We start from the raw sequence: 69,135 nt of genomic DNA, 5'->3' as shown, positions 1-69,135 counted from the left end.
CACATGGGAAGAAACAGCCCTGGTCCCAAACGGCTCAAACTCCTAATTGAGGACCAACCGTGACAAATAAACAAGACAATGGGCTGGAGGCGAGACGAACGCAACCTCTGTCGCAGGCCCCGGCTCCGAGAGCCGCCCCCGTGCCCGGCAGGGGACTTGGCACGGGCCTGCAAGAGCCAGGGGGAGGGCAGGGCCGGATCCGGACCCCCCTGGCAGAGCCACTCGCTGTGTGACACCGCCGGGGCTCGGGGCTGGCTCGGGAGCAGGATGACACATCCCCAGTGGTCCCCCGAGACCCGTGTCGGCAGCTTTGCTCAGCAAGTGTTTAGTCTCATGGTGAGAGAGCTTGGAGCAGGGTCAAACCCAGCCCTGTGGAGCTGCTGGAGAGGCCTCTCCTTCCTGCACCCCAACTTGGGGAACATCCATTCTTTGCACAGGGTGCAGGGGACCCTTCTCCATCACCCTCCCTCCTGCCTTGGAGTGATGCCTGGGTATTTGATGGAGGGGTTATGTCAGCACATCTATTGCCCTCCGACAGAGACAGGGGCACTTCCACAGCCCTGGGTGTGCTTGGCACCGATGGAGGAGCCTTGATAAAGTGCTCAGCACCCAACCAGACCCACAGCAGGCAGAGCATCCACTCATCAGTGTCTGAAAGGGAGTGAACAACTGGCTTTTCCATCCCTGCTCTGCTTGGATCTCATGTGACATTGTATCTCCCTTGCAGGCCCTGAGCCCAAAGCCCAAATCCAGCAGGACCTGTGGGGTTGAAGCTATTTGAGGCACATCTGTTTAACAAAGGTGTTTCAGGTGGCTTGAACCTACCAAATTCCTGGCCAAGAGGGGAAAATCAGGGCTCAAGGCGAAGATCTCACCCAAGGAAAAGGAGGGAACTTGGGGATGAGGCAGAGTGCTGGCAAGGGTGAAGAGCTGGGAAGCAAACTCTGAGCAGGCTCCCAGGGGTTCGGGCAACACTGGGAGAGACCCATTAGGACCCTGGGGATGGTGGGGAAGGACCAGGTGGGAGCTGTGGCAGCTCCCCAAGGTCCCCAGGGCCAGGACAGCACAGCATGGCCAAGCAGGCAGATGACACTGATGCCCCTGTCCCCCTCCAGTTGCCACAGCTGGTGGTCTCCAGCCCTGTAGGGCAGAGGGGGTTGTGTCACCTTTGGCTGCACACCAGCACAGCTCTGGGGGAAGATGAGCCCCTGTCGTCACTTTTCCCATTGAGACAAACTCAGAAAATTGACAAAACTAGTGGAGATTCCTGGAGAAAGAGGGAAAAGAAAAGCAGATTTCTCTTGATGTTACAGGAGCGATGGCAGTAGAGAACAGCCCTGGCCAGGCCCGATCTGCCTGTCCCCGCAGTGCCCACCTGCCCTTTGCTCTCCCCACACTCTCCGACCCCAGCGAGTGATGGCACTTCCAGCCCAACGGCACCGCAGGGAGGGAGGGGGATGCTCCCAGCTAAAACTGGGGGATATCCCACCTTATAGCATCCCATTCACTGCCTCCACTGCCTGGCACCCAACCCCAGCAGGATCCCTCCACTGGGAACCACACGGAGCAGGGACTGAGCCCGGAGGGGCACCTTGGGTGTCCCCCTGAACTCGACCGCTCCTCCCTCGCCCGTGTGCTGAGGTTCCTGTGAGGATGCCAAGCACCCCCCCCCCTGCTTTTGCTGCATCTGGGACATGTTTTAGGGCCAGGATAGTTGACATGTTAATTTATTGCAGCAAAATGAAACAGAACCAGACCCGGGTCACGCTCTCCTCTCTTTTCCTAAGAAAACAAGGTGTGCGTGCAGCCCCGCCGGGCGAGCGTGTGTGTGCCTGTGGCTGCCAACTAAATTTGACTAAGGGCCCGAGGCCCCAGAGAGAGGAAGTTCCTACATGTCTTGTGAAGACAGGAGCTGGAGGGGAGCAAGCTCCAAACGAGCCCCCATGGCAGCAGTGTGAACCCAGCCTTTACCAGCCCCTGGAGACTCTCCTCCGCAGCCGGGTGCCGGGAGGCACAAACCTGCTCCTAGAAAGATGTCTGCTTGCTTATTTCCCCAGCCTGGCATTTCCCACACGGGCTTTGTGCATGGCTGTGGGGCAGGGAGGACAGGGACAGGTGGGCGAAGTCTGTCTCTTCCTGGCAGCCCTGGTGAGACGCCTGCCAGGCTCCGGGATGGGGTTTTCCATGCGGAAGCTGCGGTCATGGCGCCTCGGTGCTGCCAAGTTCTGCTGCCAAACACCTCACCTTGGTGCTGCTGTATGTCAGCCTGCAGCGGGGCAGCAGGGGCTCTCCGTGGAGCTCATCACCCTGGCACCAGCAGGCCCCATCACCCAGCACCCCTGGTCACCATTACCCTGACACCAAGGTCCCACCTTCCCAGCACCACTGGTCCCCATTACTCTGGCACTGTTGATCCCATCAAACCAGCACCACCAGTCCTCATCAGTCTGGCACCACCAGCACCCATCTCCCCAACACCATCAGTCCCCATCACCCTGATACCACTGATCTCCATCACCCCAGAACTATCGGGCTCCTTCACCCTGGCTCCATGATCCTGACACCACCAGTCCCCATCACACCAGCACCATTGGTCCCACTATCCTGACACCATCAGGTTCCATCACCCCAGCACCTCCAGTTCCCATCACCCTGGCACTACTGGTCCCAATCACTGCAGCACCCCCCAACACCACCAGTCCCTGTCATCCTGACACCATCAGTCCCCATCATCCCAGCCCCACTCAGCACCAACTGCCCTCATCACCCCAGCACCAGCAGTGGCCATCACCCTGGTAACATCAGTTCCCATTATCCCAACAAGACTGGTCCCCATCACCCCAGTACCATGGGTTCCCTTCACCCCCATACCACCAGACCCCCTCACCCCTGTACCACCAGCCCCCACCACCCCAGCACCACCAGTCCCCAGGGCACCAGGGGCAGCAGACCCTCAAGGACCAGGATTTACAATTCCCTAGGGACAAAGTGAAAGGTTCTCTCCTTTCCTAACCCCACTTCAATCAGTATTAAACCTTCCTGCTCCCTCTCCAGCACGTCTGGGCAGAGGGCCCCCGCCCGGCTCCCGGTGCCGGCAGGGAGAAGCTCCACAGCCCGACCCTGGGTGCATCCTCATGCACATCCTCGCATGCTCCACTCGCAGCCAAGCCTGGGAGGAAACAAGCCCCAGCTGTGCCTCCTCACAGCTACTGTGACCGGGCTCTTCCCCCAGAAGGTCTCGGACAAGCAGTGGGAGGGACCTGCCCCACAGCCCCGGAGCCGGGGCAGAACGAGCTGCACTTCATGGATTGGAGGTGCAAAGTGCAGCCGGCTCCTCACTCCCCACATGGAGCCAGCGGCACCACAGTTCTGCCACACCACGACCTGTCAAAAGCCAGGATAACACAGGTCCATCCCATGTTCCTGGGGCTGGTTCCACACAGGGCTGTGTTTACATGTCCCCGTGCCGGCCCACATCTGTGTTTATGTGTGTGTTTCCGTACGGGTGCGTGTGGCTCCGTGTGTGTGGCGGGGCCCTGGGTGTGTACGGGTGTCTCTTCACATCGGGCTCTCAGTTAACCTCTTAGAAAATGAAAACAAGCCTGGAAGCCTGGCAGCTGTTCCCGAGCCCTGCTCCAGCACCGCTCCAGACAGCCGGTAACCGCAGGTCTGATGACCGAGCGCACACAGGCTTCCCTTCGGGCCTTCTTAATTGCGCCGTCAGATATTCTGAAACAAAGGAAATTAAAGACTAAACTGATAGCAATAAATGTGTCACAGGAGCAACGGGAGGCAGGCGGCTCCCCGGGTGCCTGGGAACCGGCAACGGGCTGGCGGAGCCGCCGCAGCCGTGGGCAAGTGCCCAGGCTTGGCCGGGGCTCTGCCAAAAGTTGGGTGGGCATTGGCAGCGCCGCTGACCCCGGGAGAGGCCTGGGAGCGCTCCAGCACAGCCGCGGGCTGGCGATGGCCACGTTGGATTTCTCATGGAAACTTGCGTAGGATCCTGCCAGGTCCCAGGATTTTTTTTTTCCCCTTGCCTTTGCCCAGTTTTGCTCTAACCGGCTCCTGATTTCCTCCAGCTGCCTGCACGCGAGCGCTGCAGGGAACGGGGAGGGGCGGGAGGGGACGTGGGGCACCGTCCCAGCGGGCACCCGGCCGGTGGCACCCGGCCTGAGGTGACCACAGGTCCAGTTACCAGAGAAGGGGTTGAGCTGGATGGGGACCACCAAAATGGGATTGGAGAGCGCTGGGAAGTGGAGCTGGAGCAGGCAGGCTTTGGAGCAGGGATGAGTGGAATCTGGCAGCAACTGTGGCAGCAACTGGCAGAGCATGAGAACCACTCTTCCCTCAGCCACCAGCTCATGGGATGAGTTGAACACTTTGAGAAAGCCCTGACCCAGCACGGGAAACAGCCTGGCGCAGGGGGTGGAAAAGCCCAGTGCCTGCTTAGCCTGGAAAAGGTGGGGTGGGAGGTGCAGGGGCTGGGGCAGAGCAGGGCAGAGCGATGTGTTGTCTGTCAGCAGAGAGTGGGACAAGACACTACGGGCTTTGACCACAGTGAGAAATGTTCAGGGGAGTTTTTCCTATGGCCAGGATGGGATCACTGCCTGTGGAAGAGCCCCAGGAAGAAGCAAGACAGGGATGCAGAGCAGGCACAGCAGCACCTCCAAGCTTTGCTCCCCAGTTTCAGGCTTTCTCCCAACCTCAACCTCCTGGTCGGGATGTGCAACCAGCTCAGTTCAGAATGGATGGAGGCAAGAGCAGTGCAGACATGGCCAGGACAAGGGGTTGAATTCAGGCAGCAGAAAGGCTTTGCTGGGCTAAATCCCTTCTGGAGACAGAAGGTTTTTTGGCATCCTCACAGCAGTGTCCGGCCTATTGTGGGAGAGCCCTGAGCACCAACCCCCACTGCTGAAGGCACTGTGACACTGTCACACGGTGCAGGGAGCACTGCGGAACCAAGGCAGTTTTGGCTGGAAAACATCTTTTCATAACCACAGGGGAGGAGGGAGCCAGATGGGCAGAAAACACAGGCAAAGCAGTTCCGTAGAAATACCCAAACCCCTCAAAAAAAATAACCTGAGGTAGTAACTCTCTCCAGCCCCGTGACTGGATTCATCCCGTTTATATCTCCCAAATCCCCTGGCACTTCCCACTCTGCCATTTCACTCCTCTGGAACATTTCCTGCCAAGTTCCTCAGCGCTGATCCAAGGGGCAGCCGGGTGCCCCTGCGGCACCCACAGCCTTTTTGCTGATGGGCACATTGCTGGGGCAGCTTCCCTTCCCGGGAGGCGGAGGGGAAGGAAGCGCGGCCGGCGGGGCTGGCAGTGACCCCGCGGCGCTGCCACGAGTGGCTCGACGTGTGGCAGCCGCTTCCGCCGGCCCGGATTGCGAAGCCGCTGCCCCGGGGCACTGGCGGCAGCTGGCAGGGAGGGACAGGCCACTGCCCTCCCCCCCAGCCCAGCCCGGCCGCTGGCCACACGCCATTCCCGCCGGGATGTGTGTGCCAGAGGCTCACCCCCGGGGTCAGCCCGCAGCCCTCGGTGCCGTGAGCTGGGACACAGCCAGACCTGCCACGAGCTGGTGCTGGCACAGTGAACCTTCGGGTCCTCAGCCCGGTCTGGAGCCCAGGAATTTGGTGCAAGGATGGCCCATGTCAGCACGGAGCCAGGGGCAGCCCTGAGGAGCAGGGCAGGAGGGAGGCACCGTGTGAAATCCTGCAGTTCCCAGGAGCTTGAGCATCTCTCAGCCCTGAACTGTGGATGCTTTTGGGGTCTGTGCTGGGACCAGTGTTATTTAATATCTTCATTAATTATGTAGATGAAGGGATCGAGTGACACCAAGCTGGGTGGTGCAGTGACACACCTGAAGGACAGGACCATCCAGAGGGACCTGGACAAGCTCGAGCAGAGGGTCCATGGGAGTCTCATACAGTTTAACAAGACCAAATGGTGGTGCTGCACCTGGGTTGGGGCAGCCCCAGGTAGCAATCCAGGCTGGGGATGAGCAGATCCCAAGAATCCCTGGGGAGAAGGATTTTGGGGTGCTGGTGGGGGAGAGGCTGGACCTGCCACAGCCCAGAAACCCCCCATGCCCTGGGTTGATCCCCAGCATGGGCAGCAGGGCAGGGGGGATTCTGCCCCTCTGCCCCCTCAGGTGAGACCCCCCTGCAGAGCTGCTCCAGCCCTGGGGAACAGCACAGGAAGGACATGGAGCTGTTGGGGAGAGTTCAGAGGAGGCCCCGGGGGTGCTCTGGAGACCCTCTGCTGCAAGGAAAGGCTTAGAGAACTGGAATTGTTCAGCCTGGAGAAGGGAAAGAGTTGGAGTGACCTAATTGTGACCTTCCAGTACCTAAAGCCAACAAGAAATATGGAGAGCGAATTTTACAAGGATGACAGAACAGGGGGAATGGCTTCTCACTGACAGAGAGTAGCTTTAGATTAGAAATTAGGAAGAAATTCCTCCCTGTGAGGGTGAGGAGGCCCTGGAACAGGTTGCTCAGAGAACCTGTGGCTGCCCCTGGATCTCTGGAAGTGTCCAAGGCCAGGCTGGACTGGGCTTGGAGCAACCTGGGCTAGTGGAAGGTGTCCCTGCCCATGGCAAGGGGTTTGGAACTGGAGGACTTCTAAGCCCTTCCAACCCAAACCGTTCTGTGATTCTGTGAAAGGAACAAAGGACACTGTTTGGAGCTGCCCCTCTTGGTGCAGGACAAGGTCGAGTCCTTGGATCCACGAGGATCCTCCTGGCTGTGTGCTGCACAGGGAGGAGGACAGGAGAGCAGCTTCTCTTTGAGTCTAGGTGGGAGAGCACCAGGAAGCAGAGTAGCCTGGGCAAGGGGAAAACCGAGGTCCTCCCTCTTCTTTGTGCATTCCTGTCCCCGGGTGAAACTTCCCGACATACCAGAGAAGTCTCTCCACCGCTTCTGGCCCCACCAATGGATCAGGATGTGGTCCCGTGGTCCCACGCAGCCCAGCTGTTTCCATATTCCCCTCCTTCTTCCCCAGGTGAGTCTCCAAGAAGGAACTTCCCACCAAGAACAGACTTGCCTTGCTCCCAGCGAAGGGAATCTGCACCCTTGCTTGTCTCAAGGATTGGCTCCTGCTCAGGAGGATCCAGGCTTTCCGTGAGCTCCTGCCTGGCGAGGGGCGGCTGTCGTGGCTGGGCTCCTCTTCCTCCTGGCCCACGCAGTGGGTGAGTGCCTGGCACGAAGCTCCTGTTCAGGCAGTTCCTTAGCAAAGGAATGTTCCTTGGCTGTGGGAACAGCAGCAGAAGAGCAGGTGGGCTCCCAAGAAGGAAGGATGTTTTTCCCTCTTTCCTTGGCTTGAGTAGGCCAGCGCTGCCCTTGCCATGTCCTGGAAGGCAAGGCTGGATCCGGGGGAATTTTATCACCCTCCTTCACCTGTTGTCTTCACAAAATACCAGTAGATAAGGCTCAAAAATCCGTCCCCCAAGCGCAGCGCGGCTGCTGAGCACCTCATGGGAGTGACCTCACACAAATTCTCCTGAGCCAGTTCTTTGAGAAGAAAACTGAGTTTCAGAGAAGTCAGAAACAGACACCAAAACCACCAGAACATGAACCAAAACTCAGCCCCCCTTGTGATTCCCATATGTTCTCATTCCACCTTTGCTCTGCTGTCATACACCAAACCACCTTCTCTCCCACCTCCCCTCCCATCCACCCAAAGGTCCTGCCCAAGGCAGGCTGTGCTCACAGGGGCAGTCCATACACACCTCCTGGGAATGCTGCACACACCACAGGACACGTGGGGATCAGCGCTGATCTCCACACTCACTAAACCCACAGAAAGTGACTCTTTGTTTCTCAAAAATCTGCAGAAATACTGAACTCAGCAAAATTCTCACCCTTCCTGCACCAGTCAGTGATGGCTAAATGTTATTTTAGATCAAAGGAAGACGGGAATGGTTGGATCAGACCTAAAGCCCATCCAGCCCGTCTCTGCCTCTGGCACTAAGTCGCACCAGATGCTCCAGAGGAAGGTGCAAAACCTCCTTGGCCCGCAGGCAGAAAATAATCTGCCTGAGCAGGATTTCTGATCATCCCCACAAGGGCACAGGAGGAAGTCCAGTGGCTTTGCTGGTCAAGATCAGTGGGATGTGGATGGGATTCACCCGACTTCGTGCAAAGAGCAGCATTGGGGGGAGATGTTCCCTGCAGATTACGGAGAGAGAGAGATGAAAGACTTCCTCCAGTGATTCAAAAGGAGAGTCCATCTCTGCTCTGAATCATCCTGGGAAAGAGCTGATCTCTCTTCATCAACCAAATACGGAGTTTAGGGCCGTTGGCCTTCAGCTTGATGTTTTAAACACCTCAAATTAGGGTGGATGCACCATCAGAAAGAGTTTCAGCTTCAGCAACATCCGTCCATAGGAACCTCCCTTAGAGGCCTCCCTCAAATATGAAATGTTACCACAAAGATGCAGATCACAGATGAGAGTGAGATGGCATCCAGCAAAGAGCTGAATTTAGGAAAAAATTTGTTTTCCAAAGCCCTGTTTTACAGAGCTCTACAGTGACATTCCAGATTAACAAAGGAAGTTCTTCCCAGAAGACTGTGCAGCATCAGAAACTGCAGAAAAGCATCTGTTGACAGCACCTTGAACAACTGATACCTCCACCACATCACTCCTGGCAGAGTTGTGTGACCTCAAGAGAGTCACTTCCATTTTGAATTTAAGATTCTCCCCCTTTATAGTGAGAATAAAGATCATAGAATTGCAGAATATTTTGGGTTGGAAGAGACCTTAAAGCTCATCCCATCCCAACCCCTGCCATGGGCAGGGACACCTTCCACCAGCCCAGGTTGCTCCAAGCCCCGTCCAACCTGGCCTTGGACACTTCCAGGGATCCAGGGGCAGCCACAGCTTCTCTGTGCAACCTGCGCCAGGGCCTCCCCACCCTCACAGGGAATAATTTCTTCCTAATTTCTAATCTAAAGTTACTCTCTGTCAGTGGGAAGTCATTGCCCCTTGTCCTGTCACTCCAGGTCCTACACAAGTTGTTCAACCCCCTTGGTAAAAACCTTGGTGATCTGCTGATGAAATAAATCCTGACGGATTAATGGAATTACTAATGGAAAGCGGAGGAAATACCAGTTGCAAGACACTGAGAAAGCCAAGCCTGCCCACGGGCAGCGTTTCCTGCCACAGTGATGCACTGGGGGTTGACGATGATAGAAGTGACGCCCTCGTGACGTAGCGACCCGGAGCTCCCGGCACGCCACGAGAGATCCCAGCAAGTCTGAGCAACAGCCGCCACGCTCGGTCCAGCACGGCCCCAGAAACACGAGCGTTGAGGCGCTCGTGGAGTGACTTCAAAGGCATCCTGACATCAGCAAAGCCACCGGCCGAGTTTCACGCCCGGCGCTGCAGCGGCGACTCTCAGAGGCCCTGAGTCACGGAGCCTCGCTGACCGTTACTGAGCGCTTCCTTTGTCCGGTGTGGAAGGGTGCCCAGGCAGAGATATCTGACTTTCACATCTCACTCTCTTTGCTCACAGAGCTTCTTACACAGCAGGCTCTGTTGCTGGGCTATAGGGAATTTTTGTCCCGGGCTCCTTGACGTGATCCTTTTCAGACAGAAAACCCTGACTCATGAAGCTGTGACGTTGAATGTGCTGCTGTGTAAGGCCTGACACAATGAGACACTTGGCACCTGCTTGCTCTGAACCCAGCCAAGAGGAATATATGCATTTTTCAGAACTGAATACTCTGATTTTCTACATTTAAGGAATAGGGAAGCCTTAGCAAAACCGTAGCAACGAGGGTCACCCAAATACAGTCAATGTCTCCCACTGGATAGTTAAATAAGCAAAATGAAAAAATAATGGTTTTCCCTTTTCTTTTGCAATCAGTGGCCAAATATGCTGCTTCTCTTCCGGAATGAGCAGCTGCCAATTTCAGAGAAGAAAATCTCTTGTAGCCAAGTAGCTAAGCTCTTACATTCTCTCAAACAGCCTGGGAAAAGGAAAGCTGTCCAGCCAGTCGGCTAAATAATTTTTGGAAATAAGTAGGTAATGGTCCTCTGACACACCACCGCCATGGCAAGTTTACTTTGCAGGCTGACGTCTCTTTTAAAGCAGAAAATTGACACATCCGTGTCAAGTCCTTGGATCTCCTTCAGAGAAACTTTGTGAGTTGACTGTGGGCCCGATTTCCAAGTCACCAAAAGCTTTTAAGCACACAAAGCTTTCCCAAAATTAATACACGCGGCAAAGTATCTTTGGATGAGCCCATCTGGCCTTATCCAAAATGCACAGGAGCACTAAGAGTGTTTGGGTTTTTTTGGATATTCCTGCCCTGAAGCTTCCAGTTAAACTCTCTGTGCAGCACTTTGAAAATAGAAAGAATATGATGTCAGGTCCTGATTCTTTTTTTACTTCAGCGTAATTCTAGCACACAGGCAAGAAAACCAGGTAACAGCCAACCAAGCACCAGCCAAGGGAAGTATCTGGTTGTGTACAGGCAACTTGGCCTTGCCTGGGTGTCCTGCTTACCAAAATCTTCCAGCTGCTGAAGCCTGCACTGATTCACCACCTCTTTGCCATGGAGTAACACCAAATTGTCCTGGAGGAGGTTTTCTGTTGTGCTACAAGTCTCCTGCTCCTCTTGAAGTTGGTCAACATGGAGTTTGGTGCCAAAATAAGAGGTCCTTGCCCCTGCCCCATGGACCATCGGCTGTTGGCTGTGGGATGAGCCAGGTCAGGGAAAGGTTCTAGGTGAAAACTAACCCATCCCACAGGCAGCTGATCTGAGCTTTCAGCAGAACACACAGGTAATGCAGGTCCTACCTACCCGTGCTGTCCCTTCCCAGCTCTCTGCTGAGGAGACACAGACAGCAACCACCAGAGCCCCGCTGAAGTGGGATTTTAGGGCCTCAAAGGAATGACCAGTGGCAAGTAATTGCCTTCACTGGATCAGATCCAGTCTGCAATGAATGAGGGGGAATTACTGGGACTGGAAGATGGGGATTCTCCCACTCTGCTGCACACAAGTGAGACCCCCCTGCAGAGCTGCCTCCACCCTGGGGGCCCAATACAGGAAGGACGTGGAGCTGCTGGAGCCAGTCCAGAGGAGGCCATGGAGATGCCCCAAGGGCTGGAGCCCCTCTGCTCTGGAGCCAGGCTGGGAGAGCTGGGGGGGTTCACTTGGAGGAGAGAAGGCTCCAGGGAGACCTGAGAGCCCCTTGCAGGGCCTAAAGGGGCTCCAGGAGAGCTGGAGAGGGACTGGGGACAAGGGATGGAGGGACAGGACAAGGGGGAATGGCTTCCCACTGCCAGAGGGCAGGGATAGATGGGAGATTGGGAGAAATCCCTCCCTGTGAGGATGGTGAGGCCCTGGCACAGGTTGCCCAGAGAAGCTGTGGCTGCCCCTGGATCCCTGGAAGTGTCCAAGGCCAGGTTGGACGGGGCTTGGAGCAACCTGGGCCAGTGGAAGGTGTCCCTGCCCATGGCAGGGGATGGAATGATATGAGCTTTAAGGTCCCTCCCAACCCAACCCATGCTGTGATTCCATGCCTGGAGAGCTGTAGCAAAGGACAGATGCAGATGTGGGAACAGACCTCAGCAAAGGCCTCACTTGCAAGGGTGGAACAGTAAAGCGAAAAAATACAACCTTTTTTTGCATGTAAGCAGAGTTCCTTCACTCTGGAATGATTGGTTGTTAATGGGACTGCATCCTGTAATGCTTTTTATTAATGCTGAGGAAGCACCTAGAAACATCCAACAAGATCAAAGCCCTGTACCAGCTGCTCCTGCAGGGCTTCTGTGGTGGCCCCTGTCCCAATGGTCAGCGCTCTACATGTGGGGAAGGAGTGGGAGGGAGGGATCCTTCCCCAAACCACTGAACCTCCTCACAGCGAGGCCTCCCGCATCCCAGAGCTTCTCCTCACCCACAGGGACATGCAGCTTCCATTTACTGGCTGGGCTGGACTTTGAAGGAGAAGTATTCAGGGACAAAAGGCGACTGTGCCCCTGGCTCTCCTGCCGAGGCCCCACCTGCTCGCGCTGACATTCAGGGAGCTGAGGCTGGCAAAGCCTTGGGCACATTCTCGCCAACTCCAAATGCCACTTTGTTTTCTAGGGACACCATTTTCCTGTGTTTTAGACAGTCTTACCCTCTGTTACTGAAAAAAGGTCTGTGTGTGATTCAAGGTCAATTTACTGCACAAAGGACTTGGTTTCCTGTTATCAAGCCCAGACTTTCATCAGAGTAAACATCCCCTCACTGCACGTCCTGTAGAGAAACACAAGTAGCATGAACTGAATATATCATGACATGCTTGGAAAAGAAACCAGTACCTTGTATTTGACAACCACATCCCTCTTCTCCCTCTGGGGTTTGCTCAAAGCCCTTCTGGGCAGGTCTGGGGGCTTTCCTTGGCAGCCACAGCCCATGAACCTTCCTGAAGGATGTTATATCATGGAATCATGGAATGGTTTGGGTTGTAAGGGACCTTAAAGTCCATCTCATTCCACCTCCTGCCATGGGCAGGGACATTTCCACTAGATGAGGTTGCTCCAAGTTTATCCAAGCAGGGTATTCACACAAGTAGCCAATCGATCCTGTATCAGAACAGTAGGTCATTGATGCTCCAGGACATGCCAAACAGGCACGTCTGGCACACGGATACCCAGGGTGGTGTTTCCTATGGAAAACTCCTGTGAGCCTTCGGAATCTCAGCCTCCGCTCAAAGGAAAGATCTATGTGCCAGGCAGACTTAAATTAGCCTTGGAAAACTGATTATGGAAAATGTGCCAGCTCAGATGCAAATCCCTCTTACTTACCTCGTGATGACAACAAAAGCCTGGTGAAATTTTACTCATCCATTAACAGAAAAGACTTTGCCCAGTGACACACGTGGGTGGGATTCCAGCAGGGTGACATTATGCTTTTGGCACGAGGACCTTGGCCCCCCCAAGCATGGCAGCCCTGTGGCATGACAAAGGCAGGCCACAGCCACATACTTTACCTGCTGACTCAAGGGGAAGAATGCAGAACCTACAAAAATTAGAGTCCCAGCCAATATCCCGAGATGGTAATCTCACAGAACAGCCCCTCAGGTAAAAGATTAATGATTGGAATTACACTCATGAAAGCACTGGCTGATTTCTAATCACCCTTAGAACAAGGTATTGCCAAGGCATTTCACTGGTATTGCTTCCAAAATCCACTGGAGGGAAAAAAATGATCACTCAGCTCACTGGGACAGTGTTACAGTGATTTTTGTTTCACCACCATGGATAGAGGCCCCTCCACACTCCACTGGAATCAATAACAAAACTCTCCTGTTTTAAGCACGAAATCATCTTTGTTTCTCCTGCTCCTGTGTCATGTTTCATTTCTGCTCTCTGCCGTCCTTCCAAAACCGAAACAGCAGCAGCAATCAGATCAGATGACTTCCTAGATCACACGCAGCACTGGAAATCCCAAAAGAATCTTGTTTTCAGGTGAAAAACAAATGTTGACACCTGTCCATCCGCTTCCCGCACAGCACCAGGGGCTGGGGTTATTTTCTTGTCGAGGACAGTGCATTTAAGGATGTGGTTGAGACGATGCGTTTTCCGTTTGACTTCAATTTGACTTTCAGTTTGAAGCAGAGAGACCTCTTCTTGTTAAACGCCATCCCAGAAACAAGGAAGGATTTCCAGAAGTGCGGCCGACCTGCCTGTGGCTCGGCAGGTTGGGGATATCCACATCAAAGCTATCAAAGAGCCCGTGGGCGAGATAAACGAGAACGGCTTCCCCTTCTTCACTGATTTTCTGAAAAACCCCGTGGAGCATTCATTTTTTCCTTCAAGAATGTTCCCAATATTCTGGGGTCTTAAGCGGTTCCTAATCTTAATTGCTGTTGGGATCTTTGGGCGATCAAAGGGAGCGTGGCTGGGGTTCTTTGTATTACTCACATTAGCGCCAGGATCACATATTCATTTATTTGGGTTGAAGAGGTACCAGTCTCCTTTCACTGCACGCACACAATTACTGTAAGCATGCAGGGGACTTGCCAAATGATGCATGAGGGGAGGAGGAGAATCTTTGAAGAAAATTGTTCAAACGTAATTTAGTTCACTAATTGGCAAGGGACCGTTACTAACGAATTGCTTCTGTTTTATGTCAGTAGTGAATCAGGTTGATGATGTGTAACATACATTAAGTCAGTTAATGAGTATTAACTAGAAATGCGACTGAAACACAAGAAAAAGGGTTTTTTCACCTTTAGCCAGCCAAGCAGAATCGCTAATAAATAAAAGGATATGTGTAAGTGACTTAGATGATTCCAATCTGCAGTGGAAAGACTTTTCTTAGAATCTGATGGTAACCACAAGTTTGTGGGAAAGAAAATCAGACGCTTACTGCTGCAGTTCATCACCACTTACTTTACTTCTAACCAAGCCTGAAATGAAAATGACTAAAAGTCATTACCGTAAAATACCTGATTAGAACCCAATGTGAGCTGAGACAGCGAGCCCCAGCCATGGCCACGGGAGCAGGGCACCGTGTGGTCCCCTGAGCCATGTGTGCACCTTGTGGGGGCCGTGTGTGCTCTCACAGAGACACCTCGCTGTGCTTTCACTGTGGGCAGGGCACTTGGCATCTCCCAGTCTGCACCGGGCAGGTTCCAGTGCCCCCAAGCCTTGGGTGTTGTGTGTAGAGGAGGAAGACAACCCTGCTGGAGCAGCTGAAATCCCAGCCACGTTTGAGTATCCCCAGGCAGGATGCAATGACACCGCAGGGCCTGCGGTGCAGGCAGGGGTCGGGGCTGCAGGGATGTGGCACCAGAGCCCAGCGGTGCCAGGGCAGAGCCGGGAGCTGACGGCAGGCCCGGAGCTGTCCCGTGCAGAGAGGGGGTCACTCGTGGGTGTGCAGCCCTGAGAGCAAACATTGTCACAAAGCCCGGGCACAAGGAAGGTTTCTGGCTCGCTCTGGCATGTGAACAAACTGGCTTATTAGGCCATAGGTGCAAAAATGAGAGTACAGGAGAGAAAGTGAGAATAAAATGGAAAATTCCCATCTTCTGCAGGTTTTGTGAAATAGGCATCAGGCCAGGAAAACTGCCAGACACTGCTGGGGGCTCAGGGATGGGCAGGGGGTCTGTCTGCCATGGGCTTCGGGGAGACAGCTGTGGGATTAGGATCACAATCCATCACTGGGCTACCTGGAGGAGGGCAGCAGGAATCTCAGGGGGCTCAGTCTGGGCATTACCTCTGCTCAGTCAGTCAGGTCCAGCTGGGCTTTCACCTCATTCTGGCCAAGCAGAGTAAGAGCAGAAGAGAGATGTGACAATCCCAGCTCCTGGTAGCTTTAGGCATGGAAAGACCACTGTTCCAGCAGCAAGGAAGAGCCCTCACGTCTGAGGGCCTGAGTGGTGCCACAGTGGACGACATCACCGTGTTAATGGTGACAGGGAACGTGGTGTGCCAAGTGATGGCCCTGGTGGCCAAGGTCCTTCACTCAGATGCCCTGGACACTTGTCAGATACCTGTCAGGTGCTGTTTTCCTTACCTGTATTTGCAGACACAAGGGATCTTCATGTCAGCTGGTTTTAAACGGGGTGTATTGCACCAGAATTAACATCACACAGCTGCCTGAGCCCCTCGGACATGGTGGGCTGCTGGTTTAGAAATGAGCTGATAATACAGCCATGGCAACACCACTTGCAGAGTCAGAAAAAACCCCATCCAGCACCAGCAGAAAATGTGTATAGATTAGTTTATCTCTTTACTCAATATAGATAACACCCCTTCTTTGAAATAAAAATCTATGCTCCGGAAACAGCAGATAGGATGGAGTTAAGCACAATCTAGTGGATCATGAGACTTGGTGCTCTCTGGCACTGACACCTCTGAGTTCATCTTGAAATAGTGCCATTCAACATGGGGACAGAGGGGCACAGGACACTCCAGCCCCAGAGGAGGGAATTTAGCCAGTGAGAGGAGGGAGGTGGGAGGGAAGGAGGCAGAAAGAAGCACACAGACACCACTGGCACAGAATTATAAATCCTCAACTTTAGAACATCAAACAAGGGCTGGTTGTTGACAACGCCATGACACTTGTGGGGCTTGTTGTCTCTCTGCAATCCAGAGTTTTCATGAGACAAACATTCACAAATACACAGGGCATGCAGAAGGGTTAAACACTGGGAGAAGGAAAGGTCTGTACCAGTCAGATGACAGTGCAAACTCACACCTTCCAAAATGTATTCTGTGTCAGAATGAACATAATTTCCTGCTGTTCAGAGGCAGCTTCTCTGGTTCACTGACCTTCCTTTTCTTCTCGGGTCCTGTTACCTCTTCCTGGCTAAAGGCAATGTTCAGGAGGTTTATCTGCAAGAACCATCAGAAACAGGGATCATTCTCACGGAGCAGGCTCCTGCTACATGAGTCAAAAAGTAAAGCTTCCAAAACTGCCATGTGTGTGCCTGGATCCTCTTGTCTTGGCTCAGTGTGATCCTGTTCTCCAGAAAAGCAATTAGGCAAGGAATCAAAACTAGAGTACTGGATGGAACTGGTGGGACTGTGAGAGTTGTGCAAGCAACAGGTTCAGCTTCAGGCACAGGGAATGGGTTTGGTGGCACATGAACAGGACCCATCTTCTCACTGCCAACAGAAAATAGTAGCAAGGAGGTCTTTGAGGAATATAATAGCTGATAGGGTTTTGCACCAACCTCAGGTAATCAGAGAATATGGAAAAGAAGGGGGGCACTTAGGTCAAATTTGTGGTCACAGCCTGTAAGGAGGAGACACACAGTCCCTCTGTTTGTACATCAGGGAATTCAGCACAAGCTGATTGACCTCAGACTTCAAAACTACCTGTGAGTTTGTGAAAAATAACTAAGCCCAGCAAGCTTTTTTCCAGAAGGCTTAACTTCCCTCTAGAAAGACACAAACCTCCCCCAAGAATCTTCTGAGCCCACAAACCAAGAGGTTAAAAAACACAGATAAGCCTATGTGAGAATATAAATGAGTCAATGGAACAGGCACTTCAGACAGACCACAGGGAGATGGACAGCCAGGACGACAGCTGAAGTGTTGGCTGTGCCAGGGGACAAACTCACTTATCCTCCTTATCATGTCACATATTTGCATTTTTACAATAATAATCTGGAGCTGCTGAGAGCAACGTGTGTTGTTGCCCACCCAGAAGGGACGAAGCACAGTCTGGCAATGTGACCTCTCTCACTGGAGCTGAGCTGAAGGGACACACCATAGCACAGAGCTTCGCCTCCAAAACAAAGTTCACTTGGATGACAGCGAGGTGAATGGAGAGGGAAAGGAGTGCTAACCAAATTCCTGCTCCAGAGCAGGAGTCCCTCCCTCCAGTGTCACTGCAAAACATGAGGAATCCTGAAACTGAGGCAGGGCAAGCACAAGGAGTTAATGAAGAGCTATTCCAGGATGAATCGTGGGGATGAGCACAAGGTCTTCAGATTACAAGATGTGGTCATTATAGAATTCCCCGCTCACGTCACCAGGGCTTGCTTTCCCTCTGACCTTGAGGCTTCGGCAATCTCTGCATAGCAATGGGCTCTCTAATGTGTGAAACAGCTCTGATTAGGGATTAACAGCAAAAGACTTTGAAACAACCCCCCTTCGCCTCTCTAGACTGTTTCAAATTGTTTTTCTTCCCCTCTTCCCTCCTCTTCATGATGAGCAACACAATATTGCTTAATGCAAAAAGTACAATTTCCTTTCCCTAAAAACAGAGAAAACAAGAATGTGCCAAAGTGGGCTGGGCAGGTTCTCCCTCATCCTGCACACCCAGGCTGACAGAGCTCCCGACGCTGCCCAGGGACAGGGGGATGAGTGGATCTGTGCTGCAGCTCCTCACCTGATATCCAGCTGCTCCAAAGGGCATTTCAGGCAGATATTCAATTTCCCCTCCCTGGCATGGTTTTAACCTGTCTGCTTCCTTTTCTTGAAGGAAGGGGCCCAGAGGAGGAAACGCTGTATCCAAAGCCTCTGCAGTTGCTAACACAGCTGCAGGGTTTGTCCCTGTCCTGCTGGCCACACAACAAAGCAGGGTGATGATTCCCAGTGTCCCGGCCCCAGTCACCTGGATGAGGCAGCTCTCCTATTTCAGCCTAAACAGCATTAGCAAGAGCTGGTGCTTTTATTTCCTCTGTTGAGGAACGGATCTTCCCCAGCCCAGACAGCTCCTCCATGAAGATTTGACCCCTTTGCCATTCCTCCCGAATTTTCTGCACAGATGAGATACTTTTGAGGCCACGAGCAGCTGCTCACACTCCAACTCTCCCCAGTTTTCCTGCCCTTGACCACAGGCAGCACGAGCACCTCACAGGAACCTGTGATGAGGGCTGAAAACATCCATGGAAGCCATGGAGGACTCTAGACAAGAACTGTTCATCTACTGAGTGAATCAAATGTCAACAGGGAGAGGTATTTCACCAAAGACAACATGCCCTGGCCTGTCCCTGCCCAGCTACAAGTTCATGGAGGAACTTGGAGCCGGGAACAGACCCCAAGTCCAACTTCAGCTCCCATCCTTAACCAAACACTCCAGCTTCTTCGTCAGAAACATCGCTCTAAATGAGATTAAGTCAGATTCTATGTATGTTTATTTGACTTGAACCAGAAAGTAAACCTCTTCAACGGTGTGGTGAGAAGCAGGAAATCCCTCCCATTGACTAAACATACAATCAAAGCCTCCAGAAGTTGATTAGTTCTAATTTTTCCCATGCACTGGGATGCTTGAGTTGAATAACCGATGGGAGAGCCTGTGCTGTGTGAAGGTTGCTTTTTTTCTTACACAAGCCCAGCTCCAGGGATGAGCCAGCTGCTGTAAAAGCAGGTAGGACAAGGTGCAGGCTCTTGCACGCCCACCCTGCACAGGGACCATGCTGACAGGTGGGACAAGTCCAGATCAAGTAGCAAAGGCAGGAACAGATCCATGACCTCCTGACTCCGAGTCCCAGGAGGAGTTCAGGGTCTGGGTCATACCACGAACACACAGTGGCTTTGAGTCTCCTGTTTTACAGTACTGAAGTACGTGTAAAAAAGTAACACTTTGCAGCAGGAATTCTTCTGTAGAACCGCAGCTCACTTGTGAATCATACAAGTGTTACTAATTTCTGGCATAGAGCTCAGGACAGCTGCGCGTTGTCTGGAGGAGATATCAGGCTAAAAATAGATTAGACTTAGATTAAAGCCTTCCCAAGGCAGACTGGTGGACCAAACAGCATGAGCAGACCACAGCCACACTGCTATTCTTAGATAGACACAATCAGGACCCAGTTTCGTGCTCTGCAATTTGCAATCCCCAGTGTCCCCAAGTATTCCAGCCGAAAATTCCCAGCATAAATCGAGGCAAATTTACAGCTCCCCTGTCCTGACGTGGTTTTTGCTTCCCAGGGCATCCTTATGCAGAGCAGCTAAAATTGCACAAGAGCATTCGGCTGTGTCTCTCTTTGTCCCCAGCCTGCCCCATGCTGAGGTTTGGCACTTGGCAAATTTTCTGCCCTCAGAAATGTTCCCTTTGTCCGGGACACGGAGGGTTTTGTTTGGTACCTTGTAACTATCCCGACAAATTCAGAAGCACATTCATGTCAAAAGAAGTGCAGTTCCATCGACCAAGCTGGAAGAATAAGGACTGAGATACAAGATTTAACTGCTGAAAAAAGGGGGAGCGACCCTCAGGTGTGAAGGCAACACACAGTTTGTGCAGGGGACTCTCACCAGAATGACAGTGACCCAGTGCCTGAGGCATCCTGTGACTTCAACTGCAGCTACCCCTGACTCAACAGCACAGCAAACTCCTGACACTTCAAAAATCAAGCCAGTGACTCTTTAAATTGGTCCCCTAAGAGCTGAGGTGTGGGCTGGTGAGGGCAGTAATTCCCACCTGCTCCCTGACAGATGGCTGCTCCATGCTCCCCAAGCACAGCAAAAATCAAAGTTCACAGGACACATCACAGTGTCAGTGAAAGGACGGGAGATGGACACAAACTGAATCACAGAATCATGGAATCACAGACTGGTTTGGGTGGGAAGGCACCTTAAAGCTCGTCCAGTGCCACCCCCTGCCATGGACAGGGACACCTTCCACAAGCCCAGGTTTCTCCAAACCCTGTCCAACTTGGCCTTGGACACTTCCAGGGAAATACAAGAAATTCTATTTAAACACAAGGACAAACTTTTTATTTTTTTACCGTGAGGGCAACCAAAGACTGGCACAAGTTGTCCAGTGAGATTGTGGAGTCTCCATCCTTGGAGTGGACAAGGTCCTGAGAGCCCTTTTCCCCTCCCGTGCTTGGAGCAGGTTGGTTGGACACTCCAGTCTCCGGTTCCCCTCCTGACCTCGCTGGCTCTGTGGAGGCGGCTCTGTGGGCTCAGCACTGCGCTCCCATCAGTTTCCAGTAACGTGGTCACACTGACAGCAGTGGAATTACTCCTGATTTTCATCTCTGTACCCGTGGGGGACGCTCCTGCTGGTTAGCAGGACAGCCAGCTGACACGGGTGGGCCTCACTGTGGCACAGCTGCAGAAACCAGCCACGTTTTTGTGCCCAGGAAGCCACACCAACACATCAGTGACTCCCACCAGTCCCCTGCCTTTTCCTCAGCTCACTTGCAAACCTTTGCCATTCAGCTCCATCTCTTTGTCTCACAGCCTGCTCTGTACCTCGCGTGTCTTGTAGCTTTTAAAGGACTAATGAACAGATTTTTCCAGAGTATTAAAAAAAATGCTTAAAAAATACCTGCTGAAAGACTAAATTAGCACTATCTCTCCTAATCTCTTCCAGGGCCCTCAATCACACTGTACTCTTCCATGATGGACATTCTGATTGCTGGATCACAATCCAACCCACTTCCCAAACCCAGAAGCTTTCCCCTGTATGATTCCAGCATTGGAATTCTCCACTGAGGAAGAGAAAGGCCATGGACACTCCTTCTGCCTACTAGGCTGCTACCCAACAGTCCCTCCTGGGATATTAGATCTGTCCAACCTTAATTTATGTGGATTTCTCCAGAGGGTCTGGTTGCTAGTATGAATATATGGAATGGCAGCCAGCACGGAAGCGCCACGTCTTCCCAGGGATGTCCCTGGGGGAGCTGTCAGGGAATCTGAGGGTGCAAGGGTTAAACCTCCCCGGATCTGTGGGGTGATGGGCCTCACCTCTGCACTCAGAGATCACTAGGAAACTGTTTCCTGCACACTAGACAGGGATAACTCATGGAAGGGATGAATGGCCCCAAGATACAGCTGAGGATCTGACGTGAACTGAGAGAAGCCAGGAATTTCCTGACCTCCCTGTCTCACTCCTCCCAGAATGGCCTGAGCTCACAGGAAGGAGAGGCAAGCTCATCTCTGAATCTTTCTCTCTTCACTGCTTGGGTCTGTGTAGCTTCAGCTGGTTTGGAGGAGAAAATGTTCTGGGAACTTCTCATCAGATACAGCTCTTGATGGACAGTTAGAGATAAACCTTGCTTCTTTTTTTTCTTTTCTGCAAAAGTTCAAGATAATGACATTGCCACAGAAAAATGTTTTGCTATTGCTGTGCACATGGCAGGTCTCACCCTTCAACTGCCTCCTGTCATGGCACTTTTGGACGTGCTTTGCCTGGGAAAGATCAGACAACAAAGGTCTTGATCTCCAAGCTGTTATTTGCAATTGAATCCACTTGTGCTGACCTTCACTTCCAGTCAGAAGTAGGACACAGCAGCTCAGCGAGGCACAGGAATCATGGAATGGGTTGGGTGGGAAGGGACCTTAAAGCTCATCCCATCCCACCCCCTGCCATGGGCAGGGACACCTTCCACTAGCCCAGGTTGCTCCAAGTCCTGTCCAACCTGGTCTTGGACACTTCCAGGGATCCAGGGGCAGCCACAGCTTCTCTGGGCAACATGTGCCAGGGCCTCACCACCCTCACAGGGAAGGGTTTCTTCCCAGTACCCCATCTATCCCTGCCCTCTGGCAGTGGGAAGCCATTCCCTGTGTCCTGTCCCTCCATTCCTTGTCCCAAGTCCCTCTCCAGCTCTCCTGGAGCCCCTCAAGGCCCTGGAAGGGGCTCTAAGGTCTCCATCAGGGTAACCATGACCCTGGGCACCAACAGGATACCGATCCCTGGCAAACACAACAGGTATTACTGTGTCATCCATGAAACTCTGTTTCCATGCTGGCTTCCATCACTGCCACAGTCCCTTGGAGAAAGAGGCCATGGCCAGGTAGCCAAGGAGCAGCAGCTGGAGGCCAGACAGACTGTCCTCTGAGGGCTAAACCAGCACTGATTTACAACCCTTAGGTATGAATGTCTCCCCAGACATCCCAGTGCAGACAGCTCCCGTTAGCAGAGCTGATCCACATGGCAGGAGCAGGGCTCCAGCAGGCAGAGAATTCCCGAGCACACCCCTGAGCAAGCACTGATCCCAACTGCTCTGTCCACACAATGCCAAGTGTCAGCACGTTCCTCATGTCCCACAGCAGTCTATAAGCACGGCCAGTGTAGCAGCAGGAGCAGTGTCTGGTGGTAGCTAATGAAGCCAGAAACTTGGGAGGCAGAGCTGCCTTGTGCTGTGCTGATCCAGCCACACCATTCCCAGCTCCGGCGCAGGGCGATCCAAGGCTCCCTGCACGGCTGCCTCGCTGTGCTCCAAGGACCACCCCAGAACTTCAGCCCACAGCTTCCTGATGGGAGATAAAAGCCTGCAGAGGCGTTCACATGGTCAGATTTTACTCATCTTCTAGTTCTGTTTCCTTCCAAACTCATTCCACTGCAGCATGTTTGCTTACACGAAGACAAAGCTGACCAAAACCAATTTTCAGGACAAGAACATTAAAGGATTCACAAGAGGACAAAGGAGTTTGTTGAAGAAATCAAGAAGTTATTCCAAGTCAGTGCAGGACCTCATCAGCAGATTTCTACAAGTTAAACCAATGGGCAGCAATTCCCTATTTTCCCCAACTCTTCTCAACTCCTAGAATTCCAAAGAAAAATAGGAAGATGCACAAACATAACACGGGGGGACAAATCCTTGGCTGATGCAATCACTCTTGAAGCCAGCAGAGGTGGGCTAATTTACATGCTGGTGTCTAACTCTGGATGATTAAGCACAGAGATGCTCTGCTGGAAAAGGGCAATCTCTCATTTGATCTCGAGGATCATCAATCATGAGATTGCAGATAAGCCAGTGGAGTACATGGAAATTTTTCCCCAATCTGCAAAGCCCTGTCAGAGACTCTCTGTGGCCATTCCCAAAGTCCAGTTCCAGTTCTCACTGGGCAGGAAGAGCTGCTCCTCTTTTGGCAGATCCGCATCCTCCGCCTCTCCCATTTCGATTAGATAAAAATAAGCCTTTAATACTTTCATTCCTGGTTTTCCTGAAGAGCTATAGGTCAGGAAGATAGTGACCAATAAACTCAATTCCAACAGCACAGTTTTTATTTTTGGTAACCAAGGAATCAGAAGGATTCACTCCAGATGAAGGGCAGAAATGTGCTCACCCACATTTCCAGAAGCAAGTTGTGACTGTGGGTAATGGTTTCGAACTCAGAACTTCTTGAATATCAAATCCTTGTGCAGACAGCTATTTCTGGGACACTCCAAATTGTTTTGGTGAGTTCAGAAAATTCTGGCATTCACACCCCAACCCAACAGCTGGAAAACACTATTAATAGTGTCTGGACAGCAACAAGGTGTTCACACTCGCAGCCCAACGGGTCTGTTCCAACCCATCTTACCTGTACTTGACCCTGTCAGACAACACCTAACTCAGACTTCCCATCCACCCAAGCTTCTCCTCGTTTTTTAAGACAAACTTCACTCATCAGCTTGGCTTCCTGATTCAAGTGGAATACACAATGGTCATTTGTTTTAACCACTTCCTTCAGAAAAGAAGGGAAAGTCCCTCTCATATGGAAAAGAGTGTCAAATTTTTATTAGCACAGGTTTTACAGCGATGATTCTAACTACTGCCTTGACTTTGTTTTTCCCTAAACCCAGTGAAATATTAGCCAGCTTCGAAGTAATGAGGTTTTAAAAATAGTATCATTAAGAAAACCCTCTCCCACGCAGAATCTACCAGGCAGAGGGCTTGGGATTATTTTTTTTTAAAGTCTTTGGAAGCATATGATGGATAAAGTGATCCTTCCATTTTTCAGCAACTAATGCTGTTTCCACCACCTTCAGACACTCTCACTCCTGCTACCGAATTTTAATGAAATTCACATGCTGAGAGTGAGAGAGAGAAGTGTCTGGTCCTCTGCTTACCATCGTGACAGCCCCAAAAGAAGGTCAGAGCATGAATCAGTGGGACAACCATGAGCTACAAACAAAAAAGGCTCCTGTTTTCACACAGACGACAGAATAAACAATGATGAGAAGGAAACCGGAGGATGTGACACGAAAAAAAAATGTGGTTAAAGTTTGAAAAATACCAGCCTAGGCACAGAAGTTCATTTCTAAGATCCAGAGTCAAGGCAAATACCTCGCAGATGCCTTTAGAATGACACGGTGAGTGCAGTCTGCAGTTGCTGTCTGGGTTAGACACCCCGGGATTCTTTTCAACAGAGGCGGGGAAAATTTTAGTAGCAATTTCCTACTCTCGTTAACTTACCCTGTAAAGATGCAGTTTCTGACCATTCAAGCTCACATGATTCTCAACTAATTTGAATGGGAGAAGGATCAAGCGGCAAGGCTGGTGGTATTCAGAGATTTGCCCTGTCACTGAGAAAACCTCTGCACATGCCCATGAATTCGGGCTCTGATTGTGACTCAGGGTTTGGCCTGGGCAGCCCTCGGGATGGGATTAACTTCACATCACTTATCTAAGATGACACGTCTGGTCTACCCCAGTTCTTTGGGTTGCCCCAACAACCACCAAAAGAGAGATCAGTACCCCCAGGGGATAATTCTTCCTATCCCAGAGAGGTAGCCAAAAAGGGATAGGATTCAGTAAGTACTTGTGACTCACAGGTAAAGACAGTCTGGAAACAAGACAGGAGAGGTGAAGACCATGTAGGGCAACAGACAAACCTAAAATAGGGTGGTGACTTCAGATCCTTCACCCAAACCCACACACAGGTAAAGCAGCGTGGCTGGGACAGGCATAGGCTTAGTCTGTTGTAATTCACAGGTGTCAACTCTAGGGAACAGAACCCATTTCTAGTACTGGATGTATGAAAAGCTTCATGGAAAGCTTCATGGAAAGCTTCTTCCCACTTCATGCTTATATCCCTCTGGCCTAATACTCTGTAGCCTCCATGTATTGTGATCCTGCACCATAAATCCACTAATGTTAGTGAATCTCGTGGCATCCTTGATGACACAATGATCCCTAGCAATTAACTCCACCGTGCCTGCTATATCTTGGAATCACTAAAGTTTCCTCACCTGTTGGGATGCCCTTGAGCAAGGCATCCCGCCTGTCTCCTTTATTCCTGCCTTCTTCTTTCTACCTGCAATCCAAAGAGCAAAGCAAAATTAGCTTAAAGAGTTTAACTGGAGAAAAAAAAACAACAATCCAGAAGCCTGACTAAACCACTGGGGCAAAATTCCATGAAATTGTGTAACCTTTGCTCCCAGGAACTGCCAGCACTGGCAGTTTATTCCCAGAAAGGTGTCAGAATTAAGTGTCATCCAAACATGCATCACATCAGCTTGCAGCACCTCTATCAATTATACTTAAACTGCATTTTAACCTGGTTTCTAAGAAAACAAAGCTTATGCAACAAACTTAGAGCATGTGCTCTAAGTGTGAGGGGCGGGGGAAAGGAGGAGAGATCTTCCCTGGGTACTAATTATTAACCTTCCAGACTGTTTCAATAAAATTTGAGGGGGCCTCCAAAGCACCCCAGTTTCATGAGAGCAGGCAACTGTGAGAGGAGGAGGATCCTGTTCACATCCCCAGAGTGCCAAAGGTGGCAGGATGAGTTGTTATTAGTCGTTGGAGAACTCGCAGGAGAAAGACCTGCAAAGGTGACTCCACAGGCAGAGAAGCTGCTTCATCCTGCTGCCCGTGGATCCCAGGAATGCTATTTACCATTTTGTCACTAGATGGTATTGTTCCACAGGCTATATCCCAGAGCCTCAAAGGTCAAACACAGCGTGGTGTATCAGAGGCTGGGATACTTGAAGGGAGAGAAGAGGCTTTTCTTTCATGTATTTTCATGTATGGAAGTTACGAGCAAAAATCAAACTGTAACAGCTAAAGAGCTTTGGTGAACATGGAGATAATGTAACACAGTTTTGATGATCTGAGCATTTCCTCCATATCTGAAAGAAACTGCTGAGATAAAGAGGTGGAAAGATACTGATACAAAATTAAATGTTTCTGTTAACAAACCAAGCCTGTACAAGACCTTCAGTACTGTTCAGGCTGATCTGACACAAAATTCAAACAAACTCGGTTTATCCACTTCAACGTGAGTGAGAAAACCTAAATATTATGCTGGGATACAGTCAGGAGCAGAAGCCCCTTTAGTTTCAGAACTGGACATTTACCTGTATCTTGAAGGCACAAAGAAGGTGCTTCCACTTTCCTGCCTGGGTGGGTGTTATTTTTGTTCCCTTCATGCTCAGTTGAATCTACGCTGACAGGGAGAGGGTGATTCTGTAAAGCAAGTGATGTGTTGTTTTAATAGCATAATCTAAAAAACATGGCCAGGTGGTAAATCCATAAACCCCAAAATGTTTCTTTTAAGGAGGGTTTTGCTAAATAAACTCCGTTCCTGCAGTGAGAACCGAACAGAGCTATTTCTATACCTTGGTGCTCCCCTCCTCTTCCTCCTCCTCGCAGTCTAACCCTTGGTGGGAGATCTCAGTAGGGCTTCTCTTCTGGATCAGCTTGCTGTGAGCCTTCCTCACCCTCTTCTTCTCAGTCGTCACTCTCACTTTCATGAGGTGGAAGTCGGTGGAGACTGAGCCCACTCTCAGGTTGACAGGATCCCCCCCAAACAACAGGTCACCAGGGCTGGCATCTTCCTTGAAGCCGGGGGGCTGGTAATCTTTGGGAGTGACTGCACAGGGAGAGGGAACCCACTGGGGTCAGAGAAACCACGTTCCAGCTCTCCCAAATCTGATTCAGAAATAACAAGTGTGAACCAGCCTCGAGTAACATCAACTACTAAAAATATTCTGTTTTTTTCAGGAAGAAGGGAGAGAATGCAAAGGGGAGAATGAGCTGAGCAAATGTTATCGGGGAGCTCAGAGAAGGAATGACTTCAGGATGCTGAGATACCATTTAAGTGCTCAGTTTCTGGAGCAGAACCTGACAGTATTTGTTCCTTAAAAAAACAACCCCCCCAAAAAAAACCCAGGGAAGAAGGATGTCTTCCTTTCACACTGCATGGCTGTACCTCTTACATGGACACCTTTCCCAAAAAGCACCTGCCATCCCTGTGCCTCAGAAAGACTTACTGTGTTACACCATTTCTCACTGTTATCAGCCAACAGCTCCCATCTCAACTTTTCATGTTTCAATTACCTTACAAGGCTCGTTTCTTACAGAAACTGATGGAAAGGGAATTTTGCCCCACCTACCATCGTTGTAGTAGAGGAGTTTCATGGTGAGGGTGATGTCATTGGGCAGTGGCCCCAGGTTCTGCATGAGCAGGTAGAGCTTACGGAGCAGGAGCCTGCTGGCCTGTTTGATGTCCTCCATGCACAGCCCAGTCACAAACTCCCTGTGATTGCTACAACCAGAAGAATAACAGACTTGTTATCCTCAGTCATGAATATTCACGATGTAATTACACATACAGAGCACCCACTGACTTGTCTGAAACCACTAGTGACAAAGCTACAATGTCTTTATGTCATTTCCAGATAAACAGGGAAGTGAAACAGGCTCCTGGGATGGGGTGGCATCCTCAGAAAACCCACTCTGGACTCAAAGGCTTGGCATTTACATTTGAACAGACTTCGGAGCTGGGGCAACAGACCCCATTATACAAATGTCATGAGTCACTTGTTTGAACATGATTAAATTGGATCAAAGGCCCATAAAACAAGTGCCTTTCACCTAAGCAATTTCAGGAATGAGAGGAATGAGCTGAGAATCCAGTCTAAAGCCGATTCATCACAGGGGCTATTTTCAAGTCCATTTTGTAGTTTGAAGAGAGGCGAATCGCATGTTCTCCCTCAATTCCATGCAAGAAAAACGAGCTCAGAAGCACATTTTTCAGCAGTGACGAAGGGGCATTCCTCTCCCCTCCTTCACCCATCCAAATGTCAGCTGGCTGGGCTAAGCAAACAGTCTAGACTGAGACCCACGGGTGACATGAGTGGGATGAATCGCGCTCCGGAGGAGTTTGTTTCTCTTGACTACAGAGGTGGATGAGATGAACAACTTTAGATGGCCCAGATGAATCACTGTGACTAAGGGACCTGAACTTCCCTAACTTTCAATGAGAAGGGGCCATAAAACTATGTGGTTCCTTCATTACGTCTTTGGGAAGACCCCTGACATGGGTGGGTGGCCCCATACACAGGCTGGATGGTCCCTAAGGCATTCACCCCAAACTGCTTCAAAAGCAGTGAGTGACCCAAGAGAGCAGAGGGTCCCAGGGCTGAGTCTGACTGAACCACAGCAAAGAACAGCTTCATTAAGACAGATTCCCCCTTCCAGCTGAAGCTTCTTGGCTCGTCATGAAAACATAGTGGCTTGACTTCCCAGAGTATGGAATCATAGGATCATTTAGGTTGGAAAAGACCTCTACGATCATCAAGTCAAACTGCTGACAGATGCAGGGGACGGTTTGGCAGACTCTGAACTGCCAACAGCAAAACTCTGCAGTATTAGATGTGCACTGTGGTCTTAGATTAAATCCTGTATGTTCAGAAATGTACAGCAAGTGAGAGGGAAATGCTGGCAGTGCCTAAGGTGGAATATCCATCACCTTTACAAGCTGTGGGATTAGCAGATCAGAAATGGCAACGGGAAAGATCACAAGAAAAAAAAGAAATGAGACTTTCATAGGAATTAACAGGTCAAGGACTGATTCCATATGGAAATAACACTGTGAATTTGATGCAGGAGTGTGTCAAGAAGCAGAAGGAACTGAACCTTGGAAGGACTGGGATCTATGGCAAGAATTCCTCTAAAATCCATATACAATAAGGCAAAGACCATTTAGGGGAACATTTCCCCTTATCCCTCGGATGTGATGATGCAAACCCACAAAACATCTCTCCTGGAATTATTAACTCCAAGTTTGCACATGACAACAAGCACTGCAGGTGTAAAAGGCAGCGTTATCAGCTGAGGGAGCTGACAGCAAAGATGACACAATTCTCTGGTCCGTGCCAGAACATCGGATTACTAAGGACTGCAGGGACAGGCAGGAGCCTGCCAGGGCACTGCCGGTCCCCGAGGAAAGACAGCAGAGCCCAGGAATCTGGTGCCCTGGGCTCTGGAGCCTCAGAGCACATACAAACATAACACCAAGATGGCCTGGCCAGCAGGATGGACTCCAAGGGATGCCAAGCTCCATTTGGGGACTGTCCTTATCTCTGGGAACTAATGAGTAAGGCTGATTAAAACCCCAAAGTACTCAAAGACCATCTATTATCTTTCAAATCCCAAATCTCCTCTTCCCCTCAGTGTAGTGAGGACAATGGAGCTTCAGAGCAGAAACAGAGGGCACAGCCAGCAGGACACTCCACACTGAGATAATTCAAATTCTGTCAATAGAAGATCATTTTGCCTTATACTAGAAATTATTTGGATGTGTTTTGAGTGAGAGCAGCTAAAGGCAGACTCCAGGAGTGCAGTGGAGGAGCTTCCTGAGGAGCACACAAGACAGCAGAGCTCTCTTGCTGTACAGGCAGGTTTCCAGGCCCAAAGATTTCACCAATGGCAACTGCAGAATAAACTGAAAACAGGTCAATTATTTTTTTTTTGCTTTGGTTGCAGCCAACGGCCTTTGATAGTATTTATTTGAAACTCCACAGGATTGTGGCCTACTAAGCACAGCTTTAAATATCTAACAGAGAGTGCCAAAAAGAGGCAAAAAGCTGCTGCTTCCTGCCACACGTTTTGCACCATCAACTCAGGCATCATAAGCGAAAGTTCTCTCGGGTCACCCACGCAGGGCTGCTCAAGCAGAAGACATGTATGCAAATGTCCAAGGGAAAAAACCCTGGGTGCAGGATCATGGGGAAAAAAAGGGATCAAACCTTCTGAAAGCACGAGGTTGTGTGGTGAAAATGGAAGAATCAGTTGAGACAGCAGCAAGCTCAGGAACTGTGCTGGTTTCTGCATCGCCCCCCTGATGAGGCACCGCTGCTACCAACTGTCCTGAGCTCAGCTCGGGTGCCCTTTGAGGGCCTCATGATGCTACATAACCTCATTTCGACTCATCCTCCCAGCAGGTCGTATCCTGCAGGGTGAATATCCTCAGCTCTGAGGGTATTTACAGCTGCTCAGCAACTTGGACATGCTCAAACCACAGAACCACAGGATGGTTTGGGTTGGAAGGGACCTTAAAGCTCAGCTCCTTCCACCCTCTGCCATGGGCAGGGTCACCTTCCACTAGACCAGGTTGCTCCAAGTTTATCCAACCTGGCCTTGGACACTTCCAGGGATGGGGAGTCCACAGCTTCTCTGGGCAATCATAAAATGTGGCTTTTTAATGCTTCATAGCCAGTTTTCAGTGTAACCCTGAGAAACCAACCCAAACCTTTACCTGCTGATGTCCATCTGTGGCACCTTCTTTTTATACTTGAATTTGAATTGATACAGTTCAGTCACTACCTAGAGAGGTAACAAGAGAGGGGAAAAGCAAAAATGGGTCACTTTGAGTAACAAGTGTAAAGATGTGTCCTGAGCTTGGCAGAGTCCTTTCACACTCTCTGCCAGAGCACAGCATTAACTTAATGACATGATGACAACTTTAACTCCATTATTGCTTGCACGGGCTTTGGCAAATTTTCTTAACAACCACATCTCACCTAGCACTGAAAGAATCACAACAACATTACAAACTTCCTGCTTCCTCCTTCCACTTCCTCCATGGGCCTGACTCCCCAGCCTCAGTCTCTAGTGAGGCTCCAGGACCAGCCAACCCTCCTTGTTAAGGAAAACTGGGAGCTGCACAGGTGATCAGTGTCATAAGGAAGCCTGGTCCAGTGCTCCGTAGGGACACAAAGGTCTGGAGGACTCTTCCCACAAGGAAATTCAAACAATATTGCATGGGAAACACAGTTGCTGAATTTCACTGGTCTCAGAGGTTTTTTTTGAGGGAGACAAAAAAACAAAATGATTTTCCATTTAAAAGGATTAAAGAATAAAACAATTAGGAAGAACAGACAGCTTCCCCCCCAAGAGAAAGGATCTATTGTAGACCAATTCCATGCCTATAATTCACTTTTTCCGGAGACAACGAGGTTGATTAGTAGGAGCTCAGCTGTGCTTTTAAGTATGAGCCTTCCTTACAAATCCCAGCCTTGGCACAACTAAACTCCTGCTCTGTCCCCAGATGCTGAGGTGACACACAGCAGAACTGGAACCAGGTTCAGGTGCAAAGAGGCTACAGCTGTTCTCTGATCTCCAGCATGGATGCAGACCCTCACTAGGGATCACACCCCCCCCATCTGTATCCCCCAGACAGATGTAACAAAACAGAAACACAACAGGGAACACCAAAAGGACAAGGACAGGCAGCACACAGCACATCCATCCAGGTCTGAAGGGATTCCTGACTTCTGTCCTACACCTCTCTGCATGACAGCACGGCTCTTTTCACCAGGGTGTTAAAAAGGTGGTTCGTAAATGAATTATTTTGAACTTCTCAATTTTTCTCCTTGGGAAACTAAACCAAAAGGGCAAACATGGCCATTAGTTGCCTGCTGACACCCCTGCCTGAGGCCCTGGTGGGCCCACAGCCTGGTGCCTGGTGTTTGATCCCCATCCAGCTCACTGAGCTGGCACTCTGGAGTGAAGGCACAAGGACAGAAACGAGGTCACTGAGCAGCTACGTCAGGGTGGAACTTCAGCCCACGACTCCACTCTGAATACAGATCTACTCACCCATGGCTGCAGTCGCCTCAAAGATTAATTAAGACTCTTTCTTACCTCCGGTTCCTTGGGATTGGTGTAAATCTGTTACAAGAAAGCACAGTGAGGGCATTCTCCCCGGGACAACTTGAACCAGTGACTAACAATGATATTTTCAGTTTACAGCAGAGACTGGACTATCTTTAGCGTGGGATCAGAGAAAGGAATGGCTGAGAAACAGCTTTCCTCTATCAGCAGGCAATACTTACCACTTCAAAGACAGGTAGAAGACAACTGATGTGCAATTGTGGAGGAATGAGGTTAATTCCCATTCCAACCCTCACAGGGAACTACTGACTGAGATTTAACTGCTCAGATGATGCACAGAGTAGATGCAGAGCAAAGCTCCTGGAGCTTTACAGAGGGCCAGGGCCAATGGCTGTCTTGGAGCCACCAGTGTGTGGTTTGTCCAGGATCAGATTAATAAGGACACTTCTGCAGGGACAAACGAAGAGGAGCTTCCATGATAGGAATCACATGAAAGTGCTTCTCAGAGTCTAAGGATGCATGTGAGGCCTCAGTCAGGAGTGTGACATGCTGAGAAAAACATCCCCACGCAGCCTTAAACTTCACATTTACCATATCTGATAAAGGTCATAGTTCTATTAAAAATGACACACATTCTGGCTTCTCCTTAAAAAAGGCACAAATGGTTTGACACAACCTTGACTCTTTATCTCTTACAAGCAGGGGAGGGGAAAGAAAGCTACTTTGTATTCATCTACTTACTGCAAGGACAGCGACGTGTAGCTGAGGAGGGAAAAGTAAAACAAAACACATAATCAAAATCTAACCTCAGCGGGCAAAGAAAAGCAAGTCCTATCAAAACCCAACTGCCTACACAGGGCGAAGCAACATATACACTCAACGAACGAGGAGTTAAAACCCGTTTTGCAGATTCTTCCCAGCACGGCATCAGCAACACCTAGTGGCCAGTTCGTCCGGCTTTACTTGCAGTTTCCCAAAAAACAGCTCCATGCTCAGCCTGCTCCTATGGGGCTCCTTTTAAACAAATCCCCGAAGGCCGTGCTGATTTAAAACCCTTGCAAGAGCACCCATCCCCACTGAAGACTAATATTTGCTCTCCTTTGTGAAGCTCCCCAAAGGTATTTATGCTACAGCAAGGAAACGTACATGGGACTGCTCCTGAAAACAATCTGAAAATATGCATTAAATACCTCAGGTTTTCCCTAATCCTTGTCAAACAACAACTAATTTATGTCTCATAAATAGCAAAGGACCTCCTAGAGCTGTCAGCAAGCACTACACTGCGTTCACAACATTGTGAATTATCCTGTGCACACTGACAGTTGTACTGACGTCTGAGAGCCCATCAGATCATCAGTGCCACAACCACCAGCACTCCATCCGAGCTGGAGGAGCTGTGCTGATGAACACTGCTGACAGAGATGACAGCAGCTGGTGCTTTTTCCTGTGCAGAGCAGTTTTTATGTGAGAATCAGCAAGGAATATGATTTCTTGCTACTGGTTTTGTCCTGGAACCAGTTACGCACCTCGCTCGATGAATTACTTTCCCAAAAAAAGTAGTAAATTCTGAGCCCAAGAAAAAAGCCAGGAGAGTTAGAGAAGATGAAGAGAAAGGGAAAGGAGATGAAGGAAAGCAGAAGCACAGAACCTCTCTCAAGGAAACAGGGCAGGAGATCAAGATCTCAGCTCTGCCTGGCACTGCCTCTATCAGACATTAGAGAACACAAATGTAGAGCACAGAACTGAGGGAAATCCATTGCAAGCTGCAAATTAGTTCCCACATCATGGACAGATGAACCTAGACAGCAACAGTGGTCAATATTTGGGCTCAAGGCATAAAATCCCAAATCTCATGCTCAGGGCAGGGTCTCCCCCCTGTCCTGTGGCCATAAAGATGTGTTGTGTGCATGAGAGATTGTAACAGAAATACAGCAGAAACAGAAAGATAGTTTTGTCCATACTTCATGAAGAAATAGGAAACTCCAGTAAAAAATGTGAAGAAAAACTTACATACTGCTTCTCCAAAGCATCAAAACAACCTTGAATCCTGCCAGGGAAAAAAACATGTTAATACTAAACAGCAGTATTTATCTCCTGATCTGTAAACACACGCTCATTAGATACGGGTTAAAGGGCATTTTTTTCTGGAATTAGGACAACACAACTAACAACATTTGGGGCTTGCACAGTCCTTTTCAGGTCAGCCCTGAAGGCACTGTCCTTCCTTCTGCATTTGTGCACTGTTTATACTTCTGGGGTATTGTCCTGTCAGACCAGAGCCCACTTGAATCCTGACAAAGACAAGGATTGGAGGCCAAAGTGGCTCCCTGCTCAGTGCTCTGTTCCAGCTCCCCAGCCAGAGCTCAGATGGCTCTTTTCCCATCAGCCTTGTACAGAGCTCGGCTGAATCTGAACATGTATGGTCTTGTAAATCTTTGTTATCTGATGCATAGTTTACAGCAATGGATTTTCTCAAAGCAGTAAATATTATTTGAAGTAGCAATAGCCAGATATTTGCTCTTGGAGTCAAAGGATGTGCAGCGAGGTATCTCCTTAGCACATCAAAGTCAGTTTTTCTGCTTGCTGGGAACGTGCCAACTCTTGAACACATCTTGAAGAAAAGCTGGGGGGTACTTGTAGGAAAAAAAACACTGCACATACTGAAACACAAGTGCAAGAATCCCTATCAAAGTGAAACCAGAAAAGACTAAACAACAACAGGATCGATCTCATGACTGTCTTAACCCTCTCTCTGTACCTCCACTGCTGCGTGTGCTCTGGGGCCTGACCATGACCTCACTGCAGCCAACACTTTCACAGAACTTGAACTCACATGATCTGGGTCAGCTAATTCCATCCTGCTTACGCAGGGCCAAGCACCCCCCGCAGCAGTGGGAGCTCCCCTGGCACCGGCAGCGCTACCGGGCACAATGTTTTCCAATTCAGGAAGAAGAAGAATGCAGGGGCAGATGTCTCCATGCTCAGCACAATCTTGTCTTGGTTTCACTGTTACTCACTTACCACTTGACTATCTGCAATGATCCCAGACAGCTTTTATCTTCACGGAGAATTTTTAGACATAGGTCTGCAAAACCAGATTTAGCACGTAGTTACAATCCTTATCACAGCTCTTGGGCAAACACTGAAACTAAGCCAGTCACCCCCCCTTTTTTGGATAAAATGCTTTATCTGGAGGTCCTTCCTGAGCGGAAATGTTGGGTTTCCACTGAGTCCCAGGTGGGCTGACACAAGCTTATTGCCGCGTTTGCAAACGTCAGAGCTTTCCTCAGCTCTGAGGGCTCTCCCGGAAGAAGAGCTGAAGTTACAGCTCAATTTCAACACACCAGCAGCTTCATCCTCTCCTCCCTCCTCTTCTCCACTCCACCCTATCCCACCATTCCCTAACAACACCTTCCCTTCTGCATTCAGACTCCGCCAACATCCGTATGAGGTAAATGACTGTGCTCAGAAGAAACTACTTCTGTTAAGATTTTCCACACAGCTCCTTCTACTGTGTTTCAAGGTGGAAAATGCACTTTCAATCTCACAAGAGAATCTCAACGTGAACCTTGAGGGCTCAAAAATCCAAAGGAAAATAAAACACAATAATCAGAGTTAATTTTTTTTAAAATTCTGATTTTTAAGTCACTCTCCTCTGTCACTCACTCATAGGGCTGGCAGTGCCAAGGAATGACTTCAAACCAAGAGAAACACTGACAGAAAAGTCAGGAGTTCTAGGTTGTCTTCCATGCTCTCTCTCAGAAGCGCTGTCTCCACCCAGACTTGAGAAGGCCTGTGGCCAACACCCTAACAAACTGAACTCAGACATGTGCAGCCAGAAGCCAACACATAAAGCAGATTACAGCTAAAAGAGAGTGAGTAGAAAGAAGAATTCAGCACAAACAGTGTTACCATCTAAGTAGCGGGTTCCATAGGAGCTCTCTGGGAACAGCCCCCTCATGTAGGTGATACAGGACACGGAGATGGCCAGGAGCCTCTTCACCAGCACCAGAGACTGCGGCTCCGTGGCAATGGCATCAGGGAACAGCACTGCTTCCTGCAAGAGGAGGGCAAGGCCAAAACAGCACCATTGTAGTGAAAACAGGGACTATATTTAGAAACAACTCACAGCAGGTGGAGAGAGGGTAACTTAAAAATGTAATTTTAACATTTCTCTGGTCTTCAAGCTGCACAGGGAAGAAACATGCCTAAGGTGGGTGGGATTAAATGTTTTTAGGATAGTGATCAATAGATCATTATTCAGGTGCAGACTGCACTGGCTGGACACACCTTCCCCTTTATCACATTCTCACCCCTTCCGCTGCACCAATGCTGGCACTCATCAGACAACCATCCCTAAAAAACAGTGTATAGTTGTAATTGCAGAGTCACCCAAGTGCCAGGGCTGGTGTGGCACTCACTGCTGTACCAAAGGCTGCTGCCACAGCTGTCTGGGAGCTCTGACAGCAGCCTGAGCTGCCAGCGCTGCACACCCCCAAGTTTCAGAGTGATTTTAACTCCGAGCTGTGAACAGCACATGGCTGCACCTGGAGCTACTGTAAATACACACTGTGTGATGTCGACATGAACAATGCAGTGGACACTACACTAAATTAAGTTCTTTTATTAGTTTATTGCTGTTCTTCCTGCTGATAAAGCTCAGTGCACACCTAATGAGCCTACATTTATTGAGTCAAACCACGGCAGAGCCCCACGCTGTTTCTCACTGAATTGGAAATAATCCAACTAAGAACACTGCAGACAGCAGAAAGTGTTCCCACCTCCCTCCACAGGCACAGGCGTGCCAGGTCCCAAACAGAGAGCTAAGGTTGTCAGTACCATCATAATTAAAGGTTTTTACCTTAGTGGACTTCTTCTTTTGCCTGACTAGCTGCTGAGTAGCCATCCTGTATTTCAAAGACCTGCCTTCCACTTGTAACTAAATGCTGAAAAATGAAGAAGATATGAGACACCTGGAAAAAAACAGTTTTTGCTGTTTCTCATATTTCTTACACTAAGAATGAGATTCTTCAGGTTATCCAGGTCTGAAAGCTAACTGCCAGCCAGGACAGCTAGAGCAAAGCAAGCCAAGGATATTCCATGGCACTGAGTCTGTAGAGCACGAAAACTCCCTGTTCACTGGCAAACGATCGATAGTGTTTGAAATTCAGGGCCACAACTGCACTTGGTGTCAGTCACTTCAAAATGCATTCCTCATATTCCAAACCACAAATGTTAATTCCCACAACCATTAAAAACTGTGAAGGGGGAATGTGAAAGAACTGGAGGCCTGCCAATAGTAGGTAATATTTTAGCAAGGGTAAGCAGGAAACGCACTAACATCAGTGTTGGCTGGAATAAAGGAATGAGTCTTCTGGGACACCTTGAAAGGAGAAAAAAAAGGGAAAAAAAAAAAGAGAGAAGTCCAAATTGTTTCAGTGAAAGCTTGTTAGACAAGCCTGGATTGAAGAGGAAAATATTCTTTTTACAGGAACGGGGAGCTGATTGATACAGGCAATAATGTGGACATTCCACATTTCGCACTCGGGTGAGGAGCTTGATTTAGCACCACCTGACACCCTGATTAAAAACTTCCATTAGCTGGAATTAACAAGGCACGCGTTTACTGGTTTGAAAAATGACTCACTGGGAGATCTCCACATCTCGTTACTAACAGGGGATGTTAATGACAGGAAACACCACCAACAGGTCGCCAGAGTCCACAGCTAGTCGATATTCCCAGTAACAATTAAAATAATAGCACAAACACGGGAGGTTGATTTAAATCCTGACCTAATGCAGCCAGCAGCGGGCTTTTATTAACTCAGCTGATCCAACCCTGTTCTGCATTTGTACCTTTTGTGCTTTTTTCCCATGGAAGCCTCATTTCCATTTGTTGGCAGTCATTAAGACATGTTGATTGGAACATGGTGACAGCTTTTATGCTAAATTTAGCGCTTCAATTAGTAATGAGGACAGATTACGGCTATAAAAGTATATTTAAACAAATACACACCTGCAAAATTTTAAATGTGTTAAATATTTTAGCAAAGTAGCTTTTTTTACCCAGGCACTGCGAGCAGGACTGGAATGCAATCAAGGCAGACAAAGGTGTTATTACGATGTGAGGTTATTAGCTAAATAGAGCTGATTTAAGTGAAACAAAGAGATAAGAAAACAAGTTTTCTAAACCATACCACACTTATATTGATTTACTGCAGAGGAAACATCACCTAGACTGAGATGATCCACTCCAGCCTGGCCGTTCAGGTATAAGACTTCAGCATCAGTGTCTTACCTGGGCTGGAGGGGACAGAAGGCGCCCTGGAACTCCAATGCTCAACCACTCGGCAGCCACTTTATCACCAAATATCAGGAAATTAATATTAAATGGGAAAAAACAACCCTCACCCTCGGGAAACCCCATCCTGGCGGGACTTTGCCCCCTCAGCCCTGCACCCCCCCAGCCCTGCCCCTCGTGCCTGATGTTGGAGATGTGAGGCACCGCAGCCCCTAAAAGATGCCATGGCTCCAAAGATGGGGTTAAAAGTCTGTTTTGGGGGTGTCTCTGGGGGTTTTTTTGAGTGGCCGGGCCCCATAGGGAGCCAGGTCCTGCCCCTCACACGGCAGCGCCTGATGCCGCCATGAGGCACTGGGGGTCCCTGAGGCGCAGGGGGTGGGGGGGGAGCTCAGGCACCTCTGAGGTGCTGGGGGTCCCCCTGAGGCACGGGGGGAGGCTGAAGCACAGGAGACCCCGGAGACACTGAGGGACCCCTGAGACACTAAGGGACCCCTGAGGCGTGGGAGGGCGATGACCCCCTGAGGCGCCAGGGTGCCTCTGAAGAGCGGGGGAAGCCCCAGAGGCAGAGGAGGGTCCCCCTGAGACACTTGGGGTCCCCCTGAGGTGCTGGGGAGCCCTGTGAGGAGCGGAGGGACCCCCTGAGCTGCCGGAGGGGAGTGTGCCCCGAGGCGTGGGAGCCCCTCAGACACTGGGGCTCCCCTGAGGTGCGCCCCTGAGGGACCCCTGAGGCACTGAGGGACCCCTGAGGCGCGGGGGCTTCCTCTGAGGCACGGGGCAAGCCCAGAGGCAGACGAGTGTCCCCTTGGGGCATCTGAGGTCCCCCTGAGGCGCTGGGGAGCCCTGTGAGGAGCGGAGGGACCCCCTGAGGCGCGGGAGGTTCCCTGAGGCACGGGAGCTCCTGAGGCGCGGGGGTCCCCTGAGGCGCGGGGAGTTCTCTGAGGCGCGGGGAGTCCCCTGAGGCACTGAGGTACCCTTGAGGCGCTGGGGGTCCCCCTGAGGCGCTGAGGTTCCCCCTGAGGCGAGCTATCCGCCTCCCCCGGTCTGGCCAGGCGGTTCCCGTACCTTCTCCGCCCTCCCCGGCTCCGCGGGCTCCCCTCGCGCGGTGCCGCCGGACCCGCGGGCCTGGGCGGTGCTGGGGGCGGGCGGGGTGGGGCGGCCCGGCCGTGAGGCGGAGACCTGACCCTGACCGCGTGTCTCTGTGTGCCGCTGTCCCTGACCCTGTGTCTGTCCCTGTCCCTGCTGCCCGGCCCCAGGAACTCGGGCAGGACAAGGTGTCCTGGTTTAAGGACGGTATTCCCCAGTTTAGCCCCCTCACGGCTACTGCGAAAAATTAACCCTGTCGTTCGCCAAAACCAGGACACAAGGTGACCCTGCAGAAGAAATAGCAGCAGGGCCAGCCATGGCAGGGACAGTCGTGTGGTATCATGTATGTTTAAAATCACTTTATAGTCAAATACTGGGTTTATTTGCAGCATATCACTTCGAGGAAGGTGCAGGTTTTCAACTACTACAGCCACGTTCTTAGAATATTCTGGTACTTCTCTAGGGAAAGAGAGATGTAATATCATCCCAACTCAACTCGAAGGGGCTCGGTAACAACCAGATTATTTCACAGCCCAGGCAAGGAGGATGAGTTCTCCATTTCCCCGCTATCTTACATACAGAATAACCTGCCTAAGTGAATTCTTCCCATTTCCAGGCATTTTGTTATCTTTTAGATAAAGAAATGGAAATGTATTTCCTCCTTCTCATCTTTACCCCGTTATAATTCCAAGCAATTCAGGTGAGAATACATCCCTAATCCCCACCCCCTCCCAGTTCCCCCAGCTCTGGAAATGTCAGTCTGACCGGTTATGACGCTTTGCCCAGCTAGGAGGGGAGAACACTGTATTTCCTGAGTACTTGTGTTTTCCTAGGCCATTTTCTGATCTCTTGCCAAAGACCTTTTCCCTAGTTCAGTTGACAACAGCTGTAGGGAAACTCCTACCGGAGGGAGGAGAGAAGACAGAACAGTTTCACAGCACTCAAACAAGCCAGGATTGGTGCTGCTGTCCGGTGAGAAAGGATCTGTAGGTGAGAGCTGTTGTTGTGACACACTCAGGGCTCTGCTGAATCATGTTTGCCTGTCGCCTGCCCTGGTGGAGATCCAGTGCCACAATCCAGCCCTGGCGGTCGGGTCACTTTCTGCCTCACACCAGGGACAGGTGCCAAATGCCGAGTGTTAAAGGAATCAGCACGACCGTGGGGCAGGAGCAGCCGGTCAGCGCGCAGGAGAAACAAGTGTTAGAAGATCTGGAAATGCCCCTTGTGAGGAGACCAACGGAGACCCTCTTCCAAGAGCAGCCCAAGACTGGGAACCCGTACTTGGAGGATACTTTGCTTCGGAGTTACTTGAAAACTCACCTTCCTCCCAAGGTCTGGCGTGCATGTTTGTGTTTCCGTGTGTACCCACCACAGCTCCGCCCAGTCGCTGTTTCAGCCTGTGAATTGAATGTTTCTCTGAACCTTTGAGCATTTAACTGGGGGCAATTTATCAGCTTTCTTTAAAACTAATTATGTTTGAGGGCAGGAGTGACAAACAGTGCCACGACATAAACAGCAAGTGGCTCAGTGGCTCCTGGGACTGGGCTGGGTGCTGCAATGTTGTTGTGGGATTGTCAGTGTGGGTATTTGTTGTCTGGTCGTCTGGAGAACAGAATTTCAGAGAGAAGTTAAAAACTAAGGTGCCTCCAACCTCTGCTGTGCTCTTCCACCTCTCTTCCCCTGGGAAGAGGGGCTTTTAAGGAAATTCTTAAGGAATGGGGCTGTTCTCAGCTGAGTGCGCGAGCTGGTACAAAGGCCCCTTGCGTTCTGCTTGGTCTCAGCACAGGCCAGTGGCATTTCTGGGTTGGTTTTCAGCCAGAAAAGACCTTGTACAGGTTTCAGGGGTGCAGGTGGTGTGGTGATACCCTGAACTGTGGGGTTTTGTGCTGTGAGCTCGTCCTTGAGGAACCCCTGGGAGGAGGCAGCTCACCTCACTGGCTCTGACAACACCCCAAGGTCCACACTGGTTTCCCACTTTTCAGGGACCCGTTCTCATGGAGCAGAGTGTGACCTCTCCCCATGATTTATTGCAGCAGAAGCTGTAATGACCTCTAAAGCCACTGGGTGAGCAGAGGGGAAGAACGTGGCTTTCAGTGAGGCTCTGCCTTCCTCTGCTTTCCCACCAGGTCTGCGATGCCTCACAGGCACCAGGTGGGAAGAGTGTGGTGGGAGCAATGGGAGCTTGCTTTTGTCACAGCTATCCCTAAAGACAGGAATGAGGCCTCCCTAAGCACCACTGTGGCCTTCTTGCCAGAAGAGAAGACGGGAAAGAACAATGCCTTTGAGCAACCGTGAAGGTCCTGCTCCTAATCTGCACCTTTGGAAGAATCACAGTCCAGGTCTCCCAAAGACTAAAAGGATCAATGCTGTGTTTCAGCGAGGCTGAGAGCTGCCTCCACTCCTTCCCCAAAGAGAGAACAGCGGCTGTGAAATCTCCCAGAGCAGCATCTCCCTTTCATTTCTGCTCTCGGTCCCCGCGGGGCAGTGTTGCCTCGCCGCTGGAAGGGAGAGCCCCGGCTGCTGTCTGCAGCACTGGGAGCCGGCTCTCCATGGGAACACCTTCCTGGCCAGAAAAGCAGCAACCTCCGAAGCTTTGGGCGTCCCACCGAAGCAGGCGCCACGTTGGAAATTTATTCCTGTTGTACTATTCAGTGGCGAACACAGAAATTTTCCTGGAATGGCACAAAAGATTTCTTCCTTTGTTTGAAGGTGATTTCAGGAGAACATAGAACAAAGCACCTGCTTTTTCTGAGCATTGTTGTGAAGAAGGATCTACCTGGTGTTGATCGGCCTGAAAATATGTCCTTTACTATAAAGGGTCACACTCCTAATGTGCAATAATTTGCACAATTCCAATATATTCATGCCTGGAATATCAAGGGGCCGATTAGGGTGAAGGAGACCACCCAGCAACCTCAGCCCTGACCCTGATGGTTTACAGGTGTCCTCTCCATATCCCAGTGTCTGTTCTTTGGAGCACTCAGGCTGCTGTCTGTGATGCTCAGCAGTCACAAACACAGGAGGCTGGATTTTGTTCTTTCACCTTGGAAATAAACATCTTTATTTGTTTATTGGGCAAGTCAGTGGTTTGTCAGGCTGTGTGTGGCCAGGGCATGAGCTCCCAGCAAGGCAGTTGGGTTTTTTAGGAAATATGGATGAGCTGCCTGTAGTGTGAACTCAAACCAAGAGATCTATCTGGTAGGTTCATGCTCTTCTGCCCACAAAAAAATACCAGGTAAGCAGTTCAAAGGTTCTTGTGCTTCAGGGATCAGCAAAGTCCATGAACTTTGGTTTCCCGGGTTATGCCTTGTAAACAGCCTTCAAATGATAAGCACTGGGGGTGCACAGCCATCCCAGCTGGGCTCCGACGGCAAACAGGGCTGCGGCGTGAGCTGGACCAGCTGACAGGCTCTTGTGCATGGTTTGGGCTTGTTTTGTGGTTTTTAACACTCTTTCACCATTCACCTGAAGGAAAAGTGGCTGGTCTGAGGGTGGAGACTTCCAGAGCAGCACCTGGATGCAGCTCCATGTGTGCTGGGTCCCCATCACACGTGCAGAACAGCAGAGCGCTGAAGGAATCAATCACACGGGACAGAGCTCAGTGGAAAGTCAATACGGGGGGGGGGCAGGAAAGGAAGAAGCTGTGTTTGTATTTCATCAACAGCACGTTAATGGGGTTTATAACTGCACTGTTTTAGGTGTAGCAACTATGGCATTCACCTCCTTTATTGTTTTATTGAGGAGGGAATGAATGTCTCTTGAGGGGCAGAGGACAGCAAACAATACTCCTCTGATGGAAGCAAATCAGGTGCTTCCCTGACCCCCAGTACAGCCTTGGATGTGTTTATGCTGATGAGGGTCCAACAGTGCTGGAGGTTGGGTCCTGCTGGCCTGATTTTAATCTTCTCTAAGTCAGGTTATTTAAGGCTGGGAAACTTCACTCATGTTTTCCACAGAGAGAGAAGAGCACTTGCAGAAGGCAATTACTGTCACCTTGAAACAGGAATGTGAGGGGGTTGGAATGAATCACTCCTCTGTGGTGGGTGCTGGTTTCCCTCCATTAACTGTGGACAGACTGCTCTGTTCTGGTCAGCCAAGCCCAGGGGAAACAAGGGCACATGAATTCTTCTCCAGGGTCCTGTAGGAAGCTGGATGCAGGGTGGGAATTTAATCAAGACATGTTGCCTGCCAAGCTGAGGATAAAATGATTCCTCCATCCCTCCTTTCTTAACCTGACAGGCAGGTAGCTGCTAAGCCCAGTGAAAGTTTTCCTGTGCAGAGGAAGGCATTCCAGTTTTGGCAGCCCTTCCCCTGGCATTCTTCTCCAGCAGTAAATCATGGAGTGGCTGAGGAACCTCTGGAGACCGTCTCATCCAACTCCTCTGCTCATGTGCATCTGTGTCATTCTCAGCCCTGATACTAAAGCACTTCTGCCTTTTGTGAAATCCAGACATGCTGCCAAAAGTAACTTGAAAAAATGATTTTGAGGGCAAAAAGAGAAAAAGTGTCAATGGAGCACAGCTGTGCCAGCAGAGGCTGAGGGAGAAGCTGTTGTGCTGTGTTACAGAATGCACGGAAGGGCCAGGTGGCAAGAGACCACTGGCACTGCAGGACAACATGGGCAGTGCTCTGCCTTTCCAGCTGGGACCAAGGCTTCTGCCTTCCAGGGTTGCGCTGAAGGGCTCTTCTTGTTGCTCCATAGGTACTGGAGGAGGTGCATCAGGACCTGGAGAGGTTTGGAAACCGCCTGCTAACCAAGATCCAACCCCTGGGATGGGAATGCGAGTTGAACCCGCCGGTGTTCCGGCAGTTCGACGCCTGGGGGCAGCGCGTGGATCGCATCGACACCTGCTCGGCCTGGAGGAGGATGAAGGAGATCTCGGCGGAAGAGGGGCTGATTGCTGAGGCCTATGAGAGAAAATACTCCAACTGGAGGTAACTGGGGGAGAATGGGAGTGACTCAGAGCCTTCCTGGTTATTCTTGGTAAGGTTTATCCAGCTGGTTGTGTAACAGGTAACAGATGCTGCCCGGACACCAGCTCAGCTCCTGCTGTCCCCAGCACTGTCTGTCCACTGCAATGTTCCACTTCAACAATGATAGGCCAGAACTAAAGGGCCCACACTTGATCATAATAATCTTTGATGTCACCTTCCTGATTGTGGGGCCTGGCAGTTCCCTGCACTGCTCCAGCTAACGCAGCTAAAGATCTGATATTTCACCTGCAGTTTCGTTGTGTTCCAGTCCATGGAGACAGACCCACATTTCTTATTGTTAAAAACTGCACCAGCTGGCCTGGTGCTGGCAGTCCCACTGAGACTGAGAAACTCTGCTGCTTCTCTTCTCTCCTGCTGGCTGGAGCAGATTTTGCCCTCTCAGAAATGAGTGGTCTGATCCTCACCTGCTCTGGCTGTATTTTTCCCTCTCTTCCCAGTCGAGATGTTTTATCCTCCTGCTGTTGCACTGCTGTGTAACCCGTCTGTTCTCTCTCTCTCTCTCTCTCAGCCGCCTGTACCAGGCTGTCAAACTGTACTTGTTCTCAGCCTCCTCTGGAGGTTTCAACTGTCCACTGGCCATGACTGATGGGGCAGCCAAAGTAATTGAGGTATGAGCTCAGCTGGTCCCTCAGGGCACAGCCCACGTCCTGGCAGCTCTGGTTAGAGACGGGAGCACCGGCCAAGGATGGAGGAGCGCTGATCTGCCATCTGGCTCTGGGCACGGCCCTTGCTTGCTCTGTGACTCAGCTCCGTCCCCCACTGCCTTTGTCTGTTAGTGACAAAGTCTCTGTGCCCACGCCAGGTTTATGTTTACTTACAGCACTGTGTACAGTCAGGCCTTTGCTGCACGTGACACCTGCAACGCTGCAGGGAGTTGGAAATGTGTCCCAAGTGGAAGTGTCCAAGGCCAGGTTGGACAGGGCTTGCAGCAACCTGGTCTAGTGGAAGGCGTCTCTGCCCATGGCACAGGGTAGAACAAGATGGGCTTTAAGGTCCCTTCCAACCCAGACCATTCCATGATCCTATGATGTTTTTACTACAAGATAATTTGTTTTCCTATCCCTTGTGTGGAGTGGCAGTTAGATATACTGGGCCAGATCCATACCTGGTGTAAATTCACCAAGCCACCACGACTTTCCCAGTTGGAATATTTGGCTCTGCATCTTAGTGACACCCTTTGCACTGCCTCAGTGGCTGCGTAGGATTCAGAGGAAAATATCCTTTAAGTATCTAACTGGGCATTTTAATTCAACAAAAACGAAACCAGCCCAAGGCAGTTACCTCTTCCCAGCTGGTGACATCCAGTGTACATGAACATATGCTGATACCTGGCATATGGGCTGTGTTGGGAGCTCTCTGTCCAGATGTCCAGCGGTGCCGAAATCTGAGGAGGGTAAGGATGCTCAGCACTCCCCTTTGTAACACAGGGAACACCTTCTGTTTGCACAGTGCTGCAGCAGCCAGGCAGGAGCTGCCTGGCTCACAGGCTCTCTGCAGCACCTACAGATGCTCCGCAGTGCAGGACCCCCACTCGCTTCCAGACCGGCTGGTCTGAGCCCAGGACACACCAGGGGCAGTTAAAGCATCTGTCTGATTCCATCTACTGTGTTATGATCATCTCAGCTTCTTTTCCCTCCCCCCAAACAGTCGCTGGGTATTCCTGGGTCTCTGAAAAGCGCTTTTGACCGTCTGACATCCCGTGACCCCAAGAAGTTCTGGACCTCTGGCCAGTGGATGACGGAGCGCAGGGGCGGCTCGGATGTTGGTACGTGCCCTGAGGTGGGAGACAGATGTGGCAGTGAGAACTCAGAAAATGAAGGGTGTGGGGAGCTTACAAAGCCAGGGAGCTGGTTTAGGAATCCTCTGCATAGCTCAGATTTTTAACCAAGAAAATGCCCAACTTCTGTCCACTGGTGCAAGCAGAACACGCAGGCAGGCACAGACCTGTGCTCCTTGCACAGGTAACACACAGATCTCTAGCTCTAGAATCTAAACATTGAGCCACACAGTCAAGTCCATCCCAGCTGGGACTGAGAAAGCATCCTTGGCCTTCGACTGGACTAATGTTAGTTATTAATAACATTAGTTATTTGACTACTAACAATAATAATGGGCTATGGAACCTCAGAACTCTGCTGCAGAGGCAGAACTGTGGAAGGGGAGTCTGATGAAGCTGCAGTTGGTTTTCTGGTGGAAGCAGTGAAAGGATCAGCTGTGAAGTGAAAGATGTGCATCACTGCAGGGCTCCCAGATCCGTAGAGCCCTTAGTGTTCTTGGCTGTGGTAGCCCCTAAAGAACCAGAGGCAGTGGATTATACACGCTGCATTTTTTATCGAGGGTCAATGAAAGAGATTAAAAGCTCACCCATGCTCCATCTTCATAGCAAGAGGTGGCTTAAAAGAGCTGCTGCTTAAACTGAAAAAGCAGCATTGATTGACACAGGAGGTCCCATAAGGCCAAGAAATGCTCCCCTCTGTTTCAGCGAACGGCACCGAGACCGTGGCCAGGAGGCAGCCGGATGGTACCTTTCGTCTCTACGGATTTAAGTGGTTTACATCAGCTGCTGACTCTGATATGACATTAACCCTGGCCAGGATAGCAGATGCTGAAGGACAGGTAAACCGGTTCTGTTGGATAGCAGAGCCAGGTGAAGGAGCAGGGACATTCTCTTTCTTCCTTGCTTCATCGTAATTAAATCCTCATTGTGGGCCTTTCAGTGTCCCCAGGGTTCCAGGGGCCTGTCCCTGTTCTTCCTGAGGGTTCGAGACGAGGAGGGGAAGCTGAACAACATCCAGGTGCAACGGCTCAAAGACAAGCTGGGCACCAGACAAATGGCAACGGCAGAGCTGTGGCTGCAGGGAGCCAGAGCAGAGCTGGTGAGAGAGGGTTCACCCTCCCCTGGGCACTGGGCTGGCCTGGCACAGCACACACTCCTGGGGGTTTCAACAGTGATCCCAACTGGAAAAGCTCCCCCCCTTCCATCTTGTTGTCTGGCTGTTCAGCAGTGGGGCTGTGTGGAGCATGGCTGAGAAGAGCTCAGGAAAAGGTGTGAGGGAAGAAAACAAAGAAAGTCATTTTAGGCTGGTCATTTCCCTAATCCAGATGCACAGAGCCAGCTGTGGTACAGTTTGTGTAATGTGCAGGTAGAGCAAGCAACAGGGACCAGAACTGATCATGCCACCTCTCTGGTCATGGAATCATAGAATCACAGGATGGTTTGGCATGGGAGGGACCTTAAAGCTCATCTCATTCCACTCCCTGCCATGGGGGCAGGGTCACCTTCCACTAGATCAGGTTGCTCAGAGCTCTATCCAACCTGCCCTTGAACACTTCCAGGGATGGAGCAGCCACACTGTGCCACAGACTTGATTAACATGGGACAGCCATATTTTAAAGCACTGAGGTGCCTGAGGTCAGACAGGAATGGAGTGGAGCCCGTGCCCATCTGTCTGTTGGCACCACTTTCACTTCCATATCCATCCCATCCTCACTCAGGGCAGTGTGAAAGGCTCACATCAGCCTTTGTTCCTCGTTGTTCCAGATCTCTGCAGAGGGTCGTGGAGTGGCCTCCATCTCCAACATGCTGAACATCACTCGGATCCACAATGTCATTGGTGCAGTAGCTTCCATGAGAAGGTGAAGGCAGCATGGATCCCCCCAGAGCTGAAGGAGCAGCTTGTCAGGACAAGGGGACTTGACAATGCTCAGCGTTGCGCTGAGTGACATCTAATGCCTTTGTGGGACAGGTCTGGAAGGCAGCAGTGCTGGAGGAGGTTGGGGGTGACCCAGGCTGGGGGGTACAGCTGAGCAGGGTTCTTCTGGTGGGGGTGACTGGAAGGGAATGCTCAGAAGTGGAAGGTCTGACTGTGTTCCACCTGTGTTCCCTCTAGGCTGGTCAGCCTGAGCAGGGAGTACGCCCGCAGGAGGGTTGCCTTCGGGAAGCTCCTCAAGGACCATCCCCTACACGTGCAGACCATAGCCCGGATGGAGGTGAGGCTGTTGGGAGCCAAGCTGAACCTGTTGGGAAAGAAAGAGGGCAGAGCTCCTCTGCTGGTAATGAGCACAGCCAGCCTGCCTGTGTGCAGCAGTCAGATGTAGGAGGCTGTTCCTGCTACAACAAGGTGTATGCAGCAAGGGAGTTGCCACAATCTACTGGGATTTGATCTGGTGATAGACCTAGCTTCTCTGCTGGACTTCAGGTTATCCTAAACAATTACCTGGGAGCTCTCCTGAGTGGAACACCAAAGCTCATGGGTGCCCCTACTATGATGAACCACGACCCCTGAAACCGGGTGTTGGCATCAGAGTCCAGGCCTGACACCACAGTCACCTGAACTGCAGTTACCAGACTCCTGTCCAGGAGTGGTACAGACTCACCCAACTTCCCTGGTAGCTCATGCACCAGGAGATGGGTTGTAAACAGCATTTAAAAATTCTCTTGCGAGTTGGGGGAGAGGGAAAGTGTCAACATCTGTCAAACATAACTTCAAGCTCCAGCTTCTCCTGGCCTGTGTCCAGAACTCCACCTCTGAAAGAAAGGGCAGATCCTATACAGTCCCACAGCACATCTTTATGCAGAGGAGCTACAGAGCTCCATATCCTGATGCTTCCCAAATCACAACTTGCCAGGGAAGTGAGTTGCTCAGCAAGAAATCTGTCACAGACCTTGCAGCTCCTGGTGCTCAGAGACTGACCATCATATGTGTGGTCTCACATCCCTTATCCTTGGAAAGGATGTGGATTTGTGGCCTGGATGACTGGTAGGAGCTTTGCTAAGGCTCAAGCAGTCCTGATGAAGTGGCACTGCCCCTTTCCTCAGATCACAGTGTCCAAGAGCAGCAGCTCCAGAGCACCTTTGACATTCTGTGCTTTGTGCCTTGCCTGGTAGGAGGTCTCTGTCTCTGAAGCTGTGGGTCTGTGCAGGCAGAGGTGGCATTTTCCCCTCGAGGCAGTCCCATGGAATCATGGAATCAGCCCGAGTCCCAGATCCCTGGCAGTGACAGCCCTTGTTCTCTGCTCACAGGTGCAGGTGCGAGGGGCGTTTCTGCTGCTCATGGAGGTCGCTCACCTGCTCGGCCTGGCAGAAACCAACCTGGCCAGTGAGCAGGACCAGCTGCTCCTGAGACTGCTGGTCCCTGTGGCCAAACTGTACACGGGGAAGCAGGTATGGAACAGGCAGTTTGATTAGCCTGGGAAGGGGCTGTGTGGCACATGGACAACCACAGAGCTGGAAAGAGGGCTCAGTAACACAGCCAGTATGAAGGGCAGGGAGAGGGGGCAATACCAGCAGGACCTGCAGCAGGTACTGCTCTGGAGGCCGGACTTTGTGGGTAGGAGCCTTGTCCCTTTGCTCTCACCTGAGCCATCTGATGGGGACAGAGACAGCCAGCACTGCTGAGAAGTGCTCCATGTGCCACAGGAATGCTGCTGGAGCTCCCCATGTCCAAGGAGGACACAGCCACAGAGAATATCGTTCACTATGAATAAAGAGAAGATGTTAAGAGCTTAACATTAGCCTTAACTTCAGGGGTCTGTCCTCTGCTCCTGGCCCTCAGCTTACATACACAGAAGCTGAAGGTTAGGGCTCTCCTGGACTAGAGAAACACACTCCCATGTACCAAGCACACCTCAGGTACCTTGCCTAGGTAGGACTGTGTTGAGACAGACTCTCCTGGGATCTTCTCCCAAGGTCTGGCTGCTCCTGCAGGTCCTCCCTCAGTCTTCATTCCCCAGCTTCTCCTCCTGTATGTAGTGAGCAAACTGCCTCGGGAAGTCAGCAGGGCCCAGTCAGCCCATCCCAGTAGGAACTGCTGTGGGAGGTTTGTTGTTTCCCCTCGTGCACTGTGGATCATACCAGCTCTGCCTTTTGCAGGCTACAGCTGTGGCTGTGGAGGCCATGGAGAGCTTTGGGGGCCAAGGTTACATGGAGGACACGGGCGTGCCAGTCATCCTCCGGGATACTCTGGTAAGAGCAGCAGGAGAAGCTCCTGTGTGTGCCCTAGTGCCCTGCACAGCACTCTGCTTCCCTGCTAAAGACCTGCTCCAGAGGGAACACACTCCTTCCAGGCTCACTCCAGCTGTGGCAGCTCTTCCCTCACTGCCTTCCTGCTGAGCCCAGCCATTCCCAAGGAGGGGACAGGATGTGTTCCTGGTGCTGGGGTTGTTCTCCAGCACAGTCATGGAGCTGAGCTCCCTCCTTTCCCCTGATGGTAAGGCCAGACATTCCTGGAGATTTCCTTAATATCCCTTAGCTCTGCTCCATGTCTTTGTTTCCTCACATTCCCCTGTCTTTGTTGCAGTCACTCCAAAGGCTCCTTCCTGCTCTTGCCCAGCCTCCTCTTCCCCACAGGTTCTGTCCATATGGGAGGGAACAACCAACATCCTGTCCCTCGATGTCCTGCGATCCCTTGCCAAGAGCCAAGGACGGGTGATGGCCGTGTTCCTGTCCACAGTGCAGGTGAGCCCACTCCAAAAGCCCTGCTCAGCCTCATTTGCCCACCTTGGCAGAGCCTTGTTTGGGATTCATGCTCCTGACTGAGATTGGCAGGGAATATGCCCAAACTGAAAGTTTTAGACTAGTATTCCAAAGGTGTCTTACAATTCTGCTCCTTAAATAGCAGGATGCAGGTAGTGCTTGTCCTGGGATCCTTGTGTGCAGATACTTTCAGCTCAGCAGTGAAGAGTTTGGCAGAGTCCCTCATGACAGGCACCAAAATAAGTACATTTTTAATGTGAGTCACCCTCCTGAATCCAAAATAATTTTGTGGTTTTGTTCCTTAACTGGAAAATCACCACAGGACTGCTGAATATTGAACCTCACTAGAGCTACCTACTGCATTATGACTGTCTATTTTTATTCCCACTGAAAAGATGGGAAGAGCCAGAGGAATTCCATTGCTGTCTCTCTAGATTTGCCATTCTCTGCCTTTGCCTTTAAAGTTGCTCAGGTGACAGGCCCGAATCAGCTCAGACTTTCATGAAGGTAAATGAGCATCACTGTTTTGATGTGTGTCAAAAAGGGAGACAGAAACCAGTCTGGGAGGCAGGATCAGCGTATCAGAGGGTGTTCTCCCAGAGGTGACATTACTAATCCAGACACAGCAATCCAGATGTACAGCAAGGGAATCCTGGGCATATGGAGTGCTGGATTGGGCTGTGTGTAGCCTTCACTTTTCCATCCACACCCTGTGGGAAGGGAAAAGTCTGGGACACTGTGCTCCTGCAGCACTGACAGCTAAACAGGGCTTTCAAGATCCTGAGTAATTCTCCCAGTGGCTGCAAATTCTTCCCATTTCAGACCCCAGCTCGGCTGTGCTCTGTGCACAGCACCCCTCTGACCTCTGGGGATGCGGCTCTCCTTGCCACCCTCTCAGACACCTTTTGAGAAAGGAAAAGTGCCTCAATTTGATGACCAAACAAGAAGCCAGATCTGCTCACGAGCGGGACTGAGCACAACTGCTAATGGCAAATGGTCCAGGTGCTGGCAAACAGCAGCTTAGGCTGACACTGCAAGTGATGGAGCGGAGAAGGAAAGGATGTGGCTCCAAAAGTCATTTGGACAGAAGCAGCCTCCACGGCCTCCCAGTTAACACCAGTTCAAACAAACCCCCCACAGAGGGGCCGTGCTGCACCCCAGAGCACCTCCCTGCTGCACTGGGAGGGCCCGGCTGGATAATCAGGGAGCACTGGGGAGGGCCCTGATGCACAGCAGGGACCTGCACAGCAGCGACCAAGCTCTGAGATTCATTAATTAACGAGCTCATTAGTGCTCCTGTGCTCCCACCAATCACCGTGCGTGAGGCTGGAGGGCAGCGAGCTCTGACTTCAAGGTCTCCAAATTCCAGTAAGTGCCACTGCATTTGCTCTCCACGTCGCTCTGAGGCTGCTGCATTTCCAGGGAGAGGGGCTGGGTCGGGCTCAGCTGGGGCAGCACTGGGGGTGCTCCTGGATAGAACAGATCAGACTTGGCCAGTTCAAGCTTTTCCCTTATGCCTCGGGCAGCCAGGCAGTGGAACCACAGCCTGGGAGGGATTTCTGCCTGCAGGAACATGCTGAGTTTCTACCCCAGAATCAAGGTTTCACTCACAGGTGATAAACAACCTCTTTTTTGAGCTCCAAGTGTCCAAATTTTTTCAGTCTCTGGGAGCCTGGCTCCTTTTGAAACGTCCCTGCCATTCCTGTCTAGCGAGGAAATAATTTAGCCCGTCATAAAGGGATTTTTAACTGCCCCAATCCATTTCCTTTTTATTGATGCACACAAACCAAGTACAATGTACTTTATGTTTGTCCATCAAGGCTCTCAGCGTGCAGGATTTGTGCCCAATGTCAGAGTGCTTTGCAGAGAGCAGCATTAGTACTTCCCACAGCACTTGTTTCTCTGAAGGTTGGATCAAGGTTGACATCCTCCCCCAGCCCCTCTGCCACCCGTTTTTGCTTTTATCCCGGGACAGTTACCTCTACTGATGGTGGGATGCCCAGTGCTGCTGGTGTTGTGACCAGGAGCAGGAACCCATGTTGTAATTACCCTCAGGAAATACATAGAACTTCCTCATCCTTGTGCAATGAGATTGTGAAAAGCTGATTTTTTGGTGTTTTTAATACACAGGTGAGTTTGTGACAAACCACTTTATCCAGAGGTTATTAGGCTGGAAAGTCTGAGGAGAACACATGGTGTGAAGAGTGAGTGTGAGAGACAAGGATGGAATCCTGGAATGGTTTGGGTTGGAAGGAACCATAAAGGGACCGTCTCATTCCACCCCCTGCCATGGGCAGGGACACCTTCCACTAGCCCAGGTTGCTTCAAGCCCCGTCCAACCTGGCCTTGGACACTTCCAGGGATCCAGGGGCAGCCACAGCTTCTCTGGGCAATCTGTGCCAGGGCCTCCCCACCCTCACAGGCAGGAATTCCTTCCTGATATCCCATCTCTCCCTGCCCAGCAGCTCCACATCCTCCCTGTGCTGTTCCCAGGGCTGGAGCAGCTCTGCAGGGGGGTCTCAGCTGAAGGGGCAGAGGGGCAGAATCCCCCCCTGCCCTGCTGCCCACGCTGGGGGATCAGCCCAGGACATGTCCTGGATTCCAGCTCCACTGAGGTGGCAGTTTCAGGTGGATGCTGCACAGGCCCAATCATTTCATGTTGTACTAAAATTTTATTAGCTGGAATTTTGAGCCAGAGCCTTGGGTATACTTTAGAATTCAATTATAATCTGAAAAGTGCCTCTAAAGTAGCTCTGGGCAGTTTGCTGATTATTGCATTAGAGTCACTTCAGGTGAAATTTGGGCATATCCCAGGGCAGTGTCTGAACTCCAGCCCTCTGTGCATCGTGCAGGACTCAGAGTCAACTCCTGCCTCCAGAGGGTCTGTGTAGGGCTGTAACTCAGGCTGGAAATCAGCCATACAGTCTGAGACACGTGGTGGTGTTTGCAGGTCCTTTTCAGAGCACAACCCCAATTTTCAGGCAGCAGGAAACAAAAGGAGGTTACTGAGGCTGGGCTGTGTGTTCACCTAAAGCATCAACACGAGATGGTGCTTTCAGCCCTGCTGGGGATGTTTTTCCTGTCCCTGTATTTTTAGATACTCATGATTAGCCTTGTAGGTAAAAACCATTCTGACCACGTTGCTTGATGGAGAGAAAACAAATGAGCAGCATCTTAAAATTCCTCAGTGAAAACAGAAGGAATCACAAACGTTGGAGCTCTGAAGCTCTTTTGCTGATGATTTCAGACAGAAAAGAGCAGTGCAGGCAGGGCAGTGATGTCTGTGCCTCCCCCCAGTTACACCCTGGAGCTGGAGAAGAGCAACATGCAGGAGAGAGAGCAGGAGCTGCTCCTGCCTCGAGCATCACCCCTGGAGCAACTCCCAGCCTCTCACTCCCAAATGCAGGGAGGACATGGAAAAACCCAGCGTGATCTTCCAGAAGGAGCTTTTGGTTAGGAAAGGAATAAGTTCTGTCTGAACAAAAGTAAAAGTGTAAAATTGGAGGGCAAAGACAATACAAGGTCTTTTTGTTCCCCTAAGGTTATAATGATGCTTTTGTGTTCCTGCTCTGTGTTTCCAGGGGTGTAAACTTCCCAGCTGTGTGGTGGTGCCCCAGCCACAGCAGGAGGTGCTGACAGGAGCACGTCTTGTCTCTGTTCTGGCTTCAACCCAACCTGCTGGGAATATGCTGATGCCTTTGGGGTCTTTGATCCTAGTCAGCAACAAGCTCCTTTAAAACACCTCATTGTCATTCTGTGGGCTTGGAATTCTTTGGGCTTTCTCTGGGCACTGGGGCTGTGTTTGTATTTGTCCAGCACGTGCTGGGGGGGTTTGTGCCCCTGGAGCCCAGAACAGCAGCACCGGCGATGTGGGATTCTGGGCTGAGCAGTTGGAGAACACGGAGAGGGAGGAGCTGGAGCCCAGAACACAGCCAGGCTCAGCCTGTGCAGCCCAGCCCAGCTGGATTCCAGTGAGAGGAGCTGTGTGCTCACCCCAGCACTGACACCTAGAAACATCAGCAATTCTTTCTGTGTAATGATTCTCACCAGTTGGGTACCAGATTTTACCGCCTTTAGTCTCGTTTGCAGGTTATTGGTGAAGCCAATTAATGACCAGCACCACCCACTGTGCTGCTCAGATACCCAACTGTGGGGTGCTCTGAGCTGGTCCCTCAGTCCTGCTGTGGAGAGACAGGTTTGAGCACAGTAAATGTGGGATCACAGCCCTGAACCAGGCAGTGTCCCGTCCTTCCTAACAGGGAATAACACAGGAGATGCAAGTGAAAGGCGTGGGAATGCCGTGTCCAAAGAACAACTATTCCAGACTCTCTCAGCAGAGTATCACTTGTGCTTTCACAAAGTGTTTGGGATGTTGGAGAACAGTGGCCTGGCTCAACCAGGGGAGATTTCAGGTGGTGCTTTGAGGCACAGCAGAATGCCTGAGGTGCATCAGAATCATGGAATGCTTTAGGATGGAAAAGCCCTCAGAGATCACTGAGTCCAACTGTTCCCCCAGCACTGCCCAGGCCACCACTGACCCATGTCCCCAGGTGCCACATCCACATGGCTTTTAAATCTCTCCAGAGGTGGGGACTCCACCCCTGCCCTGGGCAGCTGTGCCAGGGCTGGACAACCTTCCAGTGAAGAAATTTTCCCAATATCCAACCTAAACCTCCCATGGTGCAACTTGAGGCCATTTCCTCTTGTCCTGGGGCCTTTCCCACTGACACAGTTGCAGAGGAACACTCCTTTAAATGTGAATTTTCCTGCCTGGACACAGCATCTTTGTGGAATTAAAAATATAAACCCAGGACAATTAGACCCTGATACAGGTTATGAAGTTGGAGAGAGCTGGGGGTGAGAGCTGGTCCCTACATGCAGCTGGGAAGCCAGCATGGAAACAGCAACATCCTGGGGCTGGTCACAGGAATTCTCCATTCCCAGGGCAAGGGAGCTTCCCCTTGGACACATCCCCTTCCGTGCTGCTGCTCCCCCCGGGCAGTGCCAGTGGCACCACGGGGCTCTGAGCTCGCTGTCAGTGCTGGGCGTGTGCAGGCTCCCACCAGCCCCTTCCCTCACAGGAGGCGAATGCGCTGCAATTTTTCCTGTGGTTGTTGTTTGCAGGAGAAGCTGGAGCTGGCATCGGGCACTGCTGAGCTGGCCCCGGCCGTGCAGCGGGTGCGGGGGGCCCTGGGCAGCCTCGCACAGTTCCTGGAGAAAGCGGGACCAGAGCCCGCCGTGACCATGGAGCTGGCGGCCAGAGACTTCTCCTACAGCCTGGCACGGATCTACACAGGTGGGGCAAAGGCAGGAATCACAGAATCGTGGGAAGGTTTGGACTGGAGGGGATCTCAAAGCTCATCTCGTTCCACCTTCCACTAGCCCAGGTTGCTCCAAGCCCCGTCCAACCTGGCCTTGGCTCCAGGGATCCAGGGGCAGCCACAGCTTCTCTGAGCAACCTGTGCCAGGGCCTCCCCACCCTCACAGCCAGGAATTCCTTCCCAACATCTGGTATAAATATACCCTCCTTCAGTTTAAAGCCATTCCCCCCTGTCCTGTCCCTCCATTCCTTGTCCCCAGTCCCTCTCCAGCTCTCCTGGAGCCCCTTTAGGCCCTGGAAGAGGCTCTCAGCTCTCCCTGGAGCCTTCTGTTCTCCAGGTGAACCCCCCCAGCTCTCCCAGCCTGGCTCCAGAGCAGAGGGGCTCCAGCCCTGGGAGCATCTCCGTGGCCTCCTCTGGACTTGCTCCAGCAGCTCCATATCTCCCTTGTGCTGATGGATTTCAGACCAGGAAAGGGCTGGGAGTCAGTCCCGGACACCTGGGTCACACCTGGGTCAAGGGTGGAGCTTTAAAGCTCAGTCCTCACCTTTCCCACTGAAGAAGTTCAGCCTGAGAAATAACCACCAGTTGCTTTTCCCAAGTCCCGGGCAGTTCTGGCAGGATCCTGGGAATGCTGACATGTCCTGCTCTTCCACAGGAGCTCTTTTGATGGAACACGCAGCCCGGCCTGGTGCCTCCTCCACGGACACCTGCGCTGCCCTCAGGTAGGCACAGCCCTGCCCGGCCCTGCCTGTCCGGGGTGATTCCATATGGGAGGCTTTGCTCTGCCTCCCGGAGCGATCCCACCCCCAGCCATGGCCGCACACAATTCCCAGGTGGAGACAAGCAGCACTCTGGGCCGGGCCCTCAGCCTGGGGCTGTTCCCTGCCATGGGATATCTCCATTCTTGTGGTGATGGGATCTGACCTGGGCACAGCTCAGGGTGACACCAGCCCTGTGTGAGCCCTGTGTGTGTCCCAGGGCTGGCACAGACTGTTCCCTCTCTCCATGCAGGTGGTGCAGCCAGGAGCTGTGTCCGGTGGCCGCGGAGTCGGGGTCCGGCAGTTACAGGGCTGAGGCAGCGCTGCAGGACAGTGCCCTGGTGTATGGGGACAGTGCCCTGGTGTATGGGGACAGCGCCCTGGGGCACGGGGACAGCACCCTGGGGCATGTGGGCAGCCGGCTGTGAGGCCCCAGCACACACAGAAGGTGGGCTGAAATCCAAAAAATCCCTCCCAAAATCCTCAGGTAGCTGCAAATTCCAGGCGTGGTGGGGACATTCCACCAAGGGCCAAACCAAACCCTTCAGGAGTGACCCCTGCCAGCCCCAGGCTGAAATCCCCGGCTTTGGGCCGTTTCCTAATGCAGACACAGCCCTGGGAGTCACTCCAAGATGCTGGAATGTTCTCACCATGATTTAGGCAAAGCCCAAGTGATCAAATGCAAACAATGACTGGAAGCAGCAGCTCTTCAAGTGCCAATGGTGTTCTTTTTGAAGAAAACCAAGCAAAACCAAACCGAAAACTATCTGAAGCTTATTAAATACAGAAAAACATCATTTTCCCCTGTTGACCTTCTTGCTTTCCAGGGCTAACCATGGGTTCCACCCTGGCATCTGCCCAGGGTGGGGTTTGCTCCCAGGACAGCCCCTGGCACCCACCGTGACTCCAAGGGTCAGACAGCCCTTCCTACCTTGACCTCCTCAGGAACTGCTGTTTTCTGAAGAAAAGAGAGATTTTTATTCTCTGTGGCCTCCAGAAAGCTGATTAATTCCCTGTGCACGTGTCCCAGTGATGCTGCAATCCATCCTGACATAAATTCTACATAAGTCATGGATTGAAATCCAGTAATTCTCCACCTAAATGCTGACTGTGTGCTTCTCCTCCCTCAGCCCACCAGTTGACCTGCTTGGGATTGCCCTGATGACTACAAGTTTTTAATTAAAAAGTTGGTAATAACAGAAGAAAAGCGCTAGTAGGCCAAAGACAGCTGGAATTTATAGCTGGGAAGTGCTACAGCAGCCAGGAGACTGAGTGGGAAGAGGGGGAAGGAGCTGTTTGCTGAGCGTGGAGCTGTCCAGCATTTCCCTGAGGCCAAACCAGCAGATCCAGGGGGACACAAGTGACAAACGCTGCCTCCAGGGAGGAGCAGAGTGGAGCAGTTCCAGTGGGATGCAGCAAGGGAGGCTCCATGGGCTCTCTGTGTCCTGGCTGAGCCAAGCAGAGCTTCCCTGAAATCACACAAATCCCATTAACCAGTCCCAGCACCAAAGGGCTTCCTTTGTATGTGCACTGAAGGGAATAAAAAGTATTTGGGCTTGAAAAGCCCCCGACAGTATAGAACCATGGAATGGTTTGGGTGGGAAGGGACCATAAAGCTCATCCCATCCCACCCCCTGCCATGAGCAGGGACACCTTCCACTAGCCCAGGTTGCTCCAAGCCCCGTCCAACCTGGCCTTGGACACTTCCAGGGATCCAGGGGCAGCCACAGCTTCTCTGGGCAACCTGTGCCAGGGCCTCCCCACCCTCACAGGCAGGAATTCCTTCCCAATATCCCATCTCTCCCTGCCCTCTGGCAGTGGGAAGCCTTTCCCCTTGTCCTGGCACTAGGACTCTGTCCCTGCAGTTTGGTGTCAAAGGTCCCACAGGAGTCGCTGTGAAACTCAGAACGGGAAGGTGAGGGAACAACACGTGGCTCTAATTCCATCACCAGACGTGCCGTGGTTGGGGCAGAGGGTCCAACAGCAGGGAAAGTCAGTGTTGGAAGTGTTGGCAGAGCTGATCAATCCCCAGGATCCTCTGCTCTCCATAAGTGCTCATCTCCAAAGCCCGGGGCTTTGGCAATCGCTGCCCATCCAGGCTTTCCCTCTTCCCAACCTATTTTATGTTTCTCAACACCAGGATTACTTTTTCCTCATATATGAGCTATAATTTGCCTAAAAATAAGCCCCACAAACTGGGAGCTCTGCAGATGCCCTGACACAGACAACAAGGGAAATTTATTAAGATCTAAACATTCACTCTGAGGCTGAAGAAATGCTCACACAGGTGAGCACGAGGGTCTGACACGTCCCACTGCTGCTGAACAGCTCTGCCCTCAGAGCTTTGCATGACTTCAAACATTTCATGTGCTTCAAGTAGTTAATCAAGATTTCAGATGTCATTTCAGTACAAATCCCACCAAAAAAAAAAGGTACAATCAAACTCATAACCACTGCAAGGTGTAAAAATCATTTCATGGCAGGACTGCAGGAAATCAGTTTAAAACCCAGATTTGTTAAATAATAAGGTCAAACTTTAGTAGCATTTAAAAGATGTCCACATCCAAAGAATATGGTGACCTGAAATCCCAAAATGGAACAATTGGAGCTCTGATGCCTGCACTGACCGAGACACCAAACCGTCCCTGAGGGCAGAGCTGTCCCCAAGGGCCCTGAGCTGTCCCCAGGGGCTCTGAGCTCTATGAGGAATCACCGTTCTGTCCTTCCTCACCAGTCAAAAAAAGAGCCTAAATTGTTGCTTTGGCTTTTTAACCAAAAAACGTAATTCTGAGGAGCTCAGGAGCCAGTTCTGAGCGATGCCAGTGATAGGCAGCCCTAAGGACTGTGTGACACCTCGTCCAACCCTTACCTGGCAGAACTGGCCTTCACTCAGTGCTGGCCGAGCCCCCCCGCCAGCACAGCCCAGCAAAACACCATCTTCTGACTCTAAACCTCGTCCTGGGTAATTCCAGGTCGACTCGAGGGGCAGTTACACACTGACCGTAACACACCCACACCCCCCTGTCCAATGGCTTCTGAGCCTGCTCAGCCTCTGCAGGTGGCTACTGCCCTTTGCAGCCCCCCAGAACCTGTCCCAGGGTGGGTTCTGTCCCACCCCAACAGCCCTCCCAGCGCAGCAGAGCCGTTCCCAACACCTCCTTCCCCTTCCCCACCACAGAGCAGCAGGTTTTCCACACTACAACTGCCCCCAGCACTCACCTGCACCACCCCAGTGTGATCACTGAGCACTGCCCGGGTGTGAGATCACTGCCCTTGAATGACTCTGGTGTCACCTCCCTGTCAGGGAGGGGTGGCCCCGCCGCTGTCCCACCTGGGATGGAGCCCTTCAGCTCCCAAAGATTTCCGTTCTGCAGCCGCTGTTTGTGACTCCCCAGTTCCCCTCTGCCCGTGGAGGTTGTTCCACAGCCCCTCAGCTCCTCTGTGACAGCAGCACCGCTGCCCTGACAGGCTCCCGGGCTGCCGAGAGCTGGGACTAAGGAAAGGGGGAAGGAAGTTCCTTAGGAAGAACTGATCACTGGGGAATGGGCTTCAACACCCTGTCAGCCGTGTCCTCCTCTGGGGGAGCTGCCAGGGCACTGCTGCCCCTGACAGGAGTTTCTGCACCAAGGGCTTCACAGCCCATGGGAGTTAAAACCTTCTCTGAGAGCAGAGCAGACCCACCCCCGGCGTTCCCAAGGAGGGGAACGGCCCGGCAGGGCAGTGCCCGAGGGCACCGGTGAGCACACAACACCTGCAGGGCAATGAGCTCCTGGTGAAGCACTCCCAGGTAACTCGAGTGTGAAAGGAGCTCTAGGAAATCAAACTGTGAGGTGTAACTGAAACTCTGCTGCTCCTTTGTGTGTCCTGAACTGTGCCACACGGGATCTCTGTGCTGCTTTCTCGCTCCTGCAGCTGCAGATCCCACCAGTGTGAGCACAGCTCTGCCCCGACCTGCTTTGATTTGATTAAATAATCCCCATCAGATCACGGAACAACTGAGTACGAGGTCCTGGGATGGGACAGGTCTGGCCCAACATCACTCACAGCTGCTCAAGGAGCTGCTCAGACCCCTGGGAATGCAGGGCAAATCCTCCAAGAGAACAAACAGCCCTTGGTGGGTGAGCTGAGGGACGGGAGCACAGCTGGGATGAGCAGCACTCACAGGAAACTGGGAATAACTGGGCATAACTGGGCTTTAGTGTGGGACAAAGACCAGTTGAGTTTTCCACCTTCTGGGAAGAAAGATCTTGAACCTGAGTGAGTTTGGTTTGTTCCCGAAGAGCTGCAGCTCCACCATCCAGCACTGGGATAAGGCAGGAAGTGTGACAGTGAGAACTCCGACCTCCCCCACCAAACCTCACTGAAAGCAGGGGAATTCCCTGGAGACCTGGGCTGCTCCTACAGTTGGGCAACATCATCAGAGTGAAATATGATGGTGGGTTAAGGGAGAAAGAAAAATGTGGGATGGAGGGAGCTGAGACTCCAACACCAACAACCTCCAACAGTTCTCCATCCTTGGAAAACAGCTCTGACTGTACCAACAGAACCAGGGGGGGTGGGTTGTGTCCTTCCCCCTCCCTGGGACCAGGAAAACCAAGCATAAGATTTATTTTTTCTTCTGGGTTTAGGAGCAACAGTTTGTTGTTCCTTGCGAAGACACGGCCTGGAACACAAAGCCAGAGGCAGCGCCTGCTGCTCCTTTTCCAAGGCCTCGGTGCTCCCGCTGAACCTCCACAACGTCCCTCTGAGGGACAGGGAAGCAAAATAAAAAAATTAGAAAGTGTGTTAGCAAATGCTCCCATGCAAAAGTCTAAACTTTATTCACTTTTATTTATATATTTAACAATTCTAAAGTATTTACTTCTCGCTTTTGACAAAAATGAAAAATATAGGAGCACTTTACTCTCTTGTGGAGAGAAGGGTTATTTCTGTACACAGCTACGGAGAGAGAGACGCTTCCTCCTTTACATACAAAGAAAAATAATATTAATAAAAAAAGTGCTTCATCGATCCAAAAAAGCCTAAAGAGCCGCAAGCGTTTATTCACACTGTACATCCCAGCCCTCCTGGCACCAGGAGCTGCGGAGGCTCCGGCTCATCCTGCACCACACGAGGTTGGGGTAACACCCCCAGCCCCGGCCCTGCCCCCTCCCCATTCCCGGGAAGAGCCGGACATTCCCCTCCTCCCGCTCCGATGCCTGAGCCTCCGTTCCAGCACCCACTGCTGGGTCAGGAACAGTTCCTGGACACCCCTCGGCTGGAGAACCCACCTCAGCCTCGCCTTTCCCTCCTTGTAGCTTTTTCTAAACCCGTGCCAGGGAGATCCCAAGATGCTCCGTCCGTTCCCAGAGCCCCTTCCCAAAAGGACGCAGCCTCCTCCTTCCTGGACATTCATTCCTGCCGGATCCTCCTGGGGGTGGGGAGGGCACAGTCAGACCCCCTGGGCCTCTCCCCTCAGACCCACCGAGCTCTGCCAGATGGTTTATCTGTGTGACCCTCCTTTGGATGTGATTGTGCCATTCCAGGGAAGGGAAACGCTCCTTTCCCGAGGTTTCTTAGATTTTGAGCTGTTGTATCTAGAGCTCTCAAATACTCCAGCAGGATTGTTGGGAATATCACAGAGCAGTTGGGACTTTGCCTAAGGAATACACTGTGAGCAGGATCTACGCTTCCTCTGCCAGATTGCACTAAGCAGGATTTATGGGATCTATGGGAAGGGGATGAGCACCTACTGCTGAGTTACAAACAGATACTCGGGAGATTCACACTTCAGTGACTGGGATTGGGGCAGAAGGAAGAAGGGGGATCCATGATGTATTTTGGATTGTTGTAAGATCCTCAGGCAGGTTTTTCCTATCTGGGGTACACTGAACACAGCCTGGGAAAGGAGGAACATCCCAGGAGGATGCCAAGCACCAGTGCACTCCCCACGGACCGAGCCCGGAGACTCCAGCGGGTCCCGGTGCCTTCCATCGGTTTGGAGTCTCAGTAAAGTGCGAGTCTGACCCACCAGGGCCTGGGCCTGACCTTGGCAAAGCTCTGCTCCCACGGGGAACCTCCCATGGAGGGGGCAAGGACAAGCTTGTCTGCTCCTGTCCCACTCGGATTTGAATCATGGATTGCATGGACAGACCTTTGGAGAGGCCTGGTGTGACACCATCTCACCTCCCACCAACATTCCTGAGCCAACAGTCCAGGTGATCCTGCTCCAACGGCTCAAAGCTCAGGGATTGTGTGTGCAGGGGATCCCCTGGGGCAGCCACTGTGAGAACAGAGAGGGAGAGGACTCTCCTGGGAAGGACATTCCCACCTCTTGTAGCAGCAACAGGTTCCCAAACAGCAGTTTCTGGTTTGGAATTACAGGAGTGATTGAAAGCCCTGGAGGCTCCAGCTCTCGAGGCTCTGCAGCTTGGCTGGCCCGGTTCCCTCCGCTCCCAAACCCTCCGAGCGGGACAGGAACACCCACGGGATCCTGGCTCTGGCCCAGCCCCTTCCCACCTCCGCACCCTCCCGCAAACAAACAAACATATATATATTATTATATATACACACACACACGGACACACGGACAGGACAGGCAGGGAAGGGGGAAGAGCTGGAAAAGGAGACTCCCACAATCCAGCGGCGCATCCTCGACGTCCGTCCCGCCCAGCCACGCCCCAGCCCCGACCTCCACAGCGCTCCCGCAGCCTCCCAGCCTCGGCCCTCCGGGATCCGCCTGTCCTGGGGAAGGGCCGGCTCGGCTGCTCCCCCGCCGCTCCCAGGCCGGGAATTCAGTTGGACGTGGCAGTGATGGGCTTGTCCAGTTCGAGGTCCAGGCTGGAGCTGCCGGGGTGGAGGCTGCTGTAGCAGGACTTGCAGACCCTGCTGGGCTCGAAGAGCTGCTGGCTGGGAACGGGCACCTTCTGGTTACAGCAACTGGAGCAGAACACGTTCCCGCAATTCCTTGTGTCGGGAACAGAGGAGAGACGGAAAAGGGAGGATTAGAAGCAGTTTGATAAAGTTGTAAAATGAGATATTCCCAGTGCTGTGATGGGGTTGGCCCTGGAGACACTCTGGACCAGGGCACGGGCAGGGACAGCTCCAACATCTGCACTGATTCCTTCTCCAGTCGGAGCAGACATCCAGGAATGGACACAGGAAGGAGCTCGGAGGTAGGGACAGTGTGGGATTGTAGCTCATCAAACTCCTCTGCAGTGATGGGTCAGCTCTCTGCCATGTCATCATGGAATGGTTTGGGTGGGAAGGACCTTAAAGCCCTTCTCATCCCACCCCCTGCCATGGGCAGGGACACCTTCCACTAGCCCAGGTTGCTCCAAGCCCCGTCCAACCTGGCCTGGAACACTTCCAGGCTGGATGTGCTGCAGAGGAGCTCAGGGAGGGTGCCACCACCCCCCTGGAGCACAGGGCTGAGAGGGGCTGAGCTGGAGCCACAACAGGCCCCTCCTGCAGGAGGACGTGGGGACTGTGGGGCTGTGGCCCTGCTCACAGCCCTGATCCAGCCCGGGGTCACAGCGGGACGGATGTGGCCGTGCTGGGAGGAGCCAAGACTCTGCTCCAAGCTGGGACAGATGGGAACACCAAACCTCATTTCAGTCAGTGCAACCCCCCCAGTGCCCCCACAGCAGCTCCAGCAGTCCCACACTCCTGCATCCAGGACACTGAGCCAACAGGGACCATGCAAAGCCCAGGGCGGGCAGGCAGGTGTTCCATGCGGGGCAGGCACGGCATTCCCGGGAGCTGGCACATGCACCTCACTGGGGATGGGCACAGCTCAGGCAACTCCCTCCTCCTGCACCCCCTCACAGCCTGTGAGCCCTGCCCTCCAAACTCATTGACTCCTACAAGGAGCTGGGAGCAGCACTCCAGGGACCTGCATTTCACAGCTGCCCTTCCCATTAACTCCTTGGCATCGGGATTTGGTGCCTTCCTTGTTCTGAGCTGGAGATTTGCTGCTGCCAAGAGACTGCCAGGGAATTCTGCTGACACCCAGCAGCTCCAACTAAGCCTTCCTTGCCAAGAGAGATTTCCAGCTGCTGGTCACTGATGGGGAGAGAGGGAGCAGAGAAATCCCATTTCTCACTTCAGTGGACTCATTTCCTCAGTTCTGCACAGCAGCTCCGAGGCTCGGAGCAGGAACCCCAGCACAGGGACCAACCTCTGCACAGGCTCTGGAGTCCTGAGGATCCTGTTAGAAACCCCTGTCAGAAACACCCACAGGAGTGGGAACAGCCCCTGAGGTGTCACACAGCAACACCCTGTGGAGAAGCAGCTCCCACAGCCCCAGCTCACTGCCCAAGGAATGATTATCCCGCAGCAGCTCACTGCTGATGGATGAAGGAAAAGAGAACCAGAGGGATTAAAACAAGTATCTCTTTGTTGGAGCTCAACAGCTTCCTAACATATGCTTGGGGTTTTGTTGTTTTAGCCCAGATAATGGTGCTCTGTAGCTGCTCTCCTGAGCTTTGGAAAGCTCTGGACAGCTCATCCTTCCATCCTGGTGGTCCCCTGCTTCGCTTCAGGGATTAGAATGAGATGTTAAAAAACAGGCTGGAAAAGGGATCTTGCTTGTTAGAGAAAGGGGGACTGAAAATCACACTCCCTAAAATGCCAAATCACAGCTGTTCATCCACTTTGGTGATCCTGACCCTCGACCAGCCCTGGACCTGCTCCTGCCACGGGATTTTCAGTCCTTCTAAAACAAGTGGCAGGTTTTTGTCAACAGTATGCAGAGCAATGTTGGAATTGTTTGATAACACATGGATCTCTCCCAAAAATATGGCAAAAAAGGGAAGGATCAAAAATAAATGGATAAACTTGCAGGGCAGTGTCCTCCCAGTGAGCAGCACAGCATTCTCTGTCACACACGCGGGCTGACAGTGAGTGTTAGTGTGAGACACATCCCGTTTAAGCTCCCAAAAGCCAAGTCCTAAAAGCCTCTTTGGGAGGAGAGAGGCCTGTTCACACGGATCCAAACACCCCCACCTTAGTTCTGGTGATTTGTAGGCAAGTGAGAAACAAAGAGGGGGAACAGCCCGAGTTAGTTGGGAGAAGTCACCCAGGAAAGGCAGACGGACAAGGGGCAGAGGCTGCTGGAAATGCTCACCAGAGCTGATCAACTCGGTCAGGGTCCCTGCAGGGGGAGAGAGAGCTCAGGGAACAGGCAGAGGGAACCAAGGAAACTGGAAGGTTTTATCCTGCTCAAGGCCTTACGCTGTGGTTCAGCTCCTTTCCACCCCCAGGGAAGGGGCTGTGGATGTTTACTGGGGAGACACTCGTGGTGTGGGTCTGGTCACTGGACATGGCAAAGCTGAACAAAGACACTCCAGGGAGATGTGCAGCCATGTGAAACCCTGAGGCCATTTTAACTCCTCGTGCTGTTAGGGTGACCTGTGTGTATCCAGGCTCTGGGAATTCTCCTGAGCCCAGGCCTAGGGAACAGCCTCGTGATATAAATTTGCACAGGCACAGTGGACATGGAAAAAAGAAATCATTTCAATTCTAATTGTTCTTCCCTGGGTTTGATCAGCTTTACAAGACTAATTGGAGCAAAATATAAACCAGACATGAACCAAAAATGATGTTCATAACTCTTTCTAACTTCAAAAAGCAACAGAGCAGCAGAATGTGGTAACTGCCATTTATTTAAATGCTGGTTCCTGTAATAGTTTTTGCATGTCCAGAAACCAGGAATAGGAATTTATTTGAAATAGAACTTAGAAACTGGAGATTCTCTGGCTTTGACCACGTGGCCTCTGCCTCCTGCTCTTCATTAAGGCCCTGCTGCTGCCTGAGCTGCTGCAGCCTCTGTGGCAACATGTCTGGCAAAGAATAATCCAGAAAACTTTGATCTCACATAGTTGTTCTTTTCAGATTCTGTAGGAGCAAGCTAATGAAGAGTGGAGAATGGTTAGAGAAGGAAAGGAGCAGGTTTACAACCAGCAGTGGGAAGAAGATGCTATTCCTATATTTCATGTAACTCATATTGAATTACTGAATGCTAAGATGACAAAGTTGTATTTTTTATAAATCTAAACAGCCAGCTGCCTCCAAATCCAGTCTGAGGGAAAAAGGTGGGATCTGTTTTGGCTGGGGTGGAACAGATACCAAACGTGGCTTTTACATATCTCCTGTGCCTGAAGTGGAGCTGAGCAGGAGGAACTGTTCTGTTCCAAGCGCTCGGCTCCTCCTGCTCTGACAGCGCTCCTTGGGAGAGGAGCCGAGTGTCCCAAGGAAGGGCCTGGCAGGTGTGAGGGGAGCAGAGCAGTGTGTCCCTCCCTCCTGTGCCCGGTACCTGCAGTGGTGTTTCCTGCTGGCGAGCCAGAAGGCGCTGTCGCAGCCGTAGCAGTGAGCGGCCAGGTGGTCCGGGAGCCACCGCGTCACCTGGAACAACAGGCACAGGGGTCAGGGAGGGGCAGGGGAAGCACACCCGTCCTGTTTGTGCTCCCAAAAGCAAAGCCAAGCACCCCGAGGAAGGTGCTTGTTCTGCTGTAAGAGCACAAGGTCAGGGCTGGCAACGGGAGCAGATGCACGGACCTGTGAGAACAGAGACGCTGGATTCCCTCAGACAGGCAGAAATCAAGCCAGAAAGTCCAATTCCCTTCAGCTAAAGGTGGACATTCCCCAAGCACATGTCCTTTCCTACTCCTCCCTTCCCCAGCTCCCAGTGTGTGAAGCAGAGGGCTCATAGGCACAGGTACTGGTGTGTCAGGTGAGACAAGCGGAACGCAAGGAAGAGAGTTCCCAAGAAGTGGCACACGACCAAAGGCCAGAGGATAATTTGAATATCAATATCCCAAAAGGAGTGATTCACAGGGATTTAGTCTGTACCTCTGTGTCCTGTTTATCCACCTGCTCCCAGCTGGCTTCAGAGAAAATCTCTGTGCTGCAGCGAGACAAGCAGTTCTGATCCAGATTGCTTTCCGAGTCGGGGATAGACGTCTGTTGGCAAACAAACACAGCTGAACAGAACCTTCCCATATCCCTGCTTCCAACCAAATAACACCCGGAACCCCCGACAGGTCAGGGTCTGCCCCTCTGGTGACAGGAGGATGTGAGGCAGAGTGGATTTAAAATCCAGTTTCTGCTGCGTTAGCGCAAAGTTCTGGCAAAGCTTTGGGTGATTAACCAAAACCTGCTCTCTGGGGCTCCAATTCCAGGGTCCTGTTTCCTTTCCAAGGTTGTTTCATTTTCAAAAGTAAAATTAGTAATGCGTATATCCTTTTGTTGGCAAAGATTCTGGAAAATACAAGCCAAATTGCATATGGGAAACTCAGAATCTGAGATATATATATTCTATATATAGGTTTTGGGGAATAATGCTTCCTTAATATAGTCTATCCAGGTAGAGGTGGATTTTAACAGATTTAAAATTCAGCCAGCCTCGAAAATACAGTAAAATAGCAAGAAATCTTGAGTTAATGTCTTTTGTGCCTGAGGAATAGGCATTCCTGGAGCTCCAGAAGAAAACCTGCAACTCCCAAGCTGAGGCACAAACAGAAGGTAGAGATCAGGTTCTTAAAAACAGGGAATTTTCTGGAGGCACTGCCAGCCCTATGCTGCAGCTTCTGAAGGCCCTTAAAAATGGGAGCAGAATCAATCAAGCCAAAGCACCCTATTTCTCCAGGGAATCCAAGCTTTTTGCAGTGACACTGGGCCCGACGGGGCACGTCGTGCTGCGTCTCCAATGGGAAGAGCCAAGAGGGCTCTGAGGGTTTTTCACAACAAATGTACCTGGGACTATCCAGCACCTCTGCCACTTCTAAACAACAACAAATTCCACAAACCTCCTGTAAGTATTTTTTTCAATGTTGCAGGCATATAAACCACGTGGGAAAAGGAAATTTCTGATGGGTGTTGCGTCAGCCTCAGGAATTACAGGCGAGTGCTCAAACCCACAGGAAGGTACAATTCTCTACAAAAGTCCCAACTTTTACAACTTTAAACACTTCCACGTGAAAGCACAAATAGATTAAAAGCTCCCTTAATATAATTTATTGAGAAAAAAACTCTTGTTGACATAAGGCTGCAGGAAAGCTCAGTTAATTTATGCCAGTTAAGTTCAGAATTCCAGAAATTTATTCCAGTTACTGAGCCTGGAGCATTCTGGCCATCTGAAAGGGATAGTGTGAACCTGATGGGTTTGAGCTCACAAAGCACCACTTGAACCTGCAAAGCACCGAGGGATC

At 51.4% G+C, this 69,135-nt stretch overlaps 3 protein-coding genes across 18 annotated transcripts in view; 1 reads left to right on the top strand and 2 right to left on the bottom strand.

Annotated features, from left to right (window-relative positions):
- Nucleotides 1-16,001: 16,001 nt before the first annotated feature.
- Nucleotides 16,002-39,537, bottom strand: HORMAD2 (HORMA domain containing 2). Of its 5 annotated transcripts, none has more exons than XM_027706434.1 (14): nt 39,378-39,535; nt 38,313-38,371; nt 36,876-36,960; nt 35,927-36,104; nt 35,036-35,099; nt 34,025-34,061; nt 32,756-32,776; nt 32,045-32,071; nt 30,657-30,724; nt 27,511-27,662; nt 26,734-26,987; nt 26,473-26,581; nt 25,363-25,427; nt 16,002-16,340 (listed from the first exon to the last, which is right to left on the bottom strand). In XM_027706434.1, the coding sequence occupies exons 3-14, from the start codon at nt 36,918-36,920 to the stop codon at nt 16,224-16,226; spliced, it is 1,137 nt and encodes a 378-aa protein (XP_027562235.1). In that variant the 5' UTR covers nt 36,921-36,960; nt 38,313-38,371; nt 39,378-39,535; the 3' UTR covers nt 16,002-16,223. The 5 variants fall into 5 exon arrangements, with proteins under 5 accessions (XP_027562235.1, XP_027562238.1, XP_027562236.1 ...); XM_027706437.1 differs by having other exon boundaries at nt 35,927-36,071; nt 39,378-39,531; XM_027706435.1 differs by lacking the exon at nt 38,313-38,371.
- A 764-nt stretch (nt 39,538-40,301) lies between these two features.
- On the top strand, nt 40,302-58,043 carry LOC113979014 (acyl-CoA dehydrogenase family member 11-like). 3 transcript variants are annotated; one of them, XM_027706432.1, is made up of 15 exons: nt 40,302-40,730; nt 44,101-44,333; nt 44,902-45,001; nt 46,041-46,158; nt 46,876-47,009; nt 47,111-47,269; nt 47,935-48,029; nt 48,284-48,383; nt 49,417-49,557; nt 50,266-50,358; nt 50,743-50,850; nt 55,993-56,164; nt 56,845-56,911; nt 57,201-57,395; nt 57,775-58,043. In XM_027706432.1, exons 1-14 carry the CDS (start codon nt 40,431-40,433, stop codon nt 57,373-57,375), a joined length of 1,995 nt encoding a protein of 664 aa, XP_027562233.1. In that variant the 5' UTR covers nt 40,302-40,430; the 3' UTR covers nt 57,376-57,395; nt 57,775-58,043. The 3 variants fall into 3 exon arrangements, with proteins under 3 accessions (XP_027562233.1, XP_027562232.1, XP_027562231.1); XM_027706431.1 differs by having other exon boundaries at nt 57,555-58,043; XM_027706430.1 differs by having other exon boundaries at nt 57,201-58,043.
- A 3,700-nt stretch (nt 58,044-61,743) lies between these two features.
- MTMR3 (myotubularin related protein 3) overlaps nt 61,744-69,135 on the bottom strand; it is a 79,832-nt gene continuing 72,440 nt past the window's right edge. For 4 of the 10 annotated variants that reach the window (XM_027706420.1, XM_027706427.1, XM_027706422.1 and 1 more), the window contains 4 exons: nt 67,778-67,888; nt 67,242-67,330; nt 66,054-66,080; nt 61,744-63,892 (listed from right to left, as the gene is read on the bottom strand). In XM_027706420.1, the coding sequence (XP_027562221.1) occupies nt 63,721-63,892; nt 66,054-66,080; nt 67,242-67,330; nt 67,778-67,888 (399 nt within the window). In that variant the 3' untranslated portion in view covers nt 61,744-63,720. Of the gene's footprint in view, nt 63,893-66,053; nt 66,081-66,573; nt 66,837-67,241; nt 67,331-67,777; nt 67,889-69,135 lie in introns of those variants that run through there. The other 6 variants (XM_027706421.1, XM_027706423.1, XM_027706426.1 and 3 more) reach the window with 6 other exon arrangements.

The sequence above is a fragment of the Neopelma chrysocephalum genome, unplaced genomic scaffold (assembly GCF_003984885.1).
Source record: "Neopelma chrysocephalum unplaced genomic scaffold, ASM398488v2 Primary Assembly neopelma1_376, whole genome shotgun sequence".
Taxonomy (NCBI): Eukaryota; Metazoa; Chordata; class Aves; order Passeriformes; family Pipridae; genus Neopelma; species Neopelma chrysocephalum.
Note: the sequence above shows the minus strand (reverse complement) of the source record. Positions and strands in the feature narration are given on the sequence as shown.

What these genes read in the sequence shown, in the direction of transcription:
- HORMAD2 (XM_027706434.1), bottom strand. Translation starts at nt 36,920, where the DNA reads ATGGCTACTCAGCAGCTAGTCAGGCAAAAGAAGAAGTCCACTAAG. An exon ending in AAAAGAAGAAGTCCACTAAG is followed by an intron (nt 36,105 to 36,875) that starts GTAAAAACCTTT and finishes TTTTCACTACAA; the next exon opens with TGGTGCTGTTTTGGCCTTGC. An exon ending in TTTGTGCCTTCAAGATACAG is followed by an intron (nt 25,428 to 26,472) that starts GTAAATGTCCAG and finishes TTTGGATTGCAG; the next exon opens with GTAGAAAGAAGAAGGCAGGA.
- LOC113979014 (XM_027706432.1), top strand. Translation starts at nt 40,431, where the DNA reads ATGTTTGCCTGTCGCCTGCCCTGGTGGAGATCCAGTGCCACAATCCAG. An exon ending in AGACCATAGCCCGGATGGAG is followed by an intron (nt 48,384 to 49,416) that starts GTGAGGCTGTTG and finishes CTCTGCTCACAG; the next exon opens with GTGCAGGTGCGAGGGGCGTT. An exon ending in CCTGGCACGGATCTACACAG is followed by an intron (nt 56,165 to 56,844) that starts GTGGGGCAAAGG and finishes GCTCTTCCACAG; the next exon opens with GAGCTCTTTTGATGGAACAC.